This window comes from Anastrepha obliqua, chromosome 1 (genome assembly GCF_027943255.1).
Source record: "Anastrepha obliqua isolate idAnaObli1 chromosome 1, idAnaObli1_1.0, whole genome shotgun sequence".
Classification (NCBI taxonomy): Eukaryota; Metazoa; Arthropoda; class Insecta; order Diptera; family Tephritidae; genus Anastrepha; species Anastrepha obliqua.
Genome location: NC_072892.1, coordinates 90,375,220 through 90,447,308, shown reverse-complemented (window position 1 = coordinate 90,447,308; position 72,089 = coordinate 90,375,220).

Sequence of the window (72,089 nt, the reverse complement as noted above, 5' to 3'; positions counted from 1 at the left end):
AGTCCGCCATTTTTCCCCATTGTAGCACCTTAAAACAACGACAGAAATTTTTTCCCACTCGGTGGCAATTACTTCAAGTAAGCAACGGCTAGTCTAGATAGATGTGTATTTCTTGACCACTTATGCTAAAGGCACTTTGGGACAACAGGAAAGCCACAAACTCCTGCAGACCCTACAAGTCCCTCAATATGGAATTATCTAGTCCAACTGGCGCCGGTTAGCACGAGAAAAAACCGAACTTTGTTAAACTCGGTCAAAACTGCATAAGCGGTTATCGCGCCAATTAAGAAAATGAAGCATTGAGATATTCTATTCTTCATTAACCTCCAAGACAAAAGTACTTCCTTCTTCGAATCAGCTTACTTGTACTTTCGTTTCTGTGATTATTACGGTGCCCTGGTATCAAGATCAGGTAGCACAATGTCGATGCCAGACTTATCTGTGGCATTTCTAACTGCACTACGAAGTAACTATTACAGAGCCAAAGACCTTTACTGATATCTGGTTTTCCAATACAATAGCTCGTTAGAAGGCTAAGCTTATTTTACTACCATCCACTTGAGTTGATAAAAGCTTCCATTTAAAAAAACACTCAATGCGTCTGGTAATCTCATTTATGTAAATATATAAGGTTGTCAAAAAAGTCTTGCGGTATTTTTATTGAATTTTCAATTGTTCATAAAATTGGTTATAATAATGCGTTCCCAACGAGATGCCAACTTCATAATGCCCCTCTTATAGAAGCTCGCTTCCCTATTGTCAAAAAACTCGGAGAGCCAATTTTCACAGGACTCTCTGGACAACTTCCGACTACCAAGCTCGTTGGCCATGGACAGAAATAGGTGGTAATCACTTGGTGCGAGATCCGGACTATACGGTGGATGCAAAAGAACCTCCCATCCGAGCTTCCGGAGCTTCTGGCGTGTCACCAAAGATGTGTGTGGCCTGGCGTTGTCCTGATGGAAGACAATTCGGCCTCTGTTGATCAAAGATGGTCTCTTCTGCATGAGTGCTGCATTCAAGCGGTCCAGTTGTTTGCAGTACAGGCCCGAATTGAGCGTTTGGCCATAGGGGAGCAGCTCATAGTGGATGATTCCCTGCCAATCCCACCAAACACACAGAAGAACCCTCCTGGCCGTCAATCCAGGCGTGGCCACCGTCTGGGCAGCTTCACCGCTTTTCGACCACGACCGTTTGCGCTTCACGTTGTCGTAAGTGACCCACTTTTCATCGCCAGTCACCATCCGCTTCAAAAACGGGTCGATTTTGTTGCGATTCAGAAGCGATTCGCATGCATCCATACGGGCAAAAATGTTTTTTTGCGTCAAGTCGTGTGGCACCCATACATCGAGCTTCTTTTTGAATCCAAGTTTCTTCAAATGGTTTATAACGGTTTGATAACTCATGCCCAGCTCTTGGCCGATGCTCCGGTTGCTACTATGCCGGTCTCTTTCGATCAATTCAGCGATTTTATCGCAATTTTTTACGACAGGCCTTCCGGACCGTGGCGCATCTTCGATCACCTCTGCACCAGAACGAAAACGTTGAAACCATCGTTGTGGAAATGGAAACTGTATCGGGTCCATAAACTGCACAAATTTTATTGGCAGCATGAGATGCATTTTTGCCTTTATCGTAGTAGTACTGTAAAATATGCCGTATTTTCTCTTTATTTTGCTCCATGTTTGCGACGCTATAACTCACGAACGACTAAAAGCAAACAACAATTAATCAAACACGTGTTAGCACGTGAAAAGAGCTTTCCAAAAAGCTCTAGCGTGAACCGAGGCGACGAATACAACTAGAACTACGCGCTTGCAAAGACAAGCTTGCGGAAATACCGCAAGACTTGTTGGCCAACCTTATATCTATATATATAAAAATGAATTGCTGTTCGTTAGTCTCGCTAAAACTCGAGAACGGCTGAACGCATTTATCTTATCTTGGTCTTGAATTATTCGTGGAGGTCTAGGGAAGGTTTAAAAGGTGAGAAAAATTCGAATAAAAATATAGGTCAAAACGTGGACCCGGGTAACCTTCGGATATGTATGTACAATATGAATATCAAATGGAAGCTGTTGGTGAATGCTTTAGTTCAGAGTATTTTTCATGCCGCTCCGTGACTAGGGTCTCGAGGTACAGACCAAAACGTGGACCCTAGAATGTGTTTGTACAATATGGATATCAAATTGAAGCTGTTGGTGAATGCCTTAGTACAGAGTATTTTTCGTGCCGCTCCGTGACTGGGGTCTCGAGATATAGGTCAAAACGTGGACCCGGGTAACCTTTGGTTGTGTATGTACAATATGGGTATCAAATGAAAGCTGTTGATAAGTGCTTTAATACGGGGTAATTTTCATACCTATTGATGACTAGGGTCTCGAAATATATGCCAAAACGTGGACCCGCCGTGTCTTTAAACCGAATTAAACCAAACTTACACACATTGTTAAGGAGGTATTGAAGATGGTTTCCGTATAGTTTGGATACCTATTGGTAGATAGGGTCTCGAGATATAGGTCAAAACGTGGACCCGGGTAACCTTCGGATGTGTATGTACAATATGGGTATCAAATGGAAGCTGTTGGTGAATGCTTTAGTTCAGAGTATTTCCATCCGCTCCGTGACTAGGGTCTCGAGATAGAGACCAAAACCTGGACCCTAGAATGTGTTTGTACAATATGGATATCAAATAAAAGCTGTGAATAAGTGCTTTAATACGGGTTAATTTTCATACCTATTGATGACTAGGGTCTCGAAATATATGTCAAAACGTGGACCCGCCGTGTCTTTGCACCGAATTACAACCACGGGTACAGTGTTCTTTTGATCCAGCCATAATGTCGCTTACTTTTTTAACGCTTGGGGCGGAACTGAACTGACAAATTGACAGTGTGAGTTACAATGTGTCAATATTTCTTTCTGATTTGGATGCCATAAGGAAAAAACGTAAGTGCAATATGTAAAAATTGTTTGTGAATTTTTTTGGAGTGGATTTTGGAACAGTGAATAACTTCTTACGAAATTTGAGAATTTAATGTGAAATCCGAATGAAATTATGTGTGAATGACATTTTTTTCGTTTTTTTTTTTTTGAAAAATATAAATGGATAATGGTTAAAAAAGCTCCAATGCTTAATAAAACATATAAATTGAAACGAAAAGTTTATGGATGATCAGGAAAAAAGACGATTGTTTCTTAGTTATTCATATGCGTTGATTTGAAATTTAAAAACAATCTTCTTTTTTCCTGATTTTCAATTTATATTTTATATACAATATATTTTAATATATATTTACTCAAAAACAAATAGAAAAGCAAAAAATATTGTTTATGCCAAAGCGCTTGAATAAAGATTAAAGAAATAAATAATATGAAAACCATATATTTTCTGTTCTAAACCATATCTATTCTATTTTAGTGTGCCCAGCGAAGTGGGCCGGGCTTGCTTGTATGCATATATATATTTTATAATTACAAACACCCTTTTTATGTGTCTGTCTGTACGTGAAATTTGTTTTAGGAAACTCGTATAGCTGTTTAGTCTAGTCAAATTTCAATAGAATCACAAGTCAGTCCGCATAATAAAAGGACTATTCCTGTATAAGCACCGAAAGTGCGCAGAACTAATCTCGAGTACATACTGAACTACTCTCGATGTGTCCTGGGTTTATCGCGCAACAATTCAGCCTAACCCCAGGCCAGACCTCAATGGGCTCACAGCTTAATTTGCATAGGTACATTAGGTATGTGCGTTCAGAAATGTTTTTAGCTTTGAAAGCAAATATATGTGTATCGGAGATTAGGTACGTTATCTATGTTTACGGACATCCCTCCAGTTCATGTATAATCAAAACAATATTTATTCAGTAATCTCCTTTACAGCAAAACAATTATTTCAAACACTTTAAACATGTCACAACAGCCACTTAGAAGAAATTGCTAAGAAATAACAATAAAACCCATAAAAACCCGACCCCAATGATAATCGGAATCATCATAAACACCAACAACTCGACAAGCATATGTGGGCGATGTCCGTAGCGCTAACATCGGATAAATCCCTATTCTGGACGAAATCGATGACTGGTGCATTCTTGTCTCTCTTTCCGTCAATCCGAACAAAACCACCATAGTCTTGTTCTCGAGAAAACGGAAATTGGATGGACTTAGTCTTCCAACACTGAAAGGTGTGACACTTGGTCTTTCCGATAAACTTATAGTAAATATCTAGGAATAATCTTGGAGAAGAAGTTGACTTGGGAGACACACGTTTCACGGAAGGTGAATCGCCCATGTTTATTCATTACGAGTACCATGAGTACAACCTCCGGCGATGCTCTAAATGCTATGCTTGATTTGCTCCCCCTGGAGGAAGCAATAAAAGCAATGTGTAGGCTCCATAAATATGGTCTCTGACACGAAGACGCAACTTCGGGACACAGAGAAATCTTTAAGTTGCCATCTGAGCAGTATCCACTGTTTTTGGCACCTAAAGACGACCTGATACCAACAGTTTCATTTAGAAGGAATGCATGCAGGGATGTTTGACGGATATTTTCTTCACCGATGGGTACAAGAATGAAATAAGGTCTGGCGCCGGACGGTACTTAAACGATAGTATTGTAATAAGTAGAACTATGCTATGGGGGAAATGGCAACTGTTTTCCAAACTGAAGTTTTTGCCATCCCGAAAGTAGCCGAATGGACAATCGAGAGGAGATGGAGCGGGAAACAGATTGGAGATTTCAGTGACAGTCAGGCTGCACTGAAGGCCCTGGAGAACGCGAAGCAAACCTCAAAGATTGTTTACGAATGTAAGAAGAAGCTTAATTCTGTCGCAAGACAAAACAGGCTTGTTCTTATATGGGTTCCAGGATACTCCGGTGTTCAAGGAAACGAAATAGCCGATGAATTGGCCAACCTTGGATCAGCGGTTCCCCCACAAGGGATAGAGCCAATAATCGGAAACAGTTCCGCAGAAATCATGAATTGGATCAGCACATAATCGCATATAATCAATCTACACAAAGAGCGTTGGTCCGGTCTAGATCGCTGCAGAACTGCAAAGGGTTTTGTGACAAGTCCGAACAGAAAACTTACAAACTTTCTACTAAAACTTGGAAGGAAAGACGTTCGGTTGATGGTCGGTATTATTACAGGACACAACCCATGGGGTCAGCATATGACCATCATTGGAATCATTGAGGGCCCAATGCGCCTGTCTTGCTTGGAGGAGACGGATAGCACTGAACACTTTCTCTGTGAGTGTCCTGCCTTTGCTTTTGGGTTCCGATGACTTGAGAATGAGTAATATTCGTTCTCTAAAACTTTAGGATATTTACAGATTTTCCAAAGAATCTGGAAAATTCTCACAGAACTAACTACCTTTATCTCTGTCTCTATTCTTTCCTATCTCTTTCTCTAATACTTTCCAGAGCTCTAAATACAATGGGCATTTTAGCCTGAGTGTTTTAGGAGCCACCAAATGTCTTGATGCTCCTTGGCTCGACCTATTCAAATTTCAATTTCATGAACGCGATTTAAAGTTTATAGTTGTAAGGGATGCTAATATCGCCGGAAATGTTATGCAGTAAATCGCATTTTTATCATATAAAAAAATTAATAAAAAATTCGAAGTATGGAAATTATAGTAAATAAAAACAATTAATAAAAACTTTTAAATAAAAAGGCTACAAAGTAGATCGTAATTTTTCCTAGATTTATAGAGTTAGCCTTGATAAGTTTTTATTTCAAAATTAAAAACGTGGGGCACGGGTAATAGACTCCAATGGACATGAAAAGTGAGACATTTTACGAGGTAGCGCAAAATTAAACACCCAATTTTATTTCTGAATTACTTTTTACTAAATAAAAGAAAATTATTTTGAGTGATGGACATCTTTATTTGGACTTACGTGGTCTATTGCCGGCTTGTTTACTACAGTTGTCTAGTTCACAAGCGTCAAATATGATTGGCATGCGACGTCATTTGCAAAAATTATAAATCTTTAGATTACGGCAATAATTTTGAGCCATCTAGTATAAGGGTATATTGTCCTCGACCCACGCTGTATATACGTAATATAACTAACAACGTAATATAGTTATCATTACATTATACTCGGCCGCCGTATCCGAATGGGTTGGTGCGTGACTACCATTCGGAATTCACAGAGAGAACGTTGGTTCGAATCCCGGTGAAACCAAAATTAATAAAAACATTTTTCTAATAGCGGTCGCCCCTCGGCAGGCAATGGCAAACCTCCGAGCCTCCCATCAAACTTAAATTTAGGCTCCCGGACCACTGTAGTGTTTTCCAAGCGGAGGTATCCACAATTAAGGAAGCGGTGGACTGGTTGCTCAATTCGGTAATTACCGTGAAGGAAGTAAATATCTACTCCGATAGCCAATCGGCAATTAGGGCATTGGGCTCGCTGTTTGTGCGCTCGAGATTGGTCGGAGAATGTCTGGCTTCTCTCTCGATTGCATCTTCATCATCAGGCTCATTTGGGTTCCCGGGCACAGCGGCATAGAGGGAATGGGCTGATGAGCTGGCTAGACAGGGAACTTTGGAGACGGTTTCGTCGCGAAATGAGAGAATTGGGGTTCGCCTGAGAACCTGTGGTCTGCTCTTGAAAGGATGGGCCTCGAGTGAACTCAGCGAGCGCTGGGCTAGTGCGCAAACGTGCAAGATCGCGAGATCCTTCTGACCACGGGTAGATCGGGGACGCTCAAGGGAACTCCTAAGGCTAACAAAGCCCCAGCTCTCAAATTTGGTGGGCATCCTTACCGGACATTGTCCGTTAGGTGTTCATGCCGTAAAACTTAGGATTGCCTCAAGTCCGTTCTGCAGAAACTGTCTGGAGGATGAGGTGGAATCATCTCAACACCTTCTTCTCAGCTGCCCTGCTCTCCTCTGACAAAGACTTAGAAAACTGGGCTCTCACTTTTTCGCTACGCCTGCGGATATAGCCGGTGTAGATATCATAAATTTGGTGAAGTTCATTAGTAGCTTGTTACGGCTAACTACGAGCGCAAATCAGCCCCCGTCGGCGCCGTCGTAAAAATGTATGGTCATCATCGTTTCTAATCCCAAGGCTCCTTATTCCTTCCCATCTCCTTCCTCCTCTCCCATGTATGGCACCACAACGGACGAATTTCCTAACATTTGTCCAAGTGAGCCCTTTAGCTAGGGCAGCCATTTAACCTAACCTAACCTAACCCTCGTTTTTCATTAACCGATTACCGCATATGAGTCCCCATGTATGGTATTGCAATTTTGATTCAATCTTATTTCCTAATTAAGTATTGTAAAATAATTCAAACTATTGTAATCCATCGAATATATATATACATATATATATATACATATATATATATACATATATATATATTAGCAATACTAAAACGGAAAAAAGATATCTTTGATTTTATAACAATTCGAAATAACCTCACTTTTGTGCAAGTGGGGGAAGCAGAATTGTAGTGCGAGTGATAGATTTTCAGAAAACGATAACAGAGTAGAACGTAAGAACTTTTAGACAAAAAAATTTTCATGGAGTCGGCATACTCATCTTTCTCGACAGATAATAATTTTTCCGGTTTTTAACTGTTTAGTATACCTTACAACTAGTTTTTTATATGGATCCGTAAAAAAACGAAATATAAAACTAATTCATTATTTTTCTTTCAATATGTCTTATTGATAATTAAATAAAGCTATTTCCACCGTGAATCAATTTTTTTAAATGCTTTCTTAATTCGTGCAGTAAAGGGTTGAATCTCGTAAATTATTTAAAATGATGAAATTGAAAATTGTATTTTCTACTATTTTATACAATTATATTATAGAATCCTGATTTTGTCAGATAAAAAAATTTCGAGCATTCGTCTCATGAAGAAAGTCATGCATTGGGAAATCTACAAGATTTTTAAGTCACCTCAAACTTGCACGATATTATATCGAAAATCAGTGGGCTATCAAACTGCATACTCAAAATGTTTATTTGTAAAGAACCTGATTAAAGAGTTCGCAATTTTGGTACAAATTTGCTAAAATTTTGTTCAACTTAGCACATAGTTTGAAACTTGGATTTATATAGTGTTGTAGAAGAACAAATTACATTTGCAAAAAACAAAAGTTATTACATTTAAATAAGAATCAAATAGGTTTTCAAACCTTGTGCCAGAGTTATTTTGTGCTAAGTACACTCGAACTGTCAAATATAAAATTGAGCTTTTCATGCAAATAGCGCAACACATAGTCACAATACCTACTCACTCTCACACATTGGGAAACGTAAATGCCAAAGTAAAAATTCAAAATAAATCATGCAACTAACATTTGTTATTGTTGTGCGTTTGAGGATGATGAAAACGCCATAGCAGCAGATGGCAAATTTGAGTTATATGCGTCAGCCTGATAACAGTGCAGGGACAAAGAGATGGTTCACTTAGGATACCACAGAAAAAAAAATGTCCGTGAGTATGGCAGACTAGGCAACAGCAGCAGACAACGGCCAACAAATGCCAAACGACGAAATGAAATTCACGAAACAAAACCACATGAGATTCAAAATCACCTCTAATGGAGAGCATTAAATATTCATTAGAGGAAGTTGAAAATTGCCGTGCAGCAACAGTAAAACCATGCATAGTCACACGGTACCATTGTTGAAAGTAAAATATTTTTCATGTGTGTGTGTGTGTGTGCATGCCACACTTGTATAAAATATGTGAGAAGCTTGAGAAATTCTCCTCGAACCGCCATATCATTTACAACAACTGCTATAAGTCCATAGCATCAGCTTAGTTATATCTGAGGCGGTTAACGGTGTATGTATATATATATATATATATATGTTAGAGTGTGCATTTGTAGTAGAGTATAAGCTTTATGTTTTAGCACTCTGAAGTTTGTTTGATGTTTCATGGCAGTGCTGACAGTGTGCTCGTAAATGACACTGATGATTTTCTTGAAGTTATTATTGTTGCTCTATTTTCACATTGCAGCACCCACTCAACGTTTTAATAATGTCATCTGTGACAATGCATCGGACTATTGCATACTTCATAAGCTCCAATGTAATGCAACAATAAACTCTAAATGACTTTAAGTCGCATGCCACTTGGGCACAGAATCTAAGCTCATCAGGAGCAAGTTGTATGCTGTGTACGAGTACAATATTTCATTCCAGCACAACACCTTTACAAAAAGTAAAGAATTTAAGAAATATTTAAAAAAAATTCTATTGGCGAACGCAGGCAATGAACCTAAGAAAGTATAAGTCAATAGGATTAATAGAATAATATCGAAAGAAGACAGCAAAGCAAAAAAAATGTAGTCATATAGGACAAGAACTATTATTGTGCCTAAAACAAATTATTTTTATTGTAAAACACTATACTCTCGGTACCATACCAAGAATCATAGCAGAAAAGCTTTGCATGTTTGGGAATTTTTTTTATTCATTTGAAATTCTAAAATGTATGAAATGCCGTTTACACAATTTTTCTTCGAAGAGCAAACATATCAAAAAAATTCATGCTTTCTTTCATGTAGAACTTAAGAATGCACACAATTAAAATTTCAAGGCAATCGATTGAGATTGGTTTCGAGTTAAGAGGCCAACACCCGACCAGAAGCGAAGCTTTGAGAAAAAGGTATTTAAAGCTTTCGGCTGAGAGAAGCTTCAAAATAAGAAAATTTAAGCATTTTTCTACTCTAATCCTTCGAGTATTTCATTTTCAATATATTGATTTTTTGAAATTTCTACAGCAACCGAATCGCTCATATCGAGTTAAGTTAAATAAGAGATAAATACTATGCTTCCAGAAAAATATTAAACTCTAGGTGACGTCATGGTTAATAAGGGTTGTGATTAAAATCATTCATAAATAAAGAGGGAAAATTACATTGAAATAAATTACAAATAAAAGCGAATATTATAGCTGGTTGCTGTAGAAGTAGGGGCTGGTTTGGTGATGACTCTTTTTTTACTGTTGCTGTGTTAAGACTGATGCTCGAAAAAGCGCGCGAAAGCTCGTTTCGTTTCCTTTTTGTCTGCCAATTACAACATGGGATTACCCCAAGTATCTTCTGGGTAGCTTCCGCACACCCGTTCGGGAATGAGCCAACGTGAGAAGGCGAAGCAGCCAATTAAGTAATTAAGAAGAAGAAGAAGCGAGTGATGAAAATATTTATTCGACGTTTAAGTCGATCAAACCTTGACTCATGTCCTCAATAGATAGGTTATCGGCGGCTTGAAACTTTTACAACTGAGTGGAGAAATTCAGTTTCTGCCACTGACAGGTCGTTACTCCAGCAGAGCAGAGCTTGAAATTTACAATAAAAATTTTCGGACTTGTAAGTTATTTCGCAGAGATATTGTAAATGCAGTCTACTAAGGAATAATAGCTATATTTTGGGCCTCTATTTCGCCATGGCGTACAGTTGGTTAAAAACAACCAAATAGTGTGTTGTAAATTTATATATCAACCATAAAACTTTATCTATCCATAAAAAAATACGTATAATGTTCCAAGCGTTCATTTAAGTATAATTAAAACAAAAAAAAAACGAAACAATTAAAAAAAATTTGTATTTTTAAATAAAAATATTAACATTTTTTTTTTTAATTTTTATCGGAAAATAAGGAAAACATCTTTTAAAAAACTTATATTTATTTTTTCTTAATCCGACAATTATATGACCTACTGTTCAAAGGAAAAAGAATTGAACAAAAAAATGAGGATTTCTAAGTCCCATGACTCATTATATAACTATAAAAAAACCATTCGCTATTTCCTCTAACTTCTTTTGCACAATTTTCGCTACGGTATTGTAAAGTAAAAAAACATCTACCGTTCGGAGGCAGCCTGAAATTATAGGCACATCCATTAGTTAATACCTCCAATTTGAGGAGGAGCTCGGCCAAACCCCCTTTAAAGGATGTAAAGGCTAATGATTTATACATACATATATCATATACAAGGCCACGCAAAATCAATCACACCCTATCGGAAGATCAATAACAATTTTACCTACTTTTGCTGTTTCTAAGAAAAAATCGCATTCCTCAACCCCAAAAGCTTATCCTTTCCATCCTTACTCTCGCACAATAGTCAGCGCATTATTTGCATTGTGGCTGCTAAAACAAGCCAAAACTAAGAAAAACACACAGTTACACATTGCATCAGTGGCGCCAGCAATAGGAAACGGGCAACCGCGGTAATAGCGCAGACACACCAAATTTAGCGAAATCCACAACCATCTGTGCAATCCTACTGCTAGAAAAATGTGACACATAGATGGCGCACCAAGCAGTAAAAAGGCGTTGTTCCTAAGCAACGACAGGAAACGAAACAAGATTGAGTATTGTCGAGGCCCTATGCTCCCGAGAAGAGTGAACAAGAAAAAAAAGACAAGAAAAAATGTCAACTAGACATCTTCAGCATGGGTAAGTAATTAAACGCGAAAAAAACAAATATTGCCAACACTCAAAATAATTGTATAATTTAGTGAAAAAGTTATTAAAAACCAAATTGGATGATTAATTTTGTGACATTCAAATCGGGCGATAAATACGATTTTCCACGGAACAGCCTGATCTCAGCGCTATCTTGCAGGTTCCTTTTTCAATTATTGCTTGGGGAGGTATAACAAGCGTAACTCTTCGTTGCAACCCTGCTTGCGCTTCTATAGGTATACCTATAACTATGTCGCTTGTGTTCTACAACTTTGACTGAGACACGCGTTACATATTCAATTGATTTATCATAATAAATTTAAAATAAGTTTATTCATTTAGAACGGCCATGTAAGCCCCAATGGGGCTATAAATATGATTTGTCGGTACACTTTGAATTCAGCGCCACCTATCAAATTCAAAAACTGGCTTAACTTTCCTAGTTATGCTTACAACTTATCACCAAAATTTCATTGGATACAAACAAACCAACTTCCACACTCTCGGTGGTTTAGAAATAAACGAGACAAATTCTTAGCATAAATATATATTCAGACAAAAGACCAAATATGATTAAAATATTTAAATGGAGGCATTAAATATTTTAATCATATTATGTCTGTTAACAAAATACCATACTTTTAAATTACATACGAAAATTCCAATCAATTAAATTCTATTCACACATTTAATATTAAAGTAATAAACTAGTATTTATCATGGATTTTCATAAATTTTATTTGTAGAGCAAGTCAAAGCGCAATAATTAAATTTATTTACAGTATTTATGGAAACAATAATAAGTCTAATACATTGATAAATGAAATTGCTCAGATACTACTAAGAACCGCTTAGCACATTCCAGAAATTGAACAATACTTTATCAAATACACATTTATCGTATGAATAATATATAATATATAATAAAATATGCATTTACATCTACATAAATCTTTATTGAATTTCGCTTTAATACTACCACTCAACCACAAAATTAGAAAGTCAACCAAGCACGCACACAATATGTGAATATTTTAGTAAACGATTACGCAGAGATTTCAAATGAACAGCCAGAATACATAGCTTTACAATTTATATGCCATACAATGATACCCATAGGAACCGAACTGGTGACCAAACAGGGAGTCTGTACTAAGGTGGGTTTGGTCTGATTATTATTTTAATTAAAGTGTGTACAGTAGGGCGGGTCGATTTAAAAATCGCTCATTGCTCTGTGAAAATCGTATTCTAGAATACGATTTTCACAGAGCAATGGGCGATTTTTTGCCTCCCCACAAAAGACACTAAAAGTTCGACCCAAATTGGAGGACATCAGAATTCGTTTTAGAGGTATGGTTCCTTCGGCAAAGTTTCTTATTTTGATCCCTAGAATATGATTTTCACAGAGCAATGGGCGATTTTTTTGCCTCCCCACAAATCGACCCGGCCTAGCGTACAGGGTTTGATTGAAAAGTAATGAGCTTCAATACACCGCTGGTAGCGGTCATTCCACTGCAGGAAACATTTTTTAAACTCATCCGCCTCAATCGCGTTCAATTCGGCGGTCACAGTTTTTTGGATCGCCTCGATGGAGTCGAAACGCCTCCCCTTCAGCTTTCTTTTCAGGCGCGGGAACAAGAAGAAGTCCGAAGGGGACAGGTCTGTGCTGTAGGGAGGGTGGGGAAGCACCGAAACCCCCATCTTGACCAATGCAGAGATGCAGAGGAATGCGGTGTGCGCCGGCACATTGTCGTGATGAACTGTTTACGAGGTCGGGCCGAACCCGGGTGACGCGGTTTTTCAGGCGCAGGAGCACTTCTTTGTAAAATGCCGCGTTTACAGTGCTTCCTGGAGGTACAAACTCCTTGTGGACGATGTCTCGAGAGCTCGAAAAAGATGATCGCTGCATTTTTGCCACTGCAAAATCCTCACACACTTTTAAAACAGCTTTCACGCGTGGAGCGATGTTGACTGCACCGCTGTTGTCAGCGAACTGGGACCGGTTTCTAGTGGAAGGGGAAGGTCCAACGAACATTTTCCCCCACCAGCCGATTCGGTTGATCGCTTGGCAGACGCTCCGCGCGGGAAGGCTCATTACCCTGTATTTAGTTGTGGCCATAAAAATCCGTATGAAGGATCAGGTGGATCTAGACGATATAAAAATCAGCGAGAACACTACTCGTATTTTATAAGTACACGTTTTCTTAATACATAAGATTTGTGGTCTGTGGTAAATATATATATATATTCCCATAGTTCCTAGATGAAACATAGGACCTCATTGTTGTTAGTTTCTTTGTTTATGTTGGTTTCTGTAATCCGTTATTTTAAGATGAGTAGCGGATTGGCCTTCTGCAACCGTTCCTGGATCCGGGGCTGCCGGACTGCTTTCAGGCTGGCATGGCGTAGGGATTTCCTTCTCGCTTTCCTCGGTTATCGCGCCTTTATTCGGTCGTCAGGGCTTCGTTCGCTTTAAACAGGGGATGCCACGTTGACATTTGGGAGGGAGAGGCTATGTATTCGCGTCACCATCCCCATTTGCTCATTTTGAATATTGTGTGATGAGCTCCCCCAAGGTAAAAGGTAGGGAAAAATGGTTTCTATGAAAGCCAAATATTACCGAAATGTAAGAAACTTTCCATAACCGACTGTGAAAAGTTGTTAGGGATCTAAGTGGATGATAAGGAGAACCGATGTACAGAAGTATGGTATATGCTGGAGAATGGATTGCATGAGCTTGCAAAATATATTCAAAACTGTCAATCACGGGATACCGGAATACTGAAATTTCGGTAATTTTAAATCCCAAAAATTTGCGCATTTTCAGCAAACAATTTCAAAATTTGCGAGACTTAAAATACCGATATTTTTGGCACCTCGAATTTTCGGGATTTCTAATTTCTTGCGAGACCTTCATTTCATATAGAGGCAGAAAAATCCTTTTTATAGTAAAAACAGCAACAATGACTAACTTTTTAGCAAAAAAGGAATTTGTTTGAACGCTTTGGCTTTCGTTTTCTTTTTAATATAAAAACAATACATTATGTATGTATATATTATCACTTAATTTTTTATTTTAGCACAAATGAATATGTATTAAAGCCTACTACTTTACGCTTATTTCGTTTAAATTCTTTCAACCACAAACAAAATTTTGGTCACTTTTTCAGTTTCCCCCATCGAAATTTTTTCGACATACTTTAAGTTACTTTATCAGTATTATTAACAGAGAATAAATTTAAATATGGTATTTCATTAGCTTTTACTTTAGGAAGGATCTCATAGAAGGCGGGTACATTGAAAACTATGAAAGAAGAGTTCATCGAACAATTCAAGTCAGTCCATCCGATCGGCGTCCTAAGTAATAAAAAGCGAAAAGCACCAAAAGTGTATCCATTGCCAAACTGAAGTCAAAATTTGACTGCATGAACTTCTTGCCGATGTACTTCAGTTAAATTTCTGACGCCGCTTTCTGAGGTTTCTGAAAATTCTGATCAATAATAATTTATTTCCGCCATATAATACATACACAAGCCTTCACCTTGTCTTTCTAGTGCTGCAGACCTTTCTAAGAAATTTTTCGAAATAATTCGACCCGACCACCCACTAGAGGGTAGATTTTTAGCAGATCTTTGTTGTTATTATCTAAACAACTTAAGTTCTGAATTTTCACTCAAACGCACCAAAGCTACGAATTTTTTTAAAATCCCGATCCAAACACTAGACCACTATTTTTCATTTCTTATGGCTAATTCAAAATATACACTAATTAGTCCACAAAAAAAATTTTTTTTAATATTTTACATCTAAGTCAGCTAAAATTTAATATTTTAATTAAACATAAACAGTTTCATTGAGCAAAAACAACTAATTTAACAACAAGCGGAAACCCATAACCTGCATCAAAAATAGCTCTTGCCATCAGTGAAGGTCTCGTCAATTTCGGTTAATCCATTCCAGAGATTTTGCGGTTTGAGATATACATTCAGATGCATCTTTTTTCTATGGGGTATGGAAAAAGGTTTCCACTCTCGTAAAAGAGGCGTCGCTGATGATACTATTTTTGTATCTGAGGCCTCGATGGCAGTAGTTGACATTCCGTTGTAGCGCAAAGATCCTTTCTACGTTAGTCCCGAAAAAACGCCGTTTGCGGTAATCACGCTCCATCAAATACAACTTGTAAAGAGTGGTTTCAATGCTTCCAAAGTGGTAATTTCCACGTGAGTGGTAAAGATTGCGAAGGGGCGTCGAAAAAATTCGAAGATACTCAACTAACGGGTGATCAATTAAGAGGAGTTTTTTTCATTTGCGTTTTTTTTACAGATCGCGCGCGAGTTGTGGCAAACTGTCATCGTGGATTTGTTGAACAGCGTTTGGCATTTCATCATGGAAAGACTCACACCGCAACAACGTCTACAAATTGTTCAACTGTATTATGAAAATCAGCGTTCTGTGACAAATGTTTTTCGTGCGCTTAGACCGCATTATGGTCAACATAATCGGCCTGCCTTAAACACTATTCGACATACCATCAACAAATTTGAATCCGAATATTCATTGGTGGATAATTCTCGACCTAATAGACCACGTCCAGCAAGAAGCATTGAGAATATAGCGGCAGTAGCAGAGAGTGTACGTGAAAACCGCGATGAATCGATTCGGCACCGTTCTCAGCAACTTGGACTGTCGTATGGAACAACTTGGTCAATTTTACGGAAGCATCTTCATTTAAAAGCATACAAAATACAGCTCGTACAAGAACTAAAGCCAAATTACCTTCCTGCACATCACCGTTTTGCTGATTGGGCTCTTGAAAAGATTGAAGAAGATCCGCTGTTTTCGAGAACAATTTTGTTCAGCGATGAGGCGCATTTCTGGCTCAATGGTTACGTCAATAAGCAAAATTGCCGTATTTGGGATGAAGAGCAACCAGAACAGGTTCAAGAGCTACCTTTACACCCAGAGAAAACAACGGTCTGGTGTGGTTTATGGGCTGGTGGAATCATCGGTCCATATTTTTTCAAAAATGATGATGGCCGCAACGTAACTGTGAATGGTGCTCGCTACCGTACCATGATATCGGACTTTTTGCTACCTGAAATTGAATCTAATGATCTCTACGACATTTGGTTTCAACAAGACGGAGCCACTTGCCATACAGCTCGTGAAACAATGACTTTATTGAGAAGTCATTTCGGAGAGCAGCTGATTTCACGTTTAGGACCTGTGAGTTGGCCACCAAGATCTTGTGATATCACATCTTTGGACTTTTTTCTTTGGGGATTCGTGAAGTCCAAGGTCTATGCTGATAAACCAGCTACGATTGAAGCTCTGGAAGCCAACATTACTCGTGTTATTCACGACATACCAGTCGAAATGCTCGAACGAGTGATTGAAAATTGGACCTTCAGAATGGACCACCTTAAGCGTAGTTGCAGTCATATTCAAAAAGTAAATGTCAAAGAATGTCCTTTCAAATGATAAATAAAGGTTTTGAACATAATTTACATTTTTGTTTTTTTTTTAACTATTGAAAAAAGCACCTCATGATTGATCACCCGTTACAACAATTATTAGACGAAGACGCATGTCCAACCCTTGATGATATGTCTAAAGAGTTCGATGTTGACAGATCAACCGTCGGTAAGAAAGCAGATAACTGGGTGCCACATAAATTGAAGGAGGGGGATGTCGATGCTTCTTGAACGGCAGAAAAGAAAATAATGATAACCCTAAGCGTCGAAAAAGTTGGAGCCTGCCAGGTGAACCACATCCATCGATAGCGAAAAAAATATTCATGCTTCAAAGGTTATGTTCTGCGTCTGGTGCGATCAGAAGGGTGTACGAACTCCTAGTATGAACTCCTCAAGCCATCTTAAACCATCACTGGCGATCGTTACCGACTGCAGCTAATGCGCTTGAATCGAGCTCTCAAAGAAAAACGGCCGGAATGGGACGATAGACAGGACAAACTGATTTTACTGTATGACAACGCCAGGCCACACGTTGCTAAATCGGTCCAGAAATATTTAGAGGGACTGAATTGGGAAATCTTGTCCCACCCGCCGTATTTCCCAAAAATTGCTCCATCCGATTACCATCTGTTTCGATCAATGCAGTTAGGTGTTATTAGAGAGCGGTTCACTTTTTACGAGAGCATCGTAAACTGGCTTAATGAACGGATCAAGTCAAAAGAACTCGGATTTTACGTCAGAGGAATCCGTATGCTGCCTGAAAGATGGAGTAAAATTGTAGCTTCTAAGAGCACATACTTCTCATAATACCATATTATTTAATTGTTCAAATAATTCGTACCTTTGGCTATGAAAGGACGGAAGCTTTTCCATATCCAGTAGATGGTCCTAATATTTATAATCTATAAAACTCAAAACTCTCACTGGCTCGCCCTTGATGCATTAACAAATGAAATGTTCTTTTTTTATGCAATAATAAAAAGCATATTTACATTTATATTGATATGTTGATGTTATATAAAAAAATCCCGCTTCTTAGTTTTTGAAAATTTTGCAAGCATCATTTCTAGAGATTTTTGTAAAATAGGAATTAATAACAAAATGTTCCTACAGGTATACATAACATTCGATAACTTCTTAAGTATTTAACTTCTCTATATTTCTATTGTAGAAATGTCAGCGATAATCCGCATATTCAAATGGCACATAAAAGAGGATGAGATCACTTAAGGTGATGCCATAAAATCGTGCACTGCATGCACACTCATCCGATTTGAAACGATATCCTTTCTTAACTATGTGAGCAACTCCGTGTGAAAAATGATAGTCAATTTAGAAGTTCAAAAGTAGCGACACAATTGGGTGTCGCAGGTGTTTTCATGCACAATTATAAAATGTATTGATGTGAAGATTAAATGAAGGCCAATGACAGGCAAAGTGTAAAAGGAGTAATTCTAAATTTGAATAGAAAGATTTGAATAATGAAGATTTCCTAGTATAGCCATCTAAACGAAATGCACACAAATGTTGCTATTAGTTTAATTTACAGCACAGATTTTACGTAAAGTTTTGTAGAGGCAAAAAATTACATGAACACATTTATTTTAATCGAAAATCCTTTTTGAGACATTTAATGGCAACGCAATAAGTACAGCAGAAGCAGCTGCATAGTATTATAAAGGCCTTTGACTTGTTTCATATTGTCATATAACGAGTGTTCTTTTACACTTTTACACAAAGGATAACTATTGTGTACTCATACTCTGTGAAGATTATTTTTCCATCATAGGCCTGCTGCGGAATCTGTTATATATCCCCCAAAATTATTATATAGTACGGGATCCGGCTGCAGATTTGGTGTAGTCATCGAGTACATGCTGAAATCCACATTTTTACCCACATTTATGATTAGGAGAATATTTTTAATTAAATTATTGTTAATTGATTTTGCGGGAAAAGTTTCATTAACCAAGTTTTGAGATAAAATATCGTTCGGTTTACTGCAATAGGTGTAAAGACTTAAAAAAACCGTAGTTGCCGTTGCGCGCTTGGCCGCACCTCTCCGCAGCCAGGTATAAACAGGTATGATTTCGATATATTTATACATCCATAACGTATATTGATCTGTTATAGATGAAAATATAGCTAATTTTTTTCTCATTATTATGATATACGGCAACCTAATTAAATCTGGCCGCAAGTTAGGGTTGTCAGCAGTTAAAGATGGGAAAAATTGAAGGTTGAGTGAGAGGAAGCTAGCGCGTAGCATCACTAGTCTAACAAGGATAGCGACATTTTAAGGCTATTGCGCATGCGTCAGATGCTGGTGTTCTCAATCACCAGTTCTAACAATAGCAAGATCGACCAAAGAAATAAATACTCCAAAAGAATAATCATTCTTTCAAAACTACAAATTTTATAAATACAACAAAAAATTAATATTGATCAAAAGTAAAGCCAAGGTTACTATGTAAAAAAAATCAGAAAAGAGGTTGACCCACACACACATCCACACATCCACATTTTTAATTTTTTTAACGGGAATTTAAAAATTCTATTGTGCAAGTACTGTATGAAATAATTTTTGATTTTATTCAAGAAATCAATTATTTGGTACATATAGATTAAACATTCTAGTATATGGAAAATTAAAAAAATATATCTTGTAATTCCGTGACTTATTTTTAAAAATCTGAATCATCGGAGCTTTCATTTATACTATCATCGCTGCTATCACTTTCATCGCTGCAAATATCAGAATTGCCGTCATTATTGGAGGATTTGTTTGCAGAATCACACAGCACACTCTCCACTTGCGTTGGAGTTGAGACTCCCAAGAACCATATAGGTTTTAAGAAACCATTTGATACCAGCCAACATTTATTTTCCGCGCTGAACTTGATACAATTTGGCTCAGTAGCATTTAGCCACATCGAATTAACAAAGATCGTCCGCAATAATTTTTGTTTCAAGGATTTCCAGCATGGTGGAATATGAGTTGAGTCGAAACCTTTAATTCTTTTCATAAATTTTTCATTATTTTGTTTTGAAGCGTACTCTGTACCAAATCTGCAGCCGGATCTTAGACTAATAGGGGCATCAGCATATTGACAAATTTTAACTATTTACTTATCTACATTTTAATTTGAATTAATTTTTAAAGAAAATATGGTTTATTCTATAACAAAGACGTACGATGTACAGTATGACGAATAACGTGTGGCCAACATCAGACTGTTAACCGGCTTTAAGCGATTTTGAAGAAACCAGCTGATTTTCTGACATATCCCGGGCTATGACTGCCGTTTGCTTACGAAAAAACTGAAATTGTATTGGTGGCATACGAAAAAAAAATCATGTTGCTTCACCTGAGCATTGGCTGATTTGAATACGTGTGAAATGAGGGGGGCACGATTCTGCCTGACGTGGTACCCGAAGTTACTGTCACAATTTTGCTTCGGATGGTCAAAAATTGTAATCCATCATCTTGGATAAAGACTATAATGATCAAAGTTTCAAATTTTGTACAAGATTTGTTCATTAGTTCACAAGTTCGACAAGTTTTCATCAACATTTTTGAAAAAATTAGGGTGCGAAGTTTTTTAACCCAACAAATTTTAGTATAACAAAATGAAATGAGCTTAAAATTTTCTCAAGATTTAGCTAAAAGAAGAACAAGGTGTGCGCATTTTCTCCATGTACGAAAGGCATTCACGCGAGTGTGACAACCAGCTTGGCCGACTGTTTGCTTCATAGCAGGAACTATGTCATCTTGTCATCGTTTGCCACTAGACGAATTGTTTGTGTACTCTTTTGGTGGAATAACTTTACTTTGGAAATATGAAAATAAAGATCTTCCACTTTTCCTACATTTTTTCACATGTGGATTATATTATTTTCAAAGCCACCTCTTTTATCGTTTACAACGAAAAGTTTGAACAATTTCAAATATTCTCTCACTCCAAAATCACTTTAGGCGGCTTTAGTCATTAGTATCTCTGAGTATGGATATCTTATTTGGAATCCTTCCAATGATTTTGCTATCGCCAATTAGAAATTATACAAAAAAATTTACCAAATTTTCACTTTAAAGATTGCACTCACCTTTTGATGCATCTCATATGAATCCATCAGTCAAATAAATTGGCTGAGCCGTAGCAGACAGAAGATCTTTCTTATATATTTAGTTTGCTTAAACATTTTGTTAGAAAGCAAACCTTTCTTTTCCAAAAATGTATTGTATCTTAGTATGTAATAAAAATATCTTCTGTCATATAATATTCTATAAGTAAATATGAACCCTATCAGGCCATAAATACGATTTTTTTTTATTTGAAACTCATCTATTTATTATGTGTTATACAGTAGAAGGCTTCTCAAACACGAATGACGCAAAAATATTATTAAATTCATTAATTTGTGTGAATTTTATGTGAAACAAAATGTCTATTTACCACACAAAAAGCACCCGTTACTTATGTATATTTAAGTGTAAATTCAAAAGAGAATTTAACGATTTCGGCCAACATATGGTCAGTATTATAGAGAATTAGTTGGACAATAAAATCAGTGTAGCAAACATGTAATCAAGAAAGGAAAATGGGCACAAACAATAGCATTCAGCGCACGCTCACAGTGATACACATTTACTTACTTATAATGCGTACGCGACAGAGCAAGAGAACGACAGCTTGCCCACACAAAAAAGCACTCGATACAAAAGCAAAAGGAGCCTATATTCGAGTGTAAGTAAATGTAGACCCCAATAGCCTTTTAACCTAATATCCTGCCGTACGCATAAAAGCATCATCAGGTGAAATTTGATAAGGGTCATAAGTGCAATGATTGAGAAAACGTGATCAAATGTACAAATTTCCGGGAAACAAAAGCTAAGGCTATTGAAGAGGCGAAAATACTAATGCCCCTTTGTTTGTGTATTTGACTTGGCCACACTCTGCAAGACGAACTGGAGTACAACAAAAAGATTTAAATGTTTGTGTTTCAGTATAATTTTATTTAATTCTAATAATGCTCATTTGATGACCACGTCCTGACTTGCAGAAAATACCGATTTGAGTGAAAGGAGCCGTAAGAGTAGAAGAAGCAGAATTGTAATTTTTGGGCGCAAACAACAATTTTTCCCTTATCTGCTGTATGCAAATTTTGATTTGAGCAGTTGCCTCGGCAAAAACATGCGTGCGGAAAATTTATTAAAAAAATTGTGTAAGCATTTTAGGAAATTCAGCTGTTTAAGCTTACACTAAACAATGGGCTCCCACAGCATTCACATTAATAACTATTTGATAGTGGAGATTTAAAAAAGTCTTCTGAAATGTCGAAAAAGTACAGAAGTCCTTTCATAATAATGATGTGTCAGAAAAATTTTAGAATTATATATAAGAAGTATCTCATAATAAATATAAATGAGAACAAATTTAAATACTCAAAAATTTTTATTCCGGGACTTAAGTAGGTAGGTAGGTAAGATGGCAAGAGTACCCCAGGTACACTACAAGTAGCACTTACGTGCCGTTTTGATACCATAAAGTGGACCACTACCTGTGAAAGGATTAAGGTAGGAGATAAGCCCATCTACAGCCATCCAGTGCTGTTGATGTAGCGGAGGAGAGAAAAGGGATCTAGGCTGGAGAATTTCATCAAGTCATCCCCAAAGGGGACGCTGAGGAATCTCAAACGCCTAGCCGCCAAGGCCGGACATCTGCAGAGAAAGTGATCCACAGTCTCTTTCTCTGCAGGATCCCCGCAGCTTCTGCAATGGGGGTTGTACGGAATTCCAAGCTTCTCCGCGTGAGTGCCGATCACCCAGTGGCCAGTGATCACCGCAATGAGTTTGGAAATTGAATGGCGGGGAGCTCCCATCACCTTAAGCGTTCTGTTTATATCGTATTGAGGCCATAGTGTTTTTGAAATAGCACACGATGAGATAGACCTCCATCTGTCTTGCGCTTTGTTTAGAAAGAAATTGTGCAGTTTTCCTTTAACAACGATCAAGGGGACACCGATGTCTGAGAAGCGGACAATTGAAACCTGTTCTGAAACCCGTCCTGGCAAGCCCATCGGCAATTTCATTTCCCTCTATATTCCCGTGCCCAGGAACCCAGATGAGGGAAATGTTTCCTGCACGTTCGAGGCGTTTAAGTTCCTCCTTGCAGGAGTTCACGAGAAGAGAGCTGCAATTCGGCGACGACAGTGCCTTGATTGCAGCTTGGCTATCGGAAAAAATTTTAATGTCTCCCTCCCAGCAGCGATCCCGAAGCATTTTGCATGCCTGCAGGATCGCGAAGACCTCTGCTTGAAAGACGCTGCTTGTCTCCGGCAGTTTATAGAAGACCGAAATGCTGGCTGATTTGGAGTAGACCCCCGCTCCCACTCCAGACCCCATTTTGGATCCGTCAGTGAAAACAGAGGCATCTATATCCGCAACAACTCTCCCCTCTTTCCAATCTTGCCTGCTCGGAAAGATGGCCCTAGCACAACCCTCAAAGCACAGTTTGCGGATGGAGAGGTCGGTGCGAATATCAGAGAAGGAAGGGGAGATCTGCTTCAAGATGCTGCTATGCCCTACAGGGAGTTGTCTCCAAAGGCCAAACTCCTTCAGTCTAATAGCACTCTGAGCAGCAATGGACTTAACCTGCAGATCCACAGGAATTAAGTGGAGAATAACGTTGAGCGCAGCGGTGGGACATGTCCTACAGGCACCAGTGATGCCTACACATGCAGTTCTCTGCACTCTCTCTAATTTAGTGAAGTTGTAGCCCTTCTGAAGAGCTACCCACCAAACTAGGCAACCGTATGTCAAAATTGGCAGAACCACTAAGTTGTACATCCAGAGTACGACACGTGGCTTGAGGCCCCATTTTTTGCCGAACATAGATTTACAGGCGTAGAAGGCTATTTTAGCCTTCTTAACTCGATTTTCTATGTGCGGCTTCCAGTGGAGCTTGGGGTCAAGTATTACACCAAGATACTTGACTTCCGATGAAAGTGTAAGACACTGGTTGTTAAGTCTAGGAAGCTTAAAAGGTGGAGGCTTGTATTTTCTGGTGAATAGCATCAACTCTGTTTTGTCAGAGTTGACTCTGAGACCGCAACTGGCGGCCCATCTGCTGAGTGTAGCCAGTGCTCCTTCCAGAATTTCAGCCATTACTGATGGGAAGGGACCTGAGACCATCAGGACCAAGTCATCGGCATATGCTACCACCTTTCTGGTTTCAGAGTGCTCTCGGATGTGACAGTCGATCACTCTCTCAAACACCTTGAGAATAAAGGAGGTAAGACTTATAGGTCTGAAGTCCTTGGCCAGGACGTGGCCCCTCCTTCCTGCCTTAGGAATGAAGACCACTTTGGTTTTCTTCCAGGACTTAAATTGAAAAAAAAAAATACTTTCAATTGTAATAATTATCAACGAGATACATTTTTTTAAGTGTCAAAAGGCTTCTATGCCGAGACTTAAATTGTAAAAATCTTTGCATAATAAATCAAAAGACACACCGAAAAGAATCACAGAGCCCTCGCCGCAATTGATAAATAAAATTTTACAAGTTTATTTTCTTTCTGGTGCTCAGTTTCATTGAAACCTGTAGTGTACCATCCAACAAAGGGAATATGGTAATCGCATGGAGCCAGGTTTGGACTAGCAAATGTTCCATACATGATCGTTATAACCGCTTTTTTAAAGCTGTGAGCAGTTTGGTGTTGTCTTGTCTTTTCTATATATACTTGTTATTCCCTTCGAACCCTACCAAAACCGCGGCAAAACTTTATTGGCCATTAAACTGGCCTAGACGATCATTTGAGCTGGCTCACTGTGATTTGGCAACAATATTTGTGACTTTTGTTCTCGTATGTGACACACCTTGCGGTTAAAGACATGGGATACACGCTTATGGATATTCCGCGCTGTAACACGGCCACACTTAGTAACTAGGCAGAGAGTAGGGTACTCGGAATAAACCCCGATAAAACTGAACAAATTCTTTTTAGAAGGAAACATAGATCATACACAGTTTCCTCACTAATTTTCAAGGGTATGACGATTCCCTTGAAAGAGAAATCTAAATAGTTAGGACTCATATTAAACAGGAAACTTACGTGGAAATCTAGTAGTGAGAATAGGATTCAAAAGACTAAGGTTTCATTGCGCACATGCAAAAAGCCGGTCAGAATTAAATGGGGATTAGCACCTCATATTACATATTGGCTTTACACTTCGCTAGTTCAGGCTATTTCGCTATATGGAATACTTGTGTGGTGGCCATCACCTCAAAGGGCGAGTAAATATGAAACTGCTGAGCAAGGTCCAAAGAACTGCATTTCTATGCATTACCGGCACTTTAAGGACTGCATGAATCAAAGCGTTCCAAATGCTAGTCAACCTGCTATCACTAAATCTGTTAAGCAAACACGTGGCCGCTTCAGCGCTCAGACTTAATGGTATAGCGCTATGCAAGACCCGTTGGTTCGGCCGTGCTTCTATACTACGTACTATGAGCAGTTATAATCAACAGTTTCTTCAAGACTAACAGCTCGTCAAAAAGAGAGTGGAAAACTGAAAGACCATGGAGAAGAGGGTACATAAATTTTTACATGGATGGATCCAAGCTAAGAAATAAAGTAGGCTATGGAGTTTTTTCAAAAGGACTAGGACTGGAATTATCTAGCCGACTTCTGGATTACTGTAGCGTATATGCGTATATCAGGCAGAAGTCTTAGTCATAAAGGAGACAACTGTGGACATTAACACACACGCCGTAAAAAACTACAATAAATATCTTTTCGGACAATGTTATTAGCACCGTCTTTAAAGTCAGTCTTATATGAGTTCAAGGACCCAGAGATATTTAAGGAAATTGCAAGGCCCATGAGCCAAACAGAAAAGGTACTAATCTTCCACTTCTTGAAAACAGAGGATATATTGGAATCCTTATTGCAGCTTTCAATTTGAGGATAAAAAATAAATGTTCTCCAAGAGGTCAATAGAATATCGAGATAAGAAACTACTTGTGTTACAACCAGGCTAATGTGACAGCAAATAGATAAGAAAAGCTCAGGAGAAGTGCTAAACCTCTCAAAAGAGAAGATCTCGAAGGTCGTGGCTTGTGTCACCGGTCATTGCCTGTTAGGTGGATACTCTTCTAGGACAGGAACATTTTCGCATAATTACTGTAGAAGTTGTGGAGACGAGGAAAAGGACGAAATAGTAGAATCTGTAGTTATCCAGCTTCAGCTAGAAGTAGGGCAAGGTAGAATCTGTAGTTATCCAGCTTTAGCTAGAAGTAGGGCAAGGTTGTTAAGAAAACCTTGTTTTGACTCTCTTACGGAACTATTCGGTGTTGGGATAAAACTTATTCTACGTTCCATAAAAGCATCTAAATTATTCCATGATGAATAAATTTTGAGGTTCCCGTGTTACATAGTGGTAACATAACGGACGTACATGGGCTAAGTTGGCTATTCTAAACTGACTGCCATAAGAACCTAACCTACCAGCGACCTCAAAACGTGATAAATTTCGTCAATTCTAAGCAAGGAATCGCAGAGGTTTAGTTTATTTCTTATCTATTCTTCTAACACCCATAAATAAAACTTCATCTTACACAAGGGTTCCAAACTATATTTTGCGTATTCCTTATTTCCTGGGCAAGTGAATAATCTTTGACATTTCCAATGATTGGCATATCAGTGTATGGCTCTTTTTTAGCCAGCACACATTTTTTTCATCAGACCAGTGTACTAGGGGAAAATGTTAAGAACTTTTGACTTCTCACCCACTATCAACCAACTTTGCTGAAGTAGTAAAAAATCCATATGATACAATATTTCAATTTTGAACAGAAAATAAATATTCTTTTCAACAAAAATTTTTTTAAATACAAGCAAAATAAAATTCTTAAAAAAAACGAATTTCATTAAAAACAAGACTATCTTCCAAAATTTTCGAAATTCTAAATCTGAAAATTTTAAACTTCTTTTTTTTTAATTTCATGCCTACAAATAAATAAATTTTTAGCAGAACTGACGACGGTATTTGAAATATTGGAATCACTTGGCTTTCTCTTTGCAAAAAAAAACATTAGTTATAAATTTTCTTACTCACTATCCCTAAATTAATCTTAAAATGGCAAATCAAGAATGTTTGATTTTAGATTGGAGATGAGGAGTAAGCGTACATACGTTGTAGTATAAAAAAGTATTTAGAGCAAACCATATTTTTAAATAGAAACTTCTAATTATATCGACCCAAAAGTATTACATTTTAGCTCACAAATTTTTAACAAAACACAAATTATTTTTTATTTACATTTTAATATCAAATTCGCACAAAAAACAAAACTGAAGAAATATTTAAATCAACATTGAAATGTAGTTCTTTGAGATCAGATTTCATTAAAACTTCTTTTCATTATCACAAAATTGTCTGTGCTAATGAAATTCGTGTTTATATTACCACCGAAGAGACAAGAGACTAAAACTTAAACGTCATCTTTCCATTACCACCTAAAGACAGCACACTGCCCTAAACATATATTTTGCTTATCTAGGCAGCAATTTATAAGAATTTTCCGCATTTTAAAAGCGATTTTTTTAAACGTAAATCAAAATTAAAGTATGGAAAGCTTAATTCCTAAATTAATTAAGGCAATTGCATAAAGCTTTACACCATAAACGAGCAGCTCCAAATTAAACTTCCTGTCAATTACAACTTAAATATTGAAACACTTTTATATATTCTAACAAGCTATAGTGTTACAAGACTTCTGAATAAAACCCTAAAATTTAATTAAGTCGCTCAATAATTGATTTAATGAATTTGCATACAAAATCTTATCACAAATATTCACAAGTATATAAATATAGGCAAATAAATAAACTCAAATTAAATTATGTTTATTGTGTCGGCGAACATTCGAACAACTTATTTCGTCATTAAAAGCAAGTATGTGCCTATATGAACATATACAAGTGTTAACATTTAATATATATGTATGTGTATCCATCGGTCAAATTTGCACTCATACTAAAGTGAATAGTGCAATGTGATTGGAAACAAGGCTGTAAATCGACTAGCAATGAAACATAATATGCAAAGCAGTTACTATATGTGCATCCATGAGCACGACATGTCGTATAAGCAATTGGCATTCATATAATATCAAAGAGAACCAACATTTGTGGTCACTCATACCCACTGTAGTTCGAGCGTCATTGCAGTCTAAGTGCAAACTATAGCACTCATAACAATTAAATTGTAATGTTAATACTTGTATAATTCACAAACCACAATAACAAATGTCTATAACTAACAATCCTGCACTTAAATATGCAATATATAGCCAGTACGTTTACGCATTTGTATATGTATTCATACGGAAATAAGTTATGATAAATCGATTATGTCAAATCGGAAGTACAGGTGAATATTTATTAATAAACGCATAGTCGTTATGGCGTAGCAGTACATGGGCAATACATAAATACTCATTTGTACGTACGTTATTATGTCTAGTAATAGCTGTGGCTAATAATTTGCTTTTAACAATAATCTCCGTTCATACCACAAGTTCTGAATTAAAGTGACTTCTGTTTATTCAATTTGTCACAATTGTTAAAGAATTTATAACACATACATTTAATTATTTCCTGTAGCTATGTGATGATGCGACCGCCGTAGCCGTATAGGTTGGTGCGTGACTACAAAGACGGAGAACGCAGGTTCGAAGATAAAGATAAAGATAAAGATAAAGATAAAGATAAAGATAAAGATAAAGATAAAGATAAAGATAAAGATAAAGATAAAGATAAAGATAAAGATAAAGATAAAGATAAAGATAAAGATAAAGATAAAGATAAAGATAAAGATAAAGATAAAGATAAAGATAAAGATAAAGATAAAGATAAAGATAAAGATAAAGATAAAGATAAAGATAAAGATAAAGATAAAGATAAAGATAAAGATAAAGATAAAGATAAAGATAAAGATAAAGATAAAGATAAAGATAAAGATAAAGATAAAGATAAAGATAAAGATAAAGATAAAGATAAAGATAAAGATAAAGATAAAGATAAAGATAAAGATAAAGATAAAGATAAAGATAAAGATAAAGATAAAGATAAAGATAAAGATAAAGATAAAGATAAAGATAAAGATAAAGATAAAGATAAAGATAAAGATAAAGATAAAGATAAAGATAAAGATAAAGATAAAGATAAAGATAAAGATAAAGATAAAGATAAAGATAAAGATAAAGATAAAGATAAAGATAAAGATAAAGATAAAGATAAAGATAAAGATAAAGATAAAGATAAAGATAAAGATAAAGATAAAGATAAAGATAAAGATAAAGATAAAGATAAAGATAAAGATAAAGATAAAGATAAAGATAAAGATAAAGATAAAGATAAAGATAAAGATAAAGATAAAGATAAAGATAAAGATAAAGATAAAGATAAAGATAAAGATAAAGATAAAGATAAAGATAAAGATAAAGATAAAGATAAAGGTATAAAGATAGTGACAAAAAAAGGTTAGAAATAGAAATAGTCACCATAGTTTATCATTAAAGTACTCCGTCGTCACAATTTTGTGGCATTATAATGATCATCCTGTTGTTAGTGAAAGTGAGATTTTTTCAACAAATTAAAATTTAAACTAAATAGTTGTTGATTTAGAGGAAATCCAGGAAATTAATGAAGTGTAGCGAAATATGACAGAGATAAAAATGTTGAAATAAGCATTAAGGGTAGCGAAATATGGCTGCTAATGTGGAGCAATCGTACATACAGTGAGTCATAAAAGTATTGGCATACTCGGAATTGCCTTATTTTACCTTTAAAAGTTAAGCTTGTAGACCTATTTAAAGTCGAAATTATTTTTTTTGTTCAGATACGTAATAAAAAAATACATTTCGCAAATACCATTTCTTTTTTTTTATACTTTCATTAGAACAAAAATTATAGCACTGAGAACTTTGAATTTTCGAGTGTGGGAATACTTTTTTGACTCACGTAATTCTGTTGAATATTTTCAAAAATGTGTAATAAAAATAAGAAGTTATTTTTCAGGGTCAATAAAATTATAAATATAAATAAATAAATGAAAGGGCTCGCAATGTGTATTTTGCCATATTCCGCAGAATACCTTCATACAAGTACATCTATTTTTCACGTCTATTGGGGGATATTTTTTTTTTTTATTTCTTTACGATTGGCCCTTATTTTTATCACAGTTTACCGCTGTTGTTTCCATTGCTGCACAAAATTTAGTCTCTAATTGCAAATACACAAAAGCCTGCAATGTCCACACAATACAGGACCAAACAATTTATTTGCTCCAAAAGCGAATTCATTAAGCGATAAGCAGTCGGCACGCAGCTCGCCAAATTATATGCTGCTGTTATTGTTTATTATCTTCCCCTTCCGCCCGCCACAACTGTAGTTTACATCCACGCCACATTGCAACGGCGATAAGTTTTAATCCGATTATGTAAGAATTAAAGAATATTCGCATACCAAATACTGCTAAAGTATATACTCGTATATAGAGGCAAAGAGTATTAGTGGCTTATTGTAGTGAAAGCATTGTAAAAACTTATATTTTAATTATTTTGCATACTTCTGGGTGCCGTAGATAATATCGTCATTTGCAAATTAAATAATCATAAAGTCGTTGAGTATTTTGTGTCCAATTGTTTGCGGATTTATGAAGCTTGCAATTTTATGCTCTTTTAATTTTGGCTATTAACAAAATGGTAAAAGTGACTCAAAACCAGGGAAGCGATGGTGAAATTCCAGATTCTCTAAATTTATAACTGGCATGAAAAAGTGGAAAGACATGAAGTAAGAATACGTGAGATTTTAAATCAAATTTGTTTTTATTGCTTTGATAATTTTTCAGAATGAGTAGTTGCTTTTTGCGGAATGGCTTCGTACCGCCTTAGCTATAAGTCTGAGTTAATATTTTTGATTGTCTGTGAGCTCAAGTTCGATTCGAAAAACCAAAAAGTACAAAAATCACTAAATGGGATGTGTGGATTCATGTGCCTCTCACCGCTAGTGGGAAAAAGTAATAGTAAAGTCACATCTTTGACAATCTAAATTCTATGCATGTAGATATACTCGCACGAGTAATTAATATAAATCCATTGCTTTTACATAACATTGAAGGCTTTGTTTAGCGCTGCTTAAATTATCTAATTTAAGTCAAATATGCACCGCTTGGTTCACTAAATAGTTGTGCATTTTGCAAATTATTCCAATTATGCCCCAATAATAGTAGCCCTCGACTCTATTGGCAAAAAATACATAGATCACACATTAAACGCAAACAAATTAAAATATGACCTTCGCAATAGACTTCGTTTAGCAATATACCACGATTCCAACGTTTCTCTCATGATCCTGGGATCACTTAGTAATGCTCCCAAATTGGCCGAGTTAAAATTGTTTTTCTAGGTACATCAAAACATTTCCTTGAATAGGAGTATTTTTGAAAAATTCAGAAAATCTTTGAAAACAAAAAATTATATGTGCTCAAATTTGGTTTGGAATTTTTTCCAATTAACTGTAATACATCTCAGTAAGTACGCAAGTTTCCCCGTTAACTACCTAACACCTAAAAATCTTCAAGGTCACACTATTCACGGGAAAATTTTGGGGCTGCTAAATATGAATTTATCATCCGTTTGCTCTTCTGAGGTCAAATGTAGCTTCAATTCAAAGTCACCAGAAAAAATTAAATAAACTGATGTATATGTTTTTGGGGCTGCTGAGTTTGAATTCGTTGCCCATTTATCCTTGGTACGTAAAACTGAAAGTTTCTTTTGTTGTCTGCTTCCCACATTTCCCTTCTTGCCTTCGTGGTTGCACTTTGGAGCATACTCAGTTATTAAGGTCTCATATTCTGTGACTGCCTGGCTCATCGAATCATTGCCGTCGCTCTGAATGGAGTACAACAAATCCTTACTCATAAATTTTTGATAAGAGGCACTAATTTTCACGACGCCACTAAAAAACTACTTTCGGATAAACTACAAAAAACCATACTATCAACCTAAATTCAGTGGAAAAAAAGAAAGGTCACTTATTTTCCGAAACGTATTCGCAAGATATACCGTATTACCACGTATTTGTATATATATAATTATCCTTAACACTCTTTATCGGGTGTTGGGTCAAGCTTCTCCTCCTATGTTTGGTGTGCATCTTGATGTTTTCCCGCAAATGGAAGGACCTTCAGATGTATGCTGCCGCCTCCTAACGGCAAATAGTTTTTATGAGCAGATTTTTCATCGTAGAAATATACTCGGAGAGTTGCTATTGCCTGCCGAGGCATCATTTGGTGCTTCATGCACTCTAACCTATGGTAGTCACGCTTCCAAATGGTAGTCACGCACGAACTCGGCCAGTATATCGGCTATTCTGTCAGACTTTAGGGGAATTTTAACACTGATACTAACTTAATTTACCAATGCATAATCAGTTAAGAGAAATACTTCACACATACATATTAATTTTTGTAAGCTGCATTTCAGCAGATATCTGTGAAAATGCAGCATTATTATATTCATTTATTATGCATTCACGCAACAGAATGTGGCGTAAGAGCAGTCTGCAAAATAGAACTTAATTTTGTCGTCTCTTTTCAGCACCAGAAGCTGCTGGTTCTTTTCATTTCCTTTTATTTTTTATGTTATTTTCCTCTTTTTGACTTGGAACTGTGAAGAGTGGTTGGTTGGTTGAAATTTTTATTACAACTGTCTTCCTCTCCAGTGATTTAATAATAGCCTCTAATGCAGTAACATCTTTGTTGCATTATTGTGTTGCCTATTGCTTCATATATTTGTTGTTCTTCGCTCTACACAACTACACTCAAACCCGATTTCGCGCTATCCGCCTTTAATCGCTAAGTGTTGCTGGCATTTGCGCCACCAGCAATTGCAATTTATGCTACTTAGGTAACGTTGAATAATTGAAATTTCGTTTCACCTAAACCTGTCGAAGTGGTGTTTAATATTTACATACAAGTTCACTTAGAGTTAACAAAGTTCGATGCTTAAAATGCAGGGTGGCTGGAATTTGCTTGTTTATAAAAGATCAATGGATTGCGTTTTTCATTATTAATGATTTTTTTATCAGAAAGAACATAAATTGGTATTTGTCAGCTTTAATTTCAAATGAAATTTTATCTTGGTACGGTTATGTAATATACCAGAAAAGGAAAAGCGGTTATACGAAGATTTATTTTTAACAGGGTCGCCTTTGCCACATTACATGTGATGATCCATACATAACTTGATATTTTTATCGAAAAGTTTGGTATCCTTTAGCATAAACTAGCAAACAACGTTTTCACTTACGAGATTTATTTGATATTTGTAGAGTGAGTTGAAAGATTCGTCTCGCCCAATTGACGGCATAAATTCGCTAAAATTTTGCGTGCGATGATTTATTATGATTTTCGAAGTGGATTGTCGGGACGTACATTGATAAACTTTATTTTTTTTGTCGGGACAAGTAGCAAGTGCAGCATTCAGACACAATTAAGTCCATTGTACTGCAGTCGGATTCCCTTTTCATTTTCTTTAAACCTACCCGATCTACGAAGAAATCTGACCTTATGGTGCCAAGGAGCCAAGGTGGTCGCTTCTTAACACATCAGTGCCAAAGACCTCAAACCTGATTCGTGAGATGCCCACCCTCTCCATGTGCTTCGACCACAGAAAGTGGCCCATCACCTGCAATCCCTTCTGCTTAATGACAGGCGGATTTGCGACAGTCGATCGGACATGACAAGTAACATCAGATTAGTCCATCTGGAGCCTCTCTCAGCCTGCCAAACTCGCTTGTGGCTTTGATGGCTGTAGAAGTGAGTGGCGGAACAGGCTCCGGGTCAAAGAAGTTGGCCTCAGAGCCTATCTTAGCTAAGAAGTCAGAGGTCTCGTTACCCATGATACCCATGTGTCTTAGGACCCATTTTGGCATCATGCTATTATGTCTACCGACATAGTTCAGCCTGGACTTACCATACAGGGCTCTCTAAGGCCATGATCGCAGCTTGGTTGTCGCTGCAGACACATATAGATCTGCCTCTTCATCGGTTTTCCACAACAAAGTTCATCGCTTCTTGAACCGAATACACCTCCGCCTGAAACACAGATGCATTTATTTGAAGAGCAAAGTGCAGTTTTGTCCTGCTGGATTCCACGTAGACCCCAGAGCCGGAGCCGTGCTCGGTCCTGGAGCCATTCGTGAAAATGTGAAAACAGTGTTTACCGAGCTCATTTTCAGAGTTCGACCTCAACTGAGCCTCTGGCAGCACTGCACTGTATCTCTTTTCAAGTACGACTCTTAATGGCATGGAGAGAATCGTTCGATCGAAGTCCATGCCTTCCCTCTTTTACAATGCCGGACAGGGGTCGTATCAGTTCCCATTGTGTTTCAGCCGGCAGATGGCCTTCAAGGCCTCTCCTTGGATGAAAGTATCAAATGGTGGTAAGCCAATCAGAGCATCCAATACCGGCCCTGAAGTAGTCGGAAAAGCTCCGGTGCAACAAATAGCCACAGTGCATTGTAGTCTCGATAAGACCCTCATATTGGTAAACGTACTTTTACTTTTGGTGTTGAAGTCACATTAGTCAATCAATAATTTTATGCTTGCTTCAGAGGTGTTTTTTTTTTTTGCCTTGTCCGGGGAAGTCGTCAACGTTTTTAACTTCGGTATACCGCTGCACCTATTTATTTATGAACGTCTTCGACTTATTCAAATGTTTAGATGCAGATGTACGTGACATTTTTGGACGTTTAGGCTGTGTACATCGGAACAATGCTTCAAAGCTTTTTCAAATGCTGAAATTATTTCACAAAAACCACGTGTGCTTTCTAAATTACTCAAAAAGCTAACAAATTGTACTAGACTTATTGTGAAAAGGTTACACCTATTTAGCACCATATAAATTTTTAATAAACGGAACTCCAAATTTGAATTTTGACGGTCACATTTCTATTAGACAGACTGTGAGTATGTAAATATAAGATATTTTAAGGTCTGAGGTACCCCAATTGCAAGCTATCAATACCGATATTGGCAAAAGTTTCATAAGGTAGGTTAGGCTGAGGGGGTGCCGCTTAATCCAGCGGTAGACTTACGTTAAAGATTTAGGTCCTTTAAGCCTTCTTATGTACCTGATGAGTCTCACAAGTTCTTTTAAGATTTTAAGTTTCTTCAAAATTTTAGAGTTCTTGCAAAATCCGGAATAGAGCGCAGTACTAAGGGAGGAGATGAGAAATCGTTTATTTACATGGTTCTAAAAACACCACAGTTTTTATCTATGTTTGTCAATTGAGCAGTACACAATAAGCAAATGATGGTAGATAGTCCCGACTTTGTTTTTGTAGAGTACCCAATCTTTTTTCGTTTCCATTCCGGTTTAGGCCAAGTCTGCCTTACACCAGAAGCTGTGCTTTCTTTATATCTTTCACCTGCTTATCTACTAGAAAACTGGCAAAAGGTATATCAATACGCTCCCTTCAGTCTGTCATCACTTCGCCATTCATTTGTAATAAATCGAAGTAGAGTATAGTAGTTGTCCATCTACACTTCTCTTCTTTGGATTTCCATGTCGAAAGTAGTGCTCGGAGATAGTTACGAAATTCACTTATTTTTAGCTTTCCGACTTTTAAGATAATATTTTTTAATTCAACTATTGATTTTCACAGTGATTCATTTAATTTGAAATTTATAGCTTGCTTCCAATACTCCAATACAAAATAATTAGACTACAAAAATTTAAGCAAATGTAGAAATTTATCAGCGAAAAAATGTGCCTTAAATTACGCACAGTCAAGTAGATATGTTTATGCTGCTAAGCCCAGAATTTCCAGTCATCAGCAATTAATTAAAAAAACGCAAGGTAAGCAAATCTTAGACAAACTATTACGCGATCTAAAATGATGTTAAAAGTATGGTAGGGTAACGACCAACAAAAACGTGCTGCAAGAAAATTCTTACTAAACATAACACTAAGCTCAACCTGCCTTAACGCAAGTGCGAGTGGTAGCGCAAAGTATTGAAATTTTATGCCATCTCATGCACAGCTGTTGTCTCAATTTGGTTAAATACAACAACAGTAATAATGACTGTAAATAGTTGAAAGTTAAAGCGGCGAACGCATTTTAACATAATAATTACGACTTCACTAAAGAGGAACTTCTCTACACAACTGATTAGCATAGCAACAGCCTTATATGGGCGTACAGTGGCGCGTTTGACCAATTTAATAAAATAAAATTAACTGTTAATTTTTGAGATAATTCTGTATGCTTTAAGTTAACACATGCCAAATGATCTTAATATGCGAAAATCTAATTTTTTAGCTTTCACTTAGAAATTTTTCTCATGGCCAGAGGTAAGGGAATTAAAATTAAAATGGTCGAAAACTCGACTAATATCAATTTTCTTTCTGAATGGTTGGTCTTATCCATTTTGAATTGTATTCAACTTAAATACAATTATATAATTACTATTATTCATAGATATCGCAAATTGACCAATCAAGGAATATCTAGCTCCAAAGACTGATATTTGTTTAATTTTTATTCAGAATAAGTGTAGGATTTTGTAAACTTTTCTTAAGTTTCAAATACTTGCCACTGGCTTACTAATAGGTATTTCTGTTTAGCAGAAAAAACTGTTTTCAGATTTGAAATTTTCACTAATTCATTTATTTTATACACAGGACACCTAAAGTATAAGTACGTTATATGGAGTGGATAGTCTAAACGGTTACCTGAAATATCTCACTGTACATTTCCGAAGAGCTGAGACTTCGCACGAGTTTGCATGAAGGCATTTTAAGTAATATGAAGGTAATTTTTACTAATCAAGTTGGTTGCTTACGTCTATATAGAAAGTGCAGGTAATTATGAGTTTACCTTGTACATTGAAAAGAATATCAATTACCAACACAATTTACTGAAATATGGGGATCCAGCTGTATTGTTGTTGTAATGGTTGAGTATTCCTGCTGATCTATTCTTAATTAGCAACTAGCGCCGTTTTACTACCATTGTTCTCGTATGATGATGTCTTGTTTTTTTAAGTCAGATGCATTTCGTTAGATCTCGGTATAAAAGCAAACTTTTTATCTCTATGCCTGCGATTTCGTTAATTTGCTGTAAGGATTGCAATTATACGTGAAATGTTTGGCCGAAAGCATCCTAACAGTAACATAATTCGTCTTCTGGATGTTGTAGCCTTCTTTCGGCTAAAGCATAGTAGTGCGCAGCAATGCATGTTTTTATTGTTTTACTGTTATGTCTAGTGGCAAACCTTTTCTTGCTAGCTCATCTGCCTTCTCATTACCCTCTATGTTCCTATGACAGCGAACCCATATCAGAGTAATTTGAAGCCAGTGACCAAGCAGCTCTAGTTCCTTTCTGGACTGTAAAACTAACTTGGATGAAATGGAATTGGAATCTAAGGCGTTAATAGCTGCTTGACTGTCTGAAAAGATACTACTCTTGCAACAATTTCTTTGTAGTATTTTAGTGATTTGCATGCTTCTGTGTGTTCTGCCTGGAACACGCTGGCATAGTCAGGTAGAAGGATTGATTTGGATATGTTGAGCGGCTCCGAACAGAGGCCAGCTCCAACACCACAGTTCATCTTAGAACCATCAGTATAGATTTCAACGTCAAATGTACCAATCAACAATCAATCCTTGCCTCCATTCGGCTCTCGGTGGAAAACGTACCGTAAAGTCTTTCTTGAAGTTAAGGTCCAGGACTGTCTTGCTGTGACCGTACGACCTTATTGTCCACCTTCCTATGTCTCTGAGTCTCACTGCGCTGCAGGTGGCTATTGTTTTAATGGGTAAATCTAATGGTAGCTGTTGAGTTAGTACATTGAGTGCTTCAGTAGGACTGGTGCTAAGCGCTCCTGTGGTTAAAATACACGCTGTTCTTTGTATCTTGTTCAGCTTGGTTTGATTGTATTTTCCAGACTACAATGACTGCGCAGGCCCAATCGGATAGTTTTGATTGGATACCCCATTTTTCACCCAACATTCTCTTACACGTGTAAAGTGCTATATTCGCTTTCTTTACCCTGTACTCTACGTTGGACCTCCAGCTGAGTCTGCGATCTAAGATAACCCCTAGGTAGTTTGCCTGTTGGGTTAGCGGAAGACTGACTCCATTTACTTTTGGAAGATTATAGTTTGATATGTTGGATCTCTTTGTGAAAGCATCAGTTCAGTTTTGCTCGGGTTCACACTTAAGCCAAAATCTGTGGCCCAATTGCTGAGTAATCCCAAAGCTCCTTCCATAATCTCACGGATTAAGATTAACAATAACAATGGCAATACTTATTTCCTACCCTTTAGCAGAGAATGTGAGTATAAACAGTTTACTCAGTGATTTCGTAAGGTTGCAGGAAAATTTAGTTATTTTATTTATTTAGTTAAAATTATTAGCTTATTTCAATAATTGTTAGTAATGAAAAATATTTTATAACACGATGCATAAATTTATTTTGATAATTCCTGTAAATAAAGAGGAAAATATTCCGCCATTCTACTCAATTAATAATGGAGAAAATAAATGTCGATGAATTTGGAGAATTATTGAAAGTTTTAAACTAATAACCTGCTCATACGCTCGCAAATGCTACCGAAGTACCAAAAGCTTATTACAGCAAGTATCAGCATAAGAGTGAAAATTTACATGCATCGAGAGCAGCTCAAGATGGCTAAAACTTTAAATAGTATTTGTGAAAGTACAAATAGAAGTGCTTCATAAGGATGGTTAGTATCAGCGTAATTTCGTTAGTAATTATTGCTACACACATCTGTATATTTTCATTTCCCACCTAAGAGACATTCTTTCGACATAATGAGCATAATTCTCTCAATATTTTGGCTGCGAGAAACATTTTTCAAGCTGATTTCAGATTAATTACTTTCCTGTGTTATAAAAAAATTTCAATTTAGTTTCATAGTGTTACCGGAGCATCTTTTTCTACTTGAAGGCTATGAAATCTTGATATGCAGTTCACAAAATGAAGTAACTCTTAAGAGTAATCGAACATTGACTTTTAAGGCCGATGCGAGTTTTAAGGCTGCACTAAACAACGAGTTGCTCAATTTTTTATAATCACCTAAAAAGAACATACAAAATCAAAAACGCACAGTTAAATTTTTTAGTTTTAGATTTCAATTTCACCTTCACTCATTTAACAGTTCACAAATTGCGGCTCGCACTAAGACATGACGTAGTTTATGCAGACTTGCCTTTTAACGAAAGAACAAAAAGGAAGAATAAAATGAAAATGCAAAAGAGTCACCGCTGTTTTTGTGCAATATATCGCTAGCACGCAAATTTTGTGTCTTGAAATTGTAGTTGTCTGTGTTTTTTGTATTTTTTTGTTTTTGTAAACTCATTTTCATTCACCTGAAAAAATCACTTACTTCACGCTCTCTGAAAAAAATTAACTGAAAATTTAAAGTGGCCAAAGTAATTATTTATTGCTTATTTGAACTTTTTAGTCATTTTTTTGCTTATCCTCAATATTTGCAAAATATGCCCAAATGAGTAGTAACTTTTCTACTTTTCATTTTTATTTACTGCCACAATTCCATTTACATCAGCACATTTAATATTTTCATCCTCACTTATTTTGCCATCTCCACTTCATCTCATCGTCAATTACCCAACTTTGCTTTCCTGTTTTGCATTTGTTTGCAAATGTGTCTTCGTTTTGTGGCCGCTCGATGCAGACTTAATAGAAAATTAATGGCCAAAAGTGTAGAGGACCAACTTTATTAGCCTATTTTGTTTAAATATTCATGCCAAGTATGTAACTTGGCCGATTCGGTAACGAGCAGGGACACAAAAAGCTTCAGGAGAGCGTTGAGAGCAACAAGGAAGAAGGAAGAAGGCGACGCAAAACAATTTTAAAAGATTGAAACTAAAAAACTAAAAATAAAGGAAAATTCAGTCGAAATAATTGTAAAATGAATTTTTAGATGAGGTTTTTCTGTGAGCATAAAATTTGATACAGCTCACTCAATATCACTCATACGTCCTGTTGGCCATCTGTTGCCCACTATAAGCACTCACATAAATGAATAAGAATCTACGAGCTTTTCTTTTCTTATGATTTTTATAACTATGCACAACGTTTTCGTTATTCGAAGTAGAATTTTCCCAAGTCCAATAGCCATTAAATATTAACGTTCGTTTTTCTGCCACATATTGACAATTTACGTTGAATCACATGTAATAACCGCTAAATTTGCCAACAGCAACTATAAATAGAAAGCTAGAAAAGCCTACTTACCATATGTTATGGCATTTATAGTAAAATATTTACTACTACAGTTATTGCAATAAAACTAAAATTCAATTGTACAGACAGTTGGCAGCATTTCAGGTAAATGCTCCCCTTCTTTCTTCGTCCATCTTCAGAGAAACATTATTTATGCACATGACAGACATGTCTTGTCTGGCCATCTCAGACAGCTCACTTGCTGCTGCTACTGCTAATGCTAAGAAAAAATTGCATTATTGATTTGCCACGAGTATTAAAATTACTTTCGCATTTACTTTTGCGAATTTTCAATTCGTCGAGTCGCTGGTGGCACAAGCTTATGAATTCTATTCATTTCACCCTCTTTTCCTGACAGGTTTACGCCATTGGCTTTCTATAATTGAAAATAAATATTACGGCAGGCAAAATACCAATCACCTTTTCCGCTATGTTTTGCTTGGCTCTTTTCATTGCCTGATTGTTTTGCTTTATCCATCATCTTTGAGCCATCAGCAAAGATTTCATTGCTTTTTTGTTCTTTCTCCCACAATATTTATTTTTTCTGATTTCGTTAAAATTCAAAAGTTTCAAATTCTTAGTCTACTGCATTACTTTAAAGGCAAAGGCATTAAATCACTGTCATGAGAAAGCGATGAATCAACGTTTGTGAAGAGAGTTCGACATGGAATAAATTTCATATTAGGGCAAAAATGTGAAATTTGTTCGCATCGCATACGTCCCAAAGAAAGGATAATGAATTTAAGTTAACTGAGCAAAAAATCTAAGATTCGGTGAGCTACGTGTGGAAAGAAGAACTGTACAATCACTTACCGTAAGTGCAAATATTTATAATTTGATGAGGTATAAAACGACATAGGCACAATCCATGAAACTAAGTTTTTCTTATGGATAGTCAAATACCGTTATGTTATTTGAAGAGCTTGAGAAATCAAAATGATAACACAAAACAGAAACATTGTTGGAAAGAATTGTTTTCATTATAATTCGATAGGTAACTTCATGGCATTTATTTTTTGGATATGATTTTTTATACAGGTATGTCTGCCGAGGCTACGAGTTACATGGTCCAATTAATTGATTGCTAAGCGCGCTGTATGGCAAGTTGCGCCATCTTGTAGGAACCAAATATTGTACCATGGTTATCGATACTGATAGCGCTCATGCAACTAAAAAAACAGCCGATACTTACATTTCTCGACATAACTAATTAAGTCTGAACTGTTACGATATAAGAAGGGCCAGAGATAAAGGTGTGCAAATCACCAAATGTAATTTTCCAATGGTTGTACACATAATTGGTCGAAATTTGTTTTTCAAACATACAGCTCAAATAGGTAGAAATTCTAAGTATCGACCATAGGAAAGTTAGAAAAGATTTATTCTAATAGCCATCGCCCTTCAACAGACAATGGGAACCCTTCGCTATGGAAAAGCTCCTCCTGAAAAACATTCCACCTTTAGTAGACGGAATAAAATCATAGGTCCCCAAATTTGTAGAAAAACATCAGGACGCACAGCACCTTAATTAAATATCCAACAAAGAGTGTAATCATTATCCACCTGAATCTATAAGGTATTGCTTTCATTCTCGTAATATTTCATCTTCAAAGACCAATAAAAGATGAAGTGAGTTTTCGATGCCCCCTACAGAGACGGAGAAAGTGGCCAAACTAAGTAACAATCAGAAGACGTTAGATCTGATGAATAGAGCGGATGTGGTGAGAAATTCCATCCGCCTTTTCGTTAAAAATGTTAAAAAGTGTAGCAACATGAGCCGCCCTTTGATTGTCTCTTCAGAAATCGTCATACTTGCGTCTTCTACCCGTTATTCTGGCATATGAATGAATCAATCAACATCTGCAAATTCACCTTATCAGCTGGCTTTAAAAAACTAAATATTAATAGGTATAATTTATATAAATAATAACACAAAGCAGGCAACAGGGGTATTGAAATGTTTAAAGTGTCGCATACAAATCTGAGGACGGTATGCAAATCAAAGAAAGAGCAGTTCACAGAGCTCTTTTTTTGTTTTATTTTTTCGGAAGATAAGGTTTAAAATGCCTAATGGATCATCAAAGCTGCCGTTGCAGCAATGGTATGTCTGGATACCAAAAAACTACCCCTCGCTTGGAACCGTCGCTCACACCGGAACCTCTTCCGCAGTACTTCGGAGTGGCGTAGCTAGGTTGGGTGGTTGTCGTAACGACACACTTAGACCTTTCGCAGGTCCATTGTGTTACCACTGCAGCTTATCCTTACCCTACGTGTTCCTTTTCAAACCATCCGGTAGCTTTAATAAACAAGCAAAGCTACATCGATTAAAAATGCTGTATCAAGAGTGCGCAGCCTCCTCATAGCTAAGCTTACATAAAAGGTGAGTGGTTCTTTCCTCTTCTTCTGTATTAAGACAGCTTCTACAGAAATCGAAGCACGGGAGTTCTAATCTTCTACATAGCTTGGCTGCCTATAAGACAATGATCAGTTAGTACCCCTATCATTTTTCTTATAGCTTCTCTGTTAAATCTTAACAAGATTTTCGATCGACCGCTGTTCCATTTCGGCCATGTCTGTCTGCTTAGTTCGCATGTTGTGAGGTTTCGCCAACTTGTATTTACCTTTTTAATGGTTTCCCTATCTATGAGTTATTTACAAATGGCTATAGGCATCGGTATCAGCGTCTTATCCGGTTGGAGATTGAGCGTTGTACCGGTTCGAGCAAGTTCATCTGCCTTGCAGTTTCCTGCTATATTCCTGTGGTCTGGCACCCAAATAAGGTGCACTTTGTAGCACTTAGATACGTTATTTAGAAGTTTAAAACATTCTAAGATTTTTTTGACGAGTGTGTTTTAGATTCTAGCGCTTTTATGGCCGCTTGACTGTCCGAGTATATGAAGACTTCATTTGTGGATAATACTCTCGTTTTTAATACCGCAAGTCCCTCTTTTATGGCAATGATCAGGTAAGCGAAATGATTGGCTAACTCCGAGTTTATCGGAGTTAACCCCTCCATTTACTTTATTGTTTAGTTTTGAGTCATCTGTATAGATGTTTATATCATTTTTCTTAACAATAATCCCATTATCCTATTCCTCTTTAGAAGCAAATGCTGTAACAAAGGATTTATCGAAGTTGATATTCTTACAGAAATCCGTTGTGCCAGGAATGCAGAGGGATTTTTCTAAAATTGAAGAGTGTCCTCTCTGGTTCGTTCTAAATAGGCCGATTTCTCTTAATCTGAGACCTGCTTTGGCACTATTTGTTTACTGAATTGCTGTATTGGTAATAGGTTAAGCATAATATTTAGTGTCTCTATGGGTGTAGTCCTAAGGGCCCCGCAGATCTAAAGACTGGCCATTCTTTGTGCATGTAACATGGTTTTTTTTAATATATAATATAACTTACCTAAAGCCGGTCACCATACTAATATGCCATATGTTAGGATTGGTCGGTCAATTGCTGTGTAAAGCTGGCGTGTAGAGTGGCATTACATCTTTCTCGTTATAAGGTTCGTGCTTGTATGACTGCGTCCAGGTCCCGTTTTTTCATTCGCATAATTTTTTCCGCCAAGCCACTAATGGAAAAAAGTTTGTTCAGCGTCATCTTCAGCTGCGTCACCAGATATGCATATGGAGTATCCGCATTTCCCTATATTGAACAGGTATATCTCGAAACACCCGTACTCTGAGAGCATTTGGGTTGTACAAAAATTGGCTTCACCAAAGTTCTTTCTGTACCATGTGGTGAAGTCTTTCATTAGCCAAGCCATTCATCCGCCGCGTGTTTCGTAGCTGCAGCGGTCTTGATATATCCTTAGCGTTTGGTGTTTTATTTCGCGTTCTGAGGGCTTGCTATCTCTTTCTTCTATCCTCTCGTTCTTTAATGCGTTAAGCTCTTTCCTTTGGAAGGCTAGTAAGGGTGGTAGTCATCATTATTTTCCATTTCCTTTGTGTTGATCCCGCTATATTTCCTATAAGTCTACTTAGTAGGGATGCCATCTTAGCGGATTTCTCTCCTGCGTGCTTGGGTTCTAGTGCACAGTATAAGAAACATAAAATATTTTTAAGATATTAAAGGTGTATTCAAATCTTTTTCATTAAGTACAAAGTTATTATTAACAATTTCTCAAATCTTTATTAGACTAAATCGCCAATAAATCGCCTATAACAATAGGAGCATAGCTATTCATACTACAATCAAAACTCCCAACTCTTTCCAACTTACTTCAAAACTGGTGTCGGAATATTTTGATATGCTTAATATTCCAGAACAATCAGGAACGTACCCTATGGATTCCAGATCACATTGTAATTACTCGGAACGAATTGGAAGATGAACTAGTCAAGAAAGAGAAAAGCTCCCCATTTGTAGTAGAACAGAACAAAGAGGATCGTACTGGGGTAATATACTGAGTTTATCATAATTAAAATGAATTGCAGGTAATGTTAACCTAAGCCAGTTTAACTTTTTTATGGAATTCAATAAGAATAATTTTGGGGATATCACAGGAACTCTAACACAGCACTGTAGATTGAATTATTATCTTACCAACCGGAGAATATACTAAAATAGAATTTGCAGATTGGGCAAACATATTTTACCTGAGGAGAAAATAACACTTCTATTATTTTAATAAATACAAAAATTTTTGAAATACTCTAAATATTTCTGAATCGATTTACCAACGTGTGGCCTGGCGTTGTCATGCAGCAAAATCAGTTTGTCATCACTACCATCCTATTCGGCGCGGTTTTCTTGGAGAGCTCAATTTAAAGGCATTAGCTACAGGCGGTAATTATCGCCAGTGATGGTTTAAGATGGTTTAAGGAGTTCATAATAGATGGCACCCTTCTGATCCGGCTAGATGTACAGCATAACCTTTGAAGCATGAATATTTTTTTTTGCTGTCGATGGACCTGGTTCACCTGGTAGGATTCAACATTTTTGATGCTTAGTGTTATCATAATAGATCCACTCTTCGTCACCAGTGACGATGCGATGCAGAAAACCTTTTCTTTTCTGGAGTTAAAGAAGCACCTCACCAAATGTCTCTCGATATCCCTCTCCTTCAATTGATGTGGCGCCCAGTTACCTGCTTTATGGGTCATTCCCATTGCGTGCGAACTTTTACCGACGGTTGATCCGTCAACATCCAACTCTTTAGACACATCATCAAAGGATCGACAAACGTTTTCATTCAATAATTGTTGTAGTTGAGTATCTTGAAATTTTTCGGTGCCCCTTCGCGATCTTTATCACTCACGTCGAAATCGCCACTTTGGAAGCGTCGAAACCACTCTTTACAAGTTATATTTGATGGAGCTTGATTACCGTAAATATTGATCAATATACGACGCGTTTCAGCTGCACTTTTCTTTAAAAGGTAATAATGAAGCATGACTTCCCGCAAATGTTGTTTTTCGGGACAAACGTAGACATATTTTATGTCTAATAAATAAAAAGATCTTTGCGCTTCAACGGAATGTCAAGTAATGCGATCGAGACCTCACATATACGAAAACTTATTCCCATACCAATATACGAGTAATTTGATTAAATTGATTTATTCAACGATCAGAGGAAGCCTTTATTCAAGTCCAAGAATGATTATTCGGTACATTAAATTTTTTACCAAATTTTTGTTCTACAACCACATACTCGTCTAGTTTCTCACAGATCGACCTAGGTCAAAACATTCACAGAGTTAAAGAAGCCACTTTAGAATGAAATTAAGAAAAACATTAAGGGGTTACATACGTCCAGCAGCGCCAAAAATGCGCTAAAAGAAAAATTGTCTTTAGAAGGGATAAGAATAGAAATAAATATAAAAAAATTTGAAACGGTGTTTGTTAGTACTTACACTTAAAAAAAAAATATTTCAATTTTTCTTTACAAAAATTAGTATATAAAAACCCAGTGACCCAAAGTACAATGAAAGAAATGCTGCTTGACCAAATCTTGTAAAATAAAGTTGTAGTTATAGTTGTCGAGCCGGATTTTTGAATTTCTGAAATTTTTGGAATTTATGGCACTTTAAGAAAAGTATGCGTTTTACGTCATAAATGTCACACTATAATTATGCTTATACTTTTTTTTAATAGAAATACTAAAAATTAGATCTGTAGAGAAAGCACTTTCGAATATTAAAAAAAACCACATGAAAAAATATTAAAAACCCACTACCTAGTTAATGGGCTGTATAAGCTGTAATATTGGGAATTTCCGCATCAAAATTTCACAGTATCGATTGATTCTAAATTTCACAATTTTTTGAAAATTCTGGACGTATGTATCCCATTAATTTACAATTTATTTCACTTACAGAAGAGAAAAATCTAAGGAATTTCGTTTGGAGAAGTGAAAACTCAAAGCAATAGTGTCCTCATTTTCAAAAAAGTTATCCTCAATTTTATTTTTTTTTAATTTAATGGAATTTTTTAACTTCAAATGGAGGAATTTAATTTATCGTCAAAATGATTTCTCTTGTGATCAATCACGTAGCCTAATTTTCTCTAAGATGATGAATCAAATATTACATTTTAATTTGTTAAAATATGATGATGAATACAAAGGGCATCGACAATAATTACCGCAGTTCGTAATTAAATGAGTATAACCTGACAATATGGCATATATGCAGGTATATTTTGTTGGTAAGTTACCAGTCAAAATTACTAACTTCAGAAGCGCAGATAATTTCTTCTGAATTCGGCATTGCTTTATTTTCTTTCCTACGAGCTAAGCACAATTTTCAATCCAAATATGCTTTCGTTGAAAAGTTCAAAAATTTTCATTTATATTTTTTGCTTCTGATTGGTATTCACCCACTTTGATTGGGATATTGTTTACGTCCTAGAACTCAGAAATCAATGTAAAATCTTCAATGATTTTGCCTGATGAGACACAAAATATTTTTATTTTTAAACGAAAACAACAAAAAACAATAAAAAAAATTGTGGTATGGGTGTACAATCACTGATAAGCATAAATTTATTATGTATGCATTATATTTTGCAATATCAATCTGTATTCTGGATATGCATATTGAAAAATCTCACAAACAGTTCAAAGGGCATGAGATATGGCTTTTAGAAATATGAATCTAAAAATTTCCATTAAATGTGACTTATCTTAAATTTGGACTTTAAAACTCATTCGTCTCAGTAATATGAACTGTAGATTTACTCATCCGCATTTTCCTGCTTAAATATTAACAGAGTGTAAAACAAAGCAACACTCTTACTCAGCAGTATTTAGTAAATATTATGAGTATAGTTAAATGCATGTATTTTATCTCTATTAATTAAATAAGTCTTTGCGTAAAAATCCTAAACCTCAATAGAATTTCAATATCTCTAACCAAACACTTTACCTTCACCACAAGTATCTTTCAAAGAGCGCTTATCTTACAACCGCTACTAGTAAGTAAGTATAATTGAATTTACATGTACGCAAGCACATGCACGTTAAGGGTGCCCTTGCATTGAAAAGTTCAACCTGCTCAGCAAACATTCCACGAACTGGTACTGGATTGAAGAATTCATAGTACATAGTTTCAGTGCAGTTGCGGATTTACCATTTAAAGCCATAAATAAAAAGCTTCAAATGTTCACAATGCGTTGAATGAGTATTAAACGAGTGTTGAAGTTAATCATAGGGGCAGGAAAATAATATAAGAAAATGGAGTAATAATAAAAGCAAAGTGTAATAATATAACAAAATTTAATTCTAAAGTCAGACAACTCAAACAAATAACCAAATTAAACCACACCACCACCATTTTTTTTATAAACTGAAGTTCGTATTTGAATATAATTGGAAGAACTTAGTGGAGTCCCTCAACGAAACTTTGAAGGATTACTAAGCATGGCTTATGCTGTTAATGTAAAAATTAAGAAAACAAATTTGAAAGAGGGTGTGTTTCAATAATGAGAAAAAATTGTAAATTAAATAAATTTCAAAATTACAGAATTAATTTAGCTGTTTTGCCCATCACGTGTATGACGTACTACGTACTTGAATTCGAATACTTAGAGAAAGCTCATAGGACGAAGGTATGATGCTTCCAGAAGTTCCCCTGAGCCTAGTGGCTTCACATATAGGGGTAATATCTCAGCCAGCAATCGAGTGGATGTATCATATTTCAATTTGCCTTGCAAAGTGATGTGTCAGCCGTCGGTTGTATGTGAAAATACACATGTGTATAGGTATGTAGCACAAACTTTAATATTATATAGGGTCCGGCACTCGAAGAGTTACCAATTTAAAAAGCCATAAATTTAGTTTGGAAAATTGCTTTTACTTAATTCAAAGTAAAAAATATGTGAAAATAATATTAGGTGCGCAACTAAGTTCGCGCTTTTTTTTTGATGAAAATACAACTTTATTCTGAAAAAATGGTTACAAGTGAATCATTGAAAGTATTGCATGTGCCATTGATCGGAACAGGTGATAATCGGGCGGCGCAATATCTGGAGACTATGGCGGGTGGGGTAGGATTTCCCATTTCAGTGTTTTCAGGTAGGTTTTAATGGGCTTGGCAAGTTGAGGCCGAGTGTTGTCATGCTGTAGAATCACTTTTTCATGCCTCTCCGCTTATTGCGGCCGCTTCTCGTGCAGTGCTCAGCTCAATCGCATCAATTGAAGTCGACACCGATCCCCAGTGATGGTTTCGCTTGGTTTTAACAGTTCATAATAAATAACACCATCTTGGTCCAACTACATAGCATAACCTTTGCAACGTGAATATTCGGCCGAGGCGACGACGTAGAAGCATGACCGGGCAATCCCCCTGACTTTCTTTTCTTTGGATTGCTGTAATGAATCCATTTTTCATCACCCGTCACGATGCGATGAAGAAACCCCTTCCTTTTTTGCCGCTCGAACAGTTGTTCACAGGCAAAAAACCGACGTTCAACCTACGACGTTGGTTTTAACTCATAAGGAACCCAAGTCCCATATTTCTGTATCATTCCCAAAGCATGCAATCCCTTGAAAATGGATTGGTGGGTAACTCTTAATACTGAAGCATGCTCTTGTTGCGTTTGACACGGATCCTCATTGAGCAATGCCATCGGTTTCGCGTTTGGTGAATTTAAGAGCCATTGTGTGGACGTTATGGAGGTCGAAACGCTGTTTTTTGACCATTCTTCGTTTCAATCGAGCTTTCTGAGACGGTATCGTGTCCTGTTAAAGCATCGATGGTCTGCCACTGAAATGTTTGTCTGCCTACAGCTTCAAACCATTACCTGTGACAGGTGGTACCTCCTGATGGCTCGATGACTCAAATTCTCGTATGAACGGTCGGTCAAATAGACGCTATCGTTTTGGTAGTTTACGAATTGCTCAATTTGAAAAATTGTCTCGTCAGAAAACACAATGTTCGGAAATTGACCGCTTCCGGCCAAGCGAACCAACTCCTTCGCTCTCTCAAGTCTGACTTGTTGCTGCTTTGGTGTAAGATCATGCGCCTTTTGGATCTTGTAAGGCTTAACTTCGAGATGATTTTTCAATATACCGCGGACGCTACAGTCAGATATTTTGAGTTCTTTTACCATTTTATTGGCACTTCGTCGGGGATTTCGCTCAAGTCGCTTCTTCACTATATTTACTTTAAGGTGCTTGAGCTCACGAACAATCGCTAGTTGTGATTTTCGAGCCAAATATAATGCAATCACACTATTACATTTGAAATCCATTCCTGATTTGCTTCCTTCGCGTTTACTTTCGGCAAAATGCTTCCTCGCACAATACTCTGGACTCTCATTTAGTCAACTAACAGACAGCTGATGCCCATGCATCTTCGAGTGCCGGACCCTATATTTTGTCCATTGAAAGAAAACAAGAATACTGCATAGTTGTCTGCAGCAACGAAACCAAAAAAATGTTCCCGTTGTATTCGTTTTACACAGAAATGAGTACAAATATGTCAATATCTGCCGATAAGAATTTATTTAACTGATGCGTAAAATCAAGAAGGCACTAGAAACTTATTAGGCGGGCCCACTGATATCTTTTTGAATATATTTGTGCATAAATTTATAATATGAATACGCAATGTGAATATATATATGAAATTATAATAGAATATAAGGAAGAACAAAATTATTCAAACGAAATGTAGTAATATACAGTGTTTTTCAGCAGGTGGCTTTGAAGTCTGCCAGTATGAAGCGGCGATATTAGTAAAATTATAGCTGCTTATTTTAGCAAGAAATCTTACTTATTAGATCGAAATTGTGTGCATGAAAGTCGCTCGCCTATTCCTAGGGAGCTACGTGAACTCTCTGTCGTATACAGACAAACCTCCAACGATTTTCACCCTGAAGACCAACATAGTTTGCGTTCTTAATGCAATTGAGCGCCATTCATTTATAAATGTCATCCAGTATTGGTCCACTAGGATTCACCACCTACAGCGGAGCCTGGCATAATGTCATCAAATGAATATGAAAGTAAATATACAATTGTGACCATATCTGGAAGCCAATTCTGATACTACTTGATTGATTTTAACACCCCGACTCAAATTCCCGATGCATTCAGGCCACTTCATCTCTCTGACGAATGGTAAAATATTGTGGATACTTAGAAATTCTACACTATGTCAAAAAATATCGGGAATCGTTCATTTAAAAAGCGCGGTTTACACACATGTCTACATTTTTTTTGCTGGAATGTTAGTAAACTACATATCTTCTATGTATAGTGTCGCAGAGTTTGAGTGTGTTCTGTCAATTAGCTTGTTTTTGGCATTTCAATCAGTGCGATTTTCAATATGGAAAAAAATACCGAGCAAAGATTTTGGATTGCGTGTGCCGTACCGTTGAAAATGTTCCAGAAAGCCTAAAGCGAGTGTGCTTTATCAAAAACACAAATCTATGAGTGATATAAGACTTTTGTAGAGGGCAGAGATTTGTCCCGATCTGGTCGCCCATCAACGTCGTCAACGGAGAAAAACATCGATAAAGTCAAGAAAATGCTTCTCGATAACCATCATTTAACGGAACTTAGCGTGCCTCACGAATCAATTTGCAACATTTTACACCATCAACAGGGCATGAGACGCGTGGCTGCTCGACTCGATCCAAGAGAGTTGAATTTCTTTCAAAAAATTCAAAAATGAATTCGAACTCTACGTTTATCCATTTATCTAGCGGATCATAACAGGTTATGAGACTTGTGTACATGAGTTTGACATGCAAACCACTAAACAGGCGGCTGAATGGCGCCATCCACATGAGCCGAATCCCAAAAAACCACTCAAATTCGGTCAAAGGGGAAAGTCATGTTACTCGTTTTCTTTGTTTATCGATGATTTCGTTCCAAATAGTTCTACTGTAAATACAGAATATTATTTGTCACAAGGCTCTTATAGTGAACACTTTTTTGACCAAAAGCTCGACCGTATTCACCAGATTTAGCTCCTTTTCCCACTTTTCCTTTTCCCAAAACTTAAATTGCCACTCCGTGGACGCCGTGGCGGTTCAGGAAATATTTTTCAGATTTTCGAGAAAAAACCCAACAATTAATTGTTAAAAAAAATCGAAATTTTTGAAAAAAAATGCTTGGATGAGACCCAAGTTTTTTATGTTTTTCAAAACCAGTATAAATTTTATTGAAATCTACCAAGCGGTTTTTAAGTTACAGTCATTACCAGTTCAAAGAACGCTCCGGAGCGCGTGAGCGCCCTTTGTTAATTATTGAATAACTCGAGTAGTATTTATCGGATTCACTTTAAATTTTCACACAATTTTTCTAAGATATTATACTTTAAGGGGACAGATACCTGTAAACGGCCATATTTTCTCTGATTTTCATTAAAATTATTTAAAATGAAGAAGTCAATATATTTTTTCCAAAATTGGCATACAGTTTATTTATACATTAAAATAATACAAACAATTTCTTTTATTTTAGTCATTTAAAATGGCGGATGTAAACTGAATTCTTCCAACAAGGTCGCAGCGGGGCTTCTCAATCGGCGGGCATTGTAGGATCGGCGTGAGTGACCTGAATACAAAAAACTAAAAATTTTGTTGTATATATCATAATTTCTATATGAACTAAAAAAGTTATCGTGTACAACAATTCCGACAATTCGAAAAATATAGTTTTGAGAAAAACGCGTCTAAAGTTTGAATACATAACTATACCTCTCCCAGCGCTCGCACGCAAAGAATAGAGTCGTTATGGTTGACGATCTATAATATAAGAAATAGAGGATGATTTTTTAAGAGCAATAGGAAAGTTTTTCAAAAAACACACGTAAACTTCAGAAAAATGCATGACATTTTTATTTAAATCGATAGTACAGTCCATATAATTTAATGTTTGAAGGTTATTTCATGCAAATGTTGACCACGACTGCGCTTCAAATGGTCCATCTGCTTAGTCCAATTTTGGCATACTCTTTCCAATGTTTCGACCGGTATCTCAAATATAAATGTTGTCTTTCAATGCGATAATTGAAGCTTGGCTTGTCTGAATAGACATGAGCTTTAACATATCCCCACAAAAAATAATATGAAGGCGTTTATCGCACGATCTAGGTGGCCAATTGACAGGTCCCGAACGTGAAATAAAATGTTCACCAAACTCGCTTCTCAACAAGTCCATTGTTAAGCGTGCTGTGTGGCACATGGCACCGCCTTGCTGAAACCATTTTGGGCAAAAAAAATTTGGATGACATTTCACGGTAGCGCTCACCATTCACAGTTCGTTACGATCGCAGCATCTTTGAAGAAGTATGATGGTCCAATGATACCTTCAGCCCATAAACCGCACCATACTGTGACCTTTTCTAGATACATTGGTAGCTCTTGCAATTCTTCTGTCTGATCTTCACTCTAAAATCGACAATTCTGCCTATTTCCGTACCCATTGATCAAAAAATGAGCTTCGTCGCTGAACACAATTTTTCGATAAAAAAGTGGACCTTCGGCCAACTTTCCAAGAGCCCATTCACCAAAAATTCTGCGTTGCGGTAGGTCATTCGGCTTGATTTCTTACACCAGCTGGATTTTGAAAGACTTCACACCTAAATCCTTTCGCAAAATTTTTCACGTTGTTGAGTAACAGAGGCCCAATTGCTGCGAACGGCGACGAATCGATAATTGATGGCCATCATGAACACTAGCCGATACAGCTGCAATATTTTCTTCAGTTCGCACTCTACGTAAGCGTGTTGATGGTTTGATGACCAATAATGTAAATTTGGTTCTAAATTTGGTCACAGTAGCTCGAATAGCCGCTTCAGTGGGTCGATTAAACTGACCATAAAATGGAAGAACCGCGAGTTAAGTTTTATTTTAAAATTTATTTTATTTATATTATTTTGAATTTTAAATATGTTATACATTTGCTGTTGGCATACAACTGCCTTTTTTTAAAAATGTTAAATGACCATGATTGGTCGCACTTACTGCTCGGCTATGACTGCCTTTTAAAAATATTTTAAATCTTTAATATACCCTAGGAACATACATATTTAAAACGTAAATATGTATGTTTAATATCCTACTCAGCACCGTCCAAATATTTTACTTTTGTTTTGAATAGCGACATAGTTGCAATAATTTCTGTTTAATTCACTTTGATTTCTTTTTCAATATCATAAACTTTCTTAACAGTACACGCATTTTTATAATAAAATTCAATGATTTGCAAGCGTTGTTCGTTTGTAAGACGATTCATGGTTAAATTATAGACCAAACTGAAGATGTTAGACAGTGAAATAAAACACGAAACGTGCGTCAGCTGTTTAAGCCAACTGTTTAAAAAGAGAATAGCTAAAAAATCACTCGTTACTTAAATTTACGTTCCAAAATTTTTTTGACATATTCTTAAAGGATTATGTTAACATTTTATGAAAAAAGACAATTTTTTTCGAAATTTTACAGGTATCTGTCCCCTTAAGAAAATGCAAAAAAATCCATTTTTGAAAATTCTGACTATCCCTAACTCCTTAAAGAGAATTCGCTTAAGGAGTTGAAGAAGACCTCTTCAAGCGCGTGTAAAAGCTGCTTTAACGACTGGACTAATCGTTGACATATGTGTATTGCTGCGAATGGAGCCTCTTTTGAAAGCGAAAACAATAAATTTTGATGATTAAACAATTATTTTGCTATATCGCGGTACTTTTTTGATAGAAGGTAAGTCTGCCAAACATCCAAAGAATTAAGAGTTTATATAGCGACGTTGTGTTCTGTCAAAAGCGAAACTGTAGCCGAGAAAGTGTTCATTAGAAGGCGACCCCACCCACAGAGACGCCCCAACTACTGTATTAATGAAAGGTCGGTCGAGAAAGATGAGCCACCAAATTGCGATTTTATCTATATAGTATAGACCAGATTCACTTGGTTGCACTTGAACTAGTTGTTCCATTTTAGTTTAAAGTTCGAACGCTCTTAACGGATGCCCTTCATTTATATCAATTTGTATGTAGGTTTATGTTTATGTATAATATTTTATGTATAAACTACTGTAAACTACTGCACTTGAAAATAGAAATATTTACAGGCCACACAAATACAACTTAAGTTCTAATACAGCCAAATGCACGAATGTACACAAGTACATAATATGAAGTTATAAATATACAGTAGGGAGTAAAAGTGTTTCCATAGTTGACATTCTCAACTTTGTGGGCCAATAAAATGCAAACGAATGAAGCAAATCAAAAAAAACCTTTTGTTCTAATAATATGTCTTTAAACCTCAACAAATTGATATGATAAAAACAAAACAGAATCAGCAAAATATTCAAACAAAAAAACCAAAACAACTCGCATGTGTACAATTTTGCACCTTTAGTGAACAAAATGAAATATGATATGAAATTAATATTTTGTCCACAGACCCTTATTAGCTATTACACCTTTTATTCGGTTTGGCATACTCTCGGCCAACTTCTCTATGGTTTCTTTTGGAATTCGGTTCCACTCCAGTTCTACACGCTTCCAAAGATCGTCTAGGTTGGATGGCGCTGATTGATATTGCCCGAGCCGTCGCTTCACGATTGACCACAGGTTCTCAATCGGATTGAGGTCGGGACTTTGAGCCGGCCACTCCATCAACTTAAAATTTTGGCTTTTTAACCATTCGCGTACAATTTTGGCAGTATACTTCGGGTCCCCATCTTGTTGAAAAGTAATTTCCTCTTCGGGATATGCACACTTGTCCAAAAAATTTGATAGTTGGGTTTGCAAAATATTGAGGTAGTCTTCTTTTAACATTATACCATCAACTTTTTGTAATGGTCCAATGTGTCACCAAGTAAAGCATCCCCAAACTTTGGCATTGCCTCCTCCATGCTTGACGGTTTGCTTCACATGGTGTTTTTGAAGCTGGTCGCCGGGTCTATGCCAATAGTAGTGCTTGCCATCCGACTGAAAACGGTTGAACTTAGATTCGTCTGACCAGATAACACGTTTCCAGTCATCTAGAGTCCAGTTTCTGTGTTCCCGGGCAAATTTCAATCGAGCTTTGACATTCTTCTCGGATAGAGCTGGTTTATTTTTTTTCACACTTGCCACATATCCAATCTTAGCCAGTGCTCTTCTAGCTGTCCACCGACTCACGTCTTTTCCTATGTCCATAGATGCCTTCTTTGGTGTTAGGAACTTATCAGATCTCATTTTCGACATCATTAGTATAGCGTCAGAATCTTTTAAGAGGCGTTTACGGCCTTTAATAATGTTTTTGGGTGCAACATTTCGTCTTTTTTGGACCTTGGACACCGCTGAATGGGAAATCTTAAGCTGATCTGCAATAGCACGAGTCGAACAGCCACTTTCAATTAGGCTAATAATACTATTTTCGAAACGAAAGCTTCTTCATTTTTTCGCGGTACTTTATAGACTAATTGCTAAAATCAACAAATCTGCTTCGAATAATAAGAAACACATGATTTTCTGGATCTTATAAGCGAAGAATGAACAAACAAAACATATAACGGTAAAACCGCATGTCTATTGCTGAAAAGAGAATTAAGAAATCAAACAAAAGTAAGAATAACGGAAGGTGCAAAATTGTACACATGGGAGTTGTTTTGGTTTTTTTTGTTTGAATATTTTACTGATTCTGTTTTGTTTTTATCATATACGGCAATTTGTTGAGGTTTAAAGACATATTATTAGAACAAAAAGTTTTTTTGATTTGCTTCATTCGTTTGCATTTTATTGGCCCACAAAGTTGAGAATGTTAACTAAGGAAGCACTTTTGCTCCCTACTGTATATAAATATGTACTTGTGCTCACAAGCGCAACATATTTCAAAGCTCTACCTACTTATTTATTTTTATTTTTTTTTTTTTTTGTTGTTTATAAAAGTACAGTTTATATTACAACAAAAGCCATATAACTTAAAGTTTCAAATTTATATAAAATTAAAAAAAATTTAATTTCATCAAAATTTCGTATTTCGAATTTTATTTGCTTAAGGCATTTTGCATTTCTTTTTCGTTCACAGTATTACAACGCGAGGTGCGTCAAAGCTTCCTTCACAATGCTCCTCCAAAGCGGTTGATCGTGAGCTTCGGCTTCGTAGTTACGTATTCCCAAATCCTTGAAATCGTTTTCAACTGCGTCTCTCCATCGGTTCCTCGCTCTGCCTGTGGCCTTTACGCACATTAGCTTTCCTGGCATGTCTTTCTTCACGGCGCAGTCAGCAGGCATAAGGGTAACATAACCTAGCTGCCTTATGCGCTGCGCTTTAATAAAACGTATCGCGGTCTCGTTCCGAGTGAGATCGTTTATTCATTCTTATTGGGATAACAACTTTATGAGTCCATACATCACGTCTATACGTTAAGATTGGTCGGATAAGGATGTTGCACATAGTTACCTTTGAACAAGTTAAGGTGGTCACAATACGTTTTGTTGCTGGCGTTAATGCGATCCCTGACTGCAGAAGTTGAATCCCCGCTACACGCGAGCATAACACCCAAATACTAAAATGCTGCACTGCTTCAAAAGTGTAAGCTCTAGCATAAGAATTTTGCACCTATGTAGGCCGCCTGGACTTCAGCAAATATTTGGTTTTGCTCTCGTTTACAAACAGACCAATACTGTTCGCAATTTTGTTAATTTTTCAAAAGGCTTCTCTTAAATCGTTCGTATACCTCGAGAGAATTGCGATGTCATCTGCGTAAGCACATATTTGGGTTGTTTTTATTAACAAGGTACCACCTTTGTTGACTTTCTTTACGGCGAAGTACAGCATCAAATTAAATATGACAGTTGAAAGAGCATTACCCTGTTTTACATCTGTTTCAATAGAAAATGAATCTGTAAGCTACCCTTGAATTATCACTTTTGCTTTTGTATTTGTGAGCGTTATGATAGCAAGCCTCATTAGTTTGGATGGTACTCCAAGACATAGTCGTACATGGTGCATCCTATCTCTTTAAACACTGTCGAAGACTTTTTAAAATCAACGAACAGGCAATGAACATCTAGCCTGTATTCGTCATGTTTTTCAAGCATTTGGCTAAGAACAAAGGGTTGGTCGATTACTGATTTTCCTCTACGAAATCCGCATTGGTAGTCATCAACAATGCTTTCTGCATATCCGTTGATACGTTCATATAGAGCATTTTTACAAAGCTTGTAAGCCGTGTTAGGCACCGATATACCACGATAGTTATCGCATATTCTCTTATCTCCTTTCTTGAGTGTTGTAACGATTATGCAGCCTAGCCAATCAGATGGTATGTATTCTGTTTCCCAAACGTCTATTTTTAAGTGGTCGAGGTGCTTACGAGATGTGTTCAAAAAATAACAACCAACATAAAAATAATAATAATCAAAAATCTAATGTACGTAGGCCTCGAAATTTAAAGCCTTCACTTTATTTTTGAGCATACCTCGTATGTAGCTCCTCGCCCCCTTCTTTCAATAGTTGAGCCGCTATGGAGTCTGCCTTTTCATTCGCAGTTGTTTGAGAGCCACGATGATTTCGTCAAATGCTGGTGATGGGATGTTGTTTTCAACTTTACCTATAGGTTTCCAAAGTGGATACTCATATTGAAGACTGCCAAAATGTTTTCGCCAGTTTTCTAAGTTTTCATGGTCTGTAGTAAATCGCTTTGCATTTAATTTATTTTTGGTGCACTCTCTTTTCTTTTTATTTGCAGGTTTCCTAGTTTCTTTTCTTTTTAAAACATATTTCGCTCGCACTCTGCGATTCCAATATTCCAGTCTTCTAAACCATGATTTGGATTGAGCTATCCAATTGCGCATTCAACACTGGTTTTAATTTCTTTATCTGAATCAAGCTTTCTTAAGTTATATTTTTCTCTCTTGAAGTTTTTTATAGATACCACAACAGCGCACATTATAAACTAACTATTGTATCAAAATTGAATAGGTTACAAAATTGCTTACCCAACATTTTTCAAAAATTCTCAAATAAAAATTAAAAAAATAGAATCAAAACCATGCAATAGGTGCCGCTGCTATTATTGTGAACTCTGGTGTATATCCGCATCAATACATTTTCATTCTGCAAGCACTTGACTGTGAAATCCCACTGGAATCTTTTGGATAAATTCCATTAACAAACATTTTGAATAATACCCATTTACTGGCAGCAGGTGAGGCCTATTTGTCTACTCAGCGCATACGAGCACACGCACGCACACAAATGGACACATTCTCAGCCTTGCATTGGAATATTATGCAATTCCTTTTTAATTGATATTTATTAACATTGGGATAACTGTGGGTCTACACTGACTACGCAGCTCACGTGCACTTAAGCTGGTATGCAGGCGCCTGCATATACGAGGGCTGCCACTTAAATTTTGAGTTTAGCTTAAATTTGTACAACTTTAGCTTAAGGCCACAATAGTCATAACTGATGTAAGGTTATTGTATTTTATAATTAGCTGCATGACACAAAACTTTTTGAAAACTAGTCTCGCTTCAAGATTTTTGAAATAAACCGTGTCTGTTGAGAAACATGCAATATTGCCTCGTTACGATATTGAGCCTGGGACTTTATAAATCTTTTACTTGATCACTGATCACTTCACTTTTCACATAATATATATTGCATATATACCTACCACTGCTAGACGCATCAATAAAAATTGTATGAACGGAAAACCGAGAGTGCAACGTTTCTTGTTATATAATTGGAACTTTTATATTTATATAAAATTCCACATTTTTATAAAACACGCAAGAATATGTCAGAAAAGTTAGAATTTTTATAATAAATTAATTTAATAATTAATAATATTTATAGCACTTAGCTTTTTCTTAACCTATGTTTTCTGACATATAGCTAAAAATTCCAGACAGAGATCTCTCAGAGATCACTAGAAATATGTGGCTATATGTATACCCAACAATCAATCAAAATGTACTATGAAAATTGCCGAGGTCGGTAATCGTTTTGATATAAAGGAAAAGATATATATTTGAAACAAAAAAAATACAAAAGACGTCCCCAGATGTTATTTTAAAATAAATCATGTAAACCATTAGATTCTTCCAGGATTAGCTATTTTCTTTCAAAATACAGCTCTTAACAATTATATGTGAAAATTTACTGTGAGCACCTCTACCAATAAAATCCACCAAACAGTCGATACATAAAGGCGTAGTTGTGGAGAATGTCGAGATACGGATGCAGAAGGTTGTTCAGCAACACTTTGCGTTGGAGCAGAGTCAAACCACGTCAAGTGGGCCCCGAATTTTCCATCAAATTCCCGATTTTAAAATCAAATGCATTTTTGGATTGAGAATTTGTCACATAATAATTGCTGTGAATAGTTTTTTTTTATTTCGCTTTTTGTTTATGTTATTAACAATTGAATTTTTTTGCATGATATTCTTGTATATTATAATCAATATCTCAGAAATTACAATTGATAATTTGATGAAATTTAGTTCGGTTACCGAAAAATGTTTACTCTACCGATTTAACGCTCAAAGACTGTGTATTTGTTGAAACAATTATTTTTAACAATCATTTTTATGAAAAATCGCAATTATTTTTGCCTTGTTCACGCTCTATATGGACAATATTACAGTCAGATTAAGCGCACAATGCTCACCTTTAATAATCTGTAAAAAAAAACTTTGTTCATCCAATCCGTTCTGAAGATATCGAATTTTTTGTCAGTCGAGGCACTACGCACGAAAACGAACTTGCATGAACATGGCTTTGCAGAGTCGTACAGTCGCCGCAACTTCTAGTGTCAGTGTGCTATGATTCCTAGTATTCAAAAAATATATCGGTAAATACGTTTGCAAATCATGTGGTATGAAGATATATAGAGATGGAAGTGTTACTGAAAGTGCAGCGTATATACATACGTCTAAGTCCACAGTGGGTATAATCTTGATATTTATATACATATATTGTGCATTGAATAGTTATTATTTAGGCAAATAAAGTCAATTAGTTCCCAAAATTTTGATTAATTTTTTCTAGTGCTGACCAAGGAGCAGAAAACGATAAGTCTGAAGTTTCTTCTGATGCAGAAGAATGTTCGGATAGTGAAGCTAATTTTGAAAACCAGGAAATTCAGAATGACCTAAAATTAGAAAAGGTGAACAATATTTTACAGGAACTTGGTGAATCGCCAATAAAAAAACGACATTTTTCAAAATTAAGTGATATCAATGTCAAAGAGATAATCGCAGAAATCATCAACGAAAAAAAAGGAAAGAAAATAAAGAAAAAAAAAATTGAATTCAGCATTTGTGGAGAATATAAAGTCTGTTTTACGTGAGAAAAAAATACAAATGATAAAATTCAAATTTTAGCAACGGTACCAGATGAGGTAACATCGAAACAAATGCGTGAAACAAGTGACCATTCACCCGTATGTAATTTACTATTGTATCGATGCTAAACAGCATCATTTAAGCCTTGTCATCATTTCTGAAAAACTAACCCACAATACAAGTTCGGTTCACTTATACAACACAAGACTTGTTAAATATAATATCTTAAGAGCAAATTTGGATCCAGAAATATAAAAAAGTTCTCTTATTCTTCTGATGGAGCTGCATCACAGTACAAGAATAAATCTAACTTTTTGAACCTATATTACCTAAAAAAAGATTTCGGAATCGAAGCCGAATGGAATTTTTTCGCGACTTCCCATGGCAAGGGAGCGTGCGATGGGGTCGGCGGGGCAGTTAAAAGGCTAGCCCGAAAAGCAAGTATGCAGCGTGTGGCTGGAAATCATATTCGCGATGCTAAAGCTCTTTTCGAGTGGGCCAAAGGTGCGTTTAAATCGATAGATTTTGTTTTTTGTTCGCAAAAAGATCATGATGCACATGAAAAAATATTTCCAAACGCTTCAATGAGGCAATAGCTATCAAAAAAAACGCGGCAATTTCATCGCTTCGAACCTGCAAGTAACAAAAAGATTTGAAGTAAAATCTTCTCCGAGGATACATCTTGTTTCGAGACTATTATTACTAATTAAATTTTGTATGTTTTCATGTAGATATGGATGTATGTAATAAAAATTCTAGTAATGAAACACCTCATTTTTGAATCCTTAATCCTTTTGTATATCTTTTTTAAGTGCTATACGTTTTAGCGTATGATCCCATGGGACAATGCAAGGCCAACTGCGAAGCGCGTTGCGTTGCACCAGACTATACTGCGCATCAAAACTTTACACAGTTTGACAAAAAATTCGATATCTTCAGAACGGATTGGATGAACAAAGTTTTTTTTACAGATTATTAAAGGTGAGCATTGTGCGCTTAATCTGACTGTAATATTGTCCATATAGAGCGTGAAGAACGCAAAAATAATTGCGATTTTTCATAAAAATGATTGTTAAAAATAACTGTTTCAACAAATACACAGTCTTTGAGCGTTAAATCGGTAGAGTAAACATTTTTCGGTAACCGAACTAAATTTCATCAAATTATCAATTGTAATTTCTGAGATATTGATTATACAAGAATATCATGCAAAAAAATTCAATTGTTAATAACATAAACAAAAAGCGAAATAAAAAAAAACTATTCACAGCAATTATTATGTGACAAATTCTCTATCCAAAAATGCATTTGATTTTAAAATCGGGAATTTGATGGAAAATTCGGGGCCCACTTGACGTGGTTTGACTCAGCAGCAATATGCTCAAGAGAACGTCAAGTTTTTAATCTGCTAGTCCTTTCTCTATCCTCGACATAAGCAATTTCTTGAAGTTGTTTTACCAACCCTGAATTGTCAACTCATTCAGGTACCAAACTTTAATCACCCAAAACTAAACGGCGTCAGTCTCACGCTAACCCAACCGGCAAAATACCTAGGTGTTATCCTAGACCCCAAACTCAGCTGAAAGTCCAACGTAGATACAGGGTAAAGAAAGCGAAACAAGCTCGTTACACGTGTAAGAGAATGTTGGGTAAAAAATGAGGTATCCAATCAAAACTATCCAATTTAATCTACACAGCCATTGTAAGGCCAATACTAACATATGCGGCACTAGTCTGGAAAATACAATCAAACCGAGCTGAACAAGATACAAAGAACAACGTGTCTCTTAATAACAGGAGCGTTTAGCACCAGTCCTACTGAAGTGCTTAATGTACTAACATATTAGCTACCATTAGATTTATACAATAAAACAATAGCTACTTGCAGCGCGGTGAAACTCAGAGAAATAGGAAGCTGGACAACAAGGTCGTACGGTCACAGTAAGATCATCCTACAGGGACCCTCTCTGCTCAAAAACAGATCAGACTACACAGTCCTCGTCCTCAGTTCGACTTCCTGACTATGTCAGCTTGTTCCAGGCAGAATTTTTAGCGATCAGAGAAATATGCAAATCACTAAAGCTCTATAAGGAAGTTGGTGCAAGAGTAGCTATCTTCTCAGACAGTCAAGCAACTATAAAGGCCCTAGACTCCAACTCCATTTCATCCAAACTGGTCTTACCGTATAGAGAGGAGCTGGAAATATTAGTCATTGGCTTGAAATTACTCTGATATGGGTTCCCGGTCACAGGAGCATATGGGGTAATGAGATAGCGAATGAGCTAGCAAGAAAATGTTCGACACTAGACTTAGCAGAGGCGGTGGCAGTCTCCACCCCACTGAACACACTAAAACCATCCATTGCTTCACACTATCTTGCTTTAGCCGACAGAACTAAAACTACATATGTATATTACAACAAAAAACACATGGCCGTCATACAAAATCCAAAGGACGAACCACCAGTTAGGATGTTCTCGGCCAAACATCTCACGCATCACTGCAACCCTTACAGGTTATTGAAAAGGAGAGGAGCATGCAGCCATACTCAACCTTCCCTTTAATCCCATCTGCAGAAGTTGTCAAGCGGAAGGGGCGCAGGAAAGTCTTTTCCACTATTTGGAAACAAACAAAAAAAAATATCGTCACTTGAGACAGTGGTAGTATAACGGTGCTGGTGACTAATTAGGAGTATTTCAGTGGAAATATTCAACCACTTGAACAACAACAACAACTCATTCAAAGGATTATTTCCACCAAAAAATCACGAATTTCGGGACATGCTACTTTTAAAGATCAAGAATTTTTATAGTAAGTTTCAATAATTTTGTAAACTTGTACATCTGTCTACTTGTCAAATGTCAAAAATGGCATAATATGAATTATTCACTACTGACATCTAAGCGTCACTTTTGAAAGGCCCCCTTTATTTCCCATACCACTGATTGATCAGATATCAGTAAAATGGGACTATATATTGTCAGGGTAATTTTTTCGTCGCCAAACAGCCTTTCTAGGTAAGCTCTCCACCTAATTAGTTGTGGTTACGTTATTCACCATCCCTGTCAATAGTAGAAGTTACTTCGGATGGAGGTTGGGAGTGTTGTGTGTTCTTAAGCTTTACTACAGGAGCAAGATATTAAAAATATTTTATAGCTGTATCTTTACAGCTATTCTGCGCGCTACAACACCCACGGGAGCAGCAGATAATTTTTCCACACATTTTTTTATGATGAAAATTATTAAGAGGAAGAAACATTTTTTTGGCTTTAATTTTTTTTTTTTTTCTAGTGTCAAATATATTAGTACCACAAAAATACGAAACAGAATTTCTGGCATATATCATAAAAAATCATAAAAAAAAGTCATAGTTGCCATGGCAAATAAGAAGAAGAAGTGAAAGTGCTATTTATAAATTATTGTGTCAGGATTAACTGTAAATACAATTGTCGATAAAAGCAAATGTGCATACATAAATAAGTAAAAAAAAATATTTCTAACGGCAAATGTCTGTAATATTTTCCAAGATTTTGTCAATTTTTAAATGAGCTTTGAAGCACTCAACACAGCTCTTTTTTTTTCTTTGAGTATTTTCCAGCAACTTCAAATGGAATGGGTTACAAAACTGCGTACTTTTTAATCCTAATTAAAAAAATCGTAATTTTCATGAAAATTTTTTTCGAATTTTTATAAAACTTTGCCATATGTGGTGATTTTAAAATTTTGTCTTTATCTTTAGTGCTAAGAAATGTTATGACTTTGTTCACATAGCGGCTGTAAAACCGAAACAGAATCCAGATTTTACAGACAAGCGTCGCATGTCTATTATATAATATATTAAGTCTAATGATGCTCCAAGTGGCGACCGCCGTAGCCGGACTCGGAATTCAAAGAGAACGTAGGTTCGAAAAGATCAAAATAAAGAAAACGTTTTTTCTTTCATGAAAAGGTTCCTCATAAAAAATACCTGCCGTTCGTAGTCGGCTTGAAACTGTGGGTCAATCCATTTGTGGAACAACATCAAGACGTATGCCACAAATAGGAGGAGAATCTCGGCCAAACATCCAAAATGGGTCTACGCGCCAAATACATATACCTATACAAGTAGTTATATATAATGATGTTTTGAAAGAAGTACGCGTGACCTAAGCGAAAGTTGTTGAATATTACGCCTTCACTCTAGAAGACTCCAACAACTTAAGACATACCCCTGGCTGCTACAAATTGTTAAGTGCAACTAGCCGGCAGCTGTTTTCGCATTGTCTGCGTCAGCGTCAGTCGCATTATTTAATAGCCACACCTCGTATATGTATATGAATATTCTCAAAATGACGAATGATAGCACGATTAATACGATTAAGTCTTGGAGTATCTGAACAAAGCTTAGTACATGTGTTTCATTTGGTCCAAAGTGGGCAGGCATTGAAATTTACCGACAGCAGATGCATCCTGTATTTGAAAAGAGTTTCACTCATTTTGAAATTCTGGAAAATTGTCATGCTCCCTCTTATTTTTGAGAAAATATGTCCGAAATTTAATAATAATTACAATCTGAAAGCAACCACGCACACGTACCACACCGTTAAAACTTTTTCATCTGGCTGTCTGCTGTGAACAACTTATGTAACATTTTAATGTGACACAAGCGATTTCAATCTAAAATAGCAACACATAATCATTATAAAATCAGATTGCTTACCCAGAAAAAATCCGAAAACGCATTATTTCGTTAAAAATTCATTGAAATTAATTGAATTAACTATGTACAATGAGGTTGAGCACATGGGTATTTCTACTTCTTCCGAATAGGGAATGACACTACCAAGATATTATACGTGGAATCCATCAAAGACTCAGGCCCTAAAGGCGAATATCAAGCAAACCATTTATGAGATAGGGCCAAACATCGCCCGCGAGGGCTTGGAAAACTGGGTTAATAGGATGCGTTAATGGGATGGGTTAATGTTTGCTCTAAATAAAGCTGAAAAATTTTGATTTTTGTAAATTTTGGAATTATTGAGAAGAACCCGCTATATAGATTACCTTTTACAAAGCTATAATCACATCACTGCTTTTATGTGTCACAAAATGTTGGACGCTGTGAAACACAGGTGAGAAAGTTTGTGACCATTGGAGAAAACTATCCCATGCAAGATCTATTGCATTGCTCACTAGCGACAGATATTTGAGTTGAATCAAGATGTGCATACCTTAAACTACATGAAAATTCATTAGTTGTACTGGCTGGAACACATCATGCGTACGGACCCGATTAACAGCGAAAATAAGCACGCTCGCAAGCATTATGAAAGTTCAGGTGCAAGCGCCTGTTTCCGCTTTATACGAGTAACTTCGCTATGTTTGGAAGTAATTGGCGACATTGTTTGAGCTCGGCTCAAACGAAAAAAAGATTTTAGTGTCAATAAAAAGAAGCTCAGGAATCAATCTCGCACGCACTTCTTTGCATCGTAAAACCTTCATCTTTCAGCAACACAGAACTCCTTTTTCCTTTTATGAAGTATAATTTCAATATTACGAAACTTTGTTATGCGCGATAAAGTTGTCAGTATCAAGAAAGTATGAAATTTATAAAGAAACCAGCCGATGACCCATCCTTTGAATATCGTCCACGGGCAAGGTATGCGTTGAGGTAGAATTTTTTAATACATTTAAATTGAATATGAAAAACAAACGACTTCTAGCTCCGTCCTCGAAATTTCTCGTGCCATATTTGTTGAATAGCAAGTAAAAGCTGAACAAGTTTTGCCTTTGGAAAGTACCAAGAACGTCCAAAAAGAAATCAAAAGGGGCTATTCCGCCCGAAAGGGTGAAGAGCATGAAGCTGTAACAAAGTGTCATTAACTTACAATATTCCGCGCGGTTTGTAGGTACGGGATCAAAACTTCCCCCAGAAAACTTAACTCATTAATATTTAAAATTAACAAGAAATACGAGCATTTGTAGGCAAAGTTGGTTGAAGTGCATTGAAAACACCGCCATCAGGCAAAGTCAATGACATTTTGCAAATGAAGCAAAACATTGGTGAAAATTTTGCAAACAGGAAGAAAAAAACAAAATAAAACTTTCATAAAGGCCAGTAACAAATATAAATAAAACTTAGAATACGAACAACTCCTTCGCTTACTAATTCCGCAAAATATTTACTAATAAAGATTCTGGTTTTCTTTCTTGCTTACAACAGAAGCAAGAACCGTCAACGAAGCAATGGCGAATAAGTGGCGCATAAAAGTTTGATATTATTGTCAAAATAAAAGTTTCAAATTAAAAAGTGTGCTTTATATGCACCTACATATACACATAACTTATTAAATGATATATGTATATAAACACATACATACATATATTATATGTATAGAGCTATTCATGGCATGGCTTATGAATCTTTGAACGCCAAACACAATCTTTCATGTTGAAACTTTGAAGCGACAAGTTCAATCAGGCGATGTTTGATATGCGCAGCTGCTCAATAAATAATTAACGACTTGCCAAGGAAGGAAAATTTGAAATGCTTTTATTTACATACCAACAGTGCGTTACAACAACACACTCAAGTGCATTCATAGTTGTCAGCGTAGAGCAAATGCCAATGGGAGTGGGGAGTAGATAAAAAGCAGAGGCCTTTGAATAGCCAAAGTGGTAACACCAGCGAAAGGATGTACATACATACACACGTGCATAGCTAGTCTATCGCGTGCCTTAATTGCTGCCGCTGAAAGTTCTGAATTAAGCAGTGATTTATTTATATTTCGTATCGCCTTACATATTCAAAGTTCAATGATATTCATGAAATCCGATGCGACGAACGAAAATTAACAAGAAATGTTTTAATTCTATGAAAGTAGTTGCAACAAATTTTAGAACCAAGTTTCAATGGCGGCAAGAGGGGCATTTTTGAGATTCTAGTCAGGCGAGAAATCAAACACAGGGTACGACAATAACATGTCATCTTTTTGAGTAGAATTTTATTTCGTTATGATAAAAGCAAAGCCAATGCGTACTAAGGAGCGACAGTATGTGCAGATTTTGCGAGAGTTGCTAATTACATAAGTTTTAAGCTGTAGGAAAACCAGTGTGAATGAATCAAATCTGGCATCGCTCTCTCTATGAGGCCAAATACTGATGTCGTGCGTTTATTTCAAACTTAAGAAATTCCACAATTTTTGTAAAAAAAAAAATACTAGTCTAACGGTTAGACACGATAGAAGTGAAACCTTCCGTAAAACAAGCTGAGAGAGAATAAGACGAAAGCAGCATTAGCAACAGGATAATTATAGGTTCATTATAATATTGCTATAAAGTTCATATTTTATTTTCTTCATTTTATTATTATTCATCCTCAATGTTTTCAATTTCAACAAATGATACGAGTGGCTTATGATAGCTAAAGTATGATACAAATGCTTTGGTTTCGATGTTGTCAACATATCTTTGAAATACCGCGTCAATTGTTGTTTTTGATCGTGTTGTCGATTCAGTGCGATTGTTACACAGGCTACAAAGCACCGCACAAAGAGGAGACGGAGAATAGGGAACGCTGTATAACTGTGTTTTATCTCATTCTCTCGCAGGCTATATACTATAAGATCTATATGTATGCCTCTTTTTGGTGTCGCTTTTTCGTTTCATCGAGTCTCAAATCACTCCCAACGATTCTAAAGAAGTTTTCACTTCAAAAAAATATTTTAGTAATACTAATGAATAAACTGTATTTTCATGTGCTGTGAAAGTCGTAAAAAGCGAATTTTTAGCAGTCTTCGAGGGAAATTTTAGTGCGAAAGTTGAATGAACGAATAAAAAGGGTTTAGGTTTGCACTTCAACCCTAAAGTCTTTTGTGCCCTCTACTCATTATCTCTGTTGGTAGGTAGGTGAAATGGTTGAAGTGCCATTCGGACACTTCTCAAGTGGCACTAAAACGCCGTTTTGATACCATTGTGAGGCCTACAACGGGCAGATATCTACAGCCAACCAGAGCTGTAGATGTAACGGAGAATGCTAATGGGGTTCAGGTTGGAGCACTGCCCTAGGCTGCCGAAGAAAGGATCACCCAGTGACCGTAATCGTCTACCATTTACAAAGAAACTGCTCAATAGTATCTTTCTCTGAGAGGTCCCCACAGGTTCTACAATGGGAATTAAATGATAAACCCAGATTTTCTTGTGTGCCGATCCATAGTGAAAATCGCAGAGCACACAGTTATAATTAAATGCCAAAAACAAACTAATTGACAGATCACGTTCAACTGTGTGACACTATAGAGAACAGTTGTACCAACATTCTAACAAAAAAAATTTAGACATACATATGTGTAACGCGCGCTTTTTAACTGAACAATTTCCGATATTTTTTTGACAGAATGTGTCTACCTCCTACGTCTATTGTACTAGAGCCAAACGATTTTCAAAAAAGCTTACGAAGAAATGTAACTCCTTCTCATCTGCGCCCGCATTTAACATCAGTCAGGAGGATGCAGATGACCGAGTGGGAGACCAATTCTGGCCGCCTTTTCCTGGCAAGATCATCTGCAATTTTATTTCCTCCTATGTTCTTATGTCCAGTTTGGATCTGCACCATGGCGTCATCAGGGTCTTGATCATAGCTTCACTATCGAAAGAAATGTTGATATCATCCTCGCTCCCGCGTTCCTTAAGCATTCTGGAGTGAAGTCAAACGCACCAGCCTCGGTACAGATATTCCCGTTATGCCAATCCTGCCCACTTGGAAAGATTGCCCAGGCACGACCCTCAAACTCTACTTTGCGGATAGAGAGAAGTTCAGAGAAATACTGTCCAAAAATGCCCAAAAATGTTACTATGTCCCTTAAGAGATGTCCACCTCATTACCTCATACAAAACCAGCTCAATCAATAAATCTAGGACGGTGCTAGGCTGAACTGAGCGTATGTGCTTTTCTTCTGGCTAAATCTATCTATTTTTTCTTCTCGCTATGGCATCACAATCAAGAAAAATTGTTGGAGTTTCCGGGGATTCGTATGTTTTCATATAGACGTGCATATTAAATTCTTAAGCAAAAATAGTGAGCCCGACAGGTTTAATCATATTATATATATATATACATATATAATTGGCGCGTACACCCTTTTTGGGTGTTTGGCCGAGCTCCTCCTCCTATTTGTGGTGTGCGTCTTGATATTGTTTCATAAATGAAGGGACGACTCCGAACGGCAGATATTTCTTTATGAGGAACTTTTTCATGGCAGAAATATACTCGGAGGTTTGCCATTGCCTGCCGAGGGGCGACCGCTATTAGAAAAATCCTTTTCTTAATTTTGGTGTTTCTCTCTGTGAATTCCGAAAATTCATATTAGAAACTAATTAATAGTGTACTTCTGCCTGTTGTCGCACACTGTTTTTGTCTAAGAAGATCTATACCAAAATTTTTCAAGGTACATTTTTGTAGAGCATTTTAAGCGTCTATCGACCCTACAAACATGATATTTTGAAGAAATATTGAGTTCGATTATTTTGGAAAAATATGCGCCATTATACTCTGTTATTGACTTTCAAACAATATTGCTGATAAATGTAAATTCATACGAGTTTTTGCAAATAATTTATATCAATTTGAGACCACATTAGGAAAATTTCAGTATCCCCTTTCATAATTGCAATACCGCATTCCTTATTTTTTTTGGTTTTGGTTATTGTACAATGTAATTGAAGGGAAAAAAATCTTATTACATAAGTACATATTTGATTTCTTGATAATGGCAAAATCCTTTTTAACTTAGCAACATTTCCTAGAATTCAATTTTGATGGCAAAATCAAAGGGCAGCAATATCTAAGAATGGAAACTTTGAATAACAGGATAATGGTTAATGGTTAATGGTTGTAAAGGGTTAAGGAGTAGCCCTTTAGCACTGCGACCATATTGATCTATTGTGCACCCTATGCTGTCTATTGACTGTTAAGTATGCTTATGAATTGTACCAGCTCCTTCTGAGGGAGTGATTGAAGGTCTTCATCTGTAAGCATGAACTTGTTTAAAAACCTTTTCCTTCTATGCGTCAACCCCGGACATTCGATAATGAGATGTTCCATAGACTCCTCATCTTCGCAGCAGAATCTGCAGGTGCTGGTGTTAGTTATGCCTAATTTATATAAGTGTTTGTTGCAGGTGAAGTGACCCGTGAGGGCGCCTGTGAGAGTGCGAATGCTCTTTTTGTTTAACGTGAGGGCCATGTTGGCTCTTTTAGCGTTGAAACTTAGGAACTTTTTGGAGTGTCTAAGACCCTCTACATTGTTCCAATGCTGATTTAATAGAGTTTTGGCCCAGTATTTTATTTTTTGTTTTAGGTTGTTTTTCTTGAATCCGAACATAGGGCTAGGTCCGATGAAGTTTTCATCTGCCCCTTTTTTGGCTTGAGCGTCTGCCTTTTCGTTGCCGTCGTATCCCTCATGTCCCGGTACCCAAATTAATGAAACATTATTTTTGGATGCCAGATTATTGAGTGTCTTGTGTGTGAATAACAGGATAAAACTGAAATTAACTGAACTGAAAATATAAATAACTTAACTTATATAATATACATATATATGTCGAGATATATGGGATGGAATATCAACCACGCCAATGAGATCATCACATGATACACTAAAACTCTATACAGTTGATCTGCAGGCAAAATATATCACTAGCCATAAGATTGAGCACTGGTGAAACATGGTAAACGGCCACGGAATGAGCCTAACCTGTATTTCGGAGCTTCGCTTGTGGCCTAGTTACTGCCTCCACAACTGCCATCACAACGTTCAGAACCTTCGGGATGATGTAAGACAGACGGTATATACGTACATAGATGGCTTAAAGCTCGAGTGTAGGATGGGCGGAGGTGTACGAGTATGTTCTAAACATCTGGGGATCCTCTCAGTCTTTCGGTTTCATAATTAGTGCAGTGTTTTTCAGGCTGAACTGATAACAATAATAAATAAAAGCCATAACACTGGTACAATGTGATGCGATACCTGGAGATGATAACACTGATAGCCAGGCAGAAATAAAAATCATCACAAAGTA